General features: G+C 37.5%; 1 long non-coding RNA gene across 1 annotated transcript; it reads right to left on the bottom strand.

The window, feature by feature from the left end:
- Positions 1-10,968: 10,968 nt before the first annotated feature.
- LOC124391413 lies at positions 10,969-37,259 on the bottom strand. Its single transcript, XR_006926970.1, has 3 exons — positions 37,176-37,259; positions 13,834-14,411; positions 10,969-13,753 (listed from the first exon to the last, which is right to left on the bottom strand). It is a non-coding gene; the product is annotated as an uncharacterized LOC124391413 (long non-coding RNA).
- Positions 37,260-71,504: the final 34,245 nt, after the last annotated feature.

Here is a 71,504-nt window from a genome sequence, read left to right as displayed (position 1 = left end):
AACGTGGAAATATTTTGCAGAGGTCAATGTGCAGCTTGTACAGCAGTATAGATTTACTGCACTCTGAAAATAACTCAACATACAGCCATTATTAACAAAATAGTTGCTAACAAAAATGAGTACACCGTAAGTGAACATGTCAAAACTGTGTTTAAAGTGTCAGTATATTGTGTGAGCATCATTGTTATCTTGCACTGCCTTAATCCTCCTGGCCATGGAATTCACCAGAGCTGCACAGGTTGTTGCTGGGATCCTCATTCACTCCTCCATAATGACATCATGGAGCTGCTGGATGTTAGACACATGGCGATTCTCCACCTTTAGCTTAAGGATTCCACACAGGTGCTCAATAGGGTTCTGGAGAAATACTTGGCCAATTCATCACCTTCACTATTAGCAAGGCATTTTGGCGGTGTGTTTGAGTCGTTATTATGTTGGAAAATTGCTATTCAGCCCAGTTTCTGAAGGGAGGGCATCATGTTCTGCTTCAGAATGTCACAGTACATGTTGAAATACATGTTTCCCTCAATAAACCACTCAATAAACCCAGTACCAGCAGCACTGGTGCAGCCCTAGAACATGATGCTACCGCCACCATGCTTGACTGTAGGCAAGACACAATTTTCTTATTTTCCTCAGCAGGGCGTCGCCACACATGCTGGACACCATTTGTGCCAAACAAGTTTATCTTAGTCTCATCAGACCACAGGACATGGTTCCAGTAATTCATGCTCTTGGACAAGTTATCTTCAGCAAACTGTTATCTGGCTTTTTGTGAGCCAGCTTCAGAAGAGGCTTCATTCTGGGACAACGTTAATGCAAACCGACTTGTTGCAGTGTGTGGCGTATGTTCTGAGCACTAACAAGTGAACCTTCCACTTCTGCAACCTCTAAAGCAAAGCTGGCAGCACTCGTGTGTCTGTTTTGAAGCAGCTTCCGCACTTGTCGCACAGCAAAAGGACTCAACTTCTTTGATTGATGCTTGTGAGGCCTGTTCTGGTTCGAACCCATCTTGGAAAACCTCTAGCTACTGTACTGTAACTCAGTTTCAGGGTTTTACTGATCTTCTTTTAGACTAGGCCATCTTTGTGGAGAGAACAATTCTAATACTCAAATGCTCAGAGGGTCTTTGCATGAGGTGTCATGTTGTACATCCAGTGGTCATTATGAGAGAATTGTATTTAAAGTAACAAAGTAAAAAAAAAAACTGCTCTAATACAAGATACAAAAATTTGTATGGTTCTGTCAAGTGGACAAAAACATGAACATGAATAGGACATGTGGCTTTAAATTTTAAAACAACATGCAGCTGCTCTCACTTTTGTTGCCAGTTAAGTTTTTTTTGAAGGACAGTAAATCTAAACTGCTATACAAGCTCCACACTGACTACTCTGAAATTATCAAGTTCCAGTTTAATTTCTATAGTATTATCTATTGAGAAGATATACTTAAATGGTTGCTGAAATGTGAAGGTGTGCTTACTTTTGTGAGATATTGTAGGTTGAAGTCATTAACTAAAAAAGAAACAGCTGTGTAGGAGCTTAAGTCTGGGTAAAGAACAGCCAAACTCTTTTACGTACTAAGGTGAAATTGTGGAAGACAGTATTATGTCAAAGGTCATACAACATGGTAAGAATAGCACAGCAACAAGATATAAGAAAGTTATACTACATAAGCAAGGTCCCCCAGGTAAAGAATCCAAAACAGACTGGGGTTTCAGATGTGCTCTTCAAGCTATTTTGAAGAAGCACAAATAAATGGGCAATGTTGACACATAATGACACATAATGCTTACCTCCCTACAGTATTGGAAGATGTCCAGGAGTGATATCAGCAGAGACCCAGGTACATCCATTTACTATACGGAGAAGTCTGGCTAGAAGTGGTCTTCATGGAAGAATTGCGACCAAAAAGCCACAACTTTGATGTGACAAGGCTAAGCGACTAAACTATGCATGAAAATAGGATCTAGGGTGCACAACAATGGCAGCCGGTGCTCTAATTCTAAAATATTTGGCTGTGGCAAAAAAATAAAAATAAATAAAAGATATTTACTGAAGGATTGGAAAGAGATACAACAATGAGTTTCTGTAGGCAACAGTGAAGCATGGTGGAGGTTTCCTGCAAGTATGAGGCTGCATTTCTGCAAATAAAGTAGGAAATTTGGTCAGGATTCATGATGTTTTCAATGCTCGGAACTACAGGCAGATTCTTGTCCACCATGCAGTACCATTAGGGAGCATCTGATTGGCCCCAAATTTATTCTGCACAAGGACAACAACCCCAAACGTACAGCCAATGTCACTAAGAACTATTTACAGCATAGAGAAGAACAAAGATTTCTGGAAGTAATAGTTTTGGCCCCACACAGACCTGATCTCAACATCGCTGAGTCTGTCTGGGATTACTTGAAGAGACAGAAGGATTTGATGCAGCCTACATCCACAGAAGATCTGTGGTTAGTTCTCCAAGATGGTTTGAACAACCTGCCTGCTGAGTTCCTTTAAAAACTGTGTGTACCTAGAATACTGATGCTGTTTTGTAGGTAAAGGATGGTCACACCAAATATTAATTTCATTTGAATTTCTCTTCTGTTCATTTACTTTCTATTTTGTTGATAGAAATAAATTATTATGCTTCTATTTTTGAAAGCATTCTTACTTTGGAGCATTTATTCTACCCTAAGAATTTTGCATGGTACTGTAGTTCAACAGAATTTAAAGTAACATAGCCAACTTTACACTCTATGGCTTATGATTGAAGAGATAAACTACATTACCCGTCAGCCTCTGCATTTCACATTATTTTGTTATGTCATTAAAAACTCCTGATCCTTTTTGCCTTTTATTAGTACATGCATTTAAGTCTCACTTTTGCACCATACAGTTTGCTCATGAAAGAAAGAAAAAGACATGCAAAAGCTGAAAAAAGAAAGACATGTAAACACTGAAAATGAAAGAAAGAAAAAGAACTGTTAAAAATTACTGTTTAAAGAAAAGAAAGAAAGAAAGAAAGAAAGAAAGAAAGAAAGAAAGAAAGAAAGAAAGAAAGAAAGGTTAATGGTTAAAAAAAGAAAAACATGTAAACATTGAAAATGAAAGAAAGAAACAAAAAAAAACAGAACTGTTAAAAATTACTTGTTAAAGATAAAGAAAAAGAAAGAAAGAAAAAGAAAGAAAGAAAGAAAGAAAGAAAGAAAGAAAGAAAGAAAGAAAGAAAGAAAGAAAGAAAGTGCAAATATGTCAAGTGACTCATTTTGCTCGACTTTTCACCAGTGCAGTTTGTTTTGATAACAGCACTGACTCTAGTTAACAGCAGTAAATAAACACAAGTTCAAATTTTGTTTTTTTTCCAGCACATTTTTCCTACTCACCAGTTTGTAAAATCATTTTACACAAACATAAAAAGTGCATTAATCTGCATTTTTTTTGTATTTTTGCACACTGAAGTGTTTTTTTTTTTATATACCTGGTAAATGAACATGTTCTGTGTGTCAGGCTGCACCAACATCAACCTTCAAATGGTCCTGAATGTGGAACTGCACAGGCTCCAGGTGTCTCATCCTAAATCGTGTGCTCTTGTACACTTTCTCAGAGACCTTTTTCTTGATAAAACCGTAACCGTATCCGAACATCTCCATGGAAGTGTAACGTTTGGGATGCAGCTTGTGATTTGTAGCTTTTGTGCCATTTCTTGAGCTCACTAACGAGTCATAAATTCTAGCGTTTGTTGTTTTTTTTTTTTGGCCTGAAGCTTCTATAAAAAAAATGTCCTGCGACAAAGGTAAACTCCAATTGGAGCTCAACTCATATAGCGTGAACTTGGCTTAACAATGGCGGAGTGTGAGTCCTAACCAGTCCCAGATGGAGTGAGCGAGGGAGGAGTAAGTGAGCCAGAGAAGGAAGGATGAGCTCATTTTTTATCCTCGGTGCTGATAAATAAGGAACACATGCTGAAAATCCTTTTGATTTTCCCCTCCCTTAAATCCGCGGGCCTCGTAAATCAGCAAAGGTCTCGATTCTGAATCTGGGATGAAGGAAGAGAGGGAGAGGAGGAGGGTAAGATGGATAGACAGATTACCTGATGGATGAGAAAACAGCATCATGTGTGCTGTACATGTTCACCAGGTTCCCTATAGAAAGCTTGTGCAATTGCTCTTGTTTGGCTCTGGGGAGAAACAAGGAGGTGGCCAAGTTTTCCTGATGAGAGGTGAGGAGGTATGGATATGGACACACACAAACACACACATACATACACACACACACACACACACACATCAGTCCTCTGCATTAGTGGAACAGATCCACGCAGTGAGTTTGATTTAGGATGTGGGCCATGAACTTTCCCAAGCTCTTTCTGAAAAAAGAAGAAAAAAAAAGGAAAGCGTGATTACATCCAGGAGAGAGTAAACGAGTGTAAGCTCCTCTTCCACTCAGATTAGTTTGGTTTTTCGGGTTCGGGATTAGCTGCAGGATTTGTCTAAACCTCGGAAAACTTTCACCTGCTGCTGCACACATCCTGCCTCCCTTCCTGCCTCCATTCCTCCAACAGCAGCTCATTTGTTTGTTGTTGTTTCATTTGTTTTTCCACAGCGTCGATATGAAACTCAATCTGCCGCTCCTGATCTTTCCAGCAGCTCCCTGAACTTTACCGAGCATCATCCTCAGATCTTATCAAGGAACAATCTGTTATTATGTAGTGACACCGATCCAGTGTTAAGATATGTAAGAAATCCATATAGCTGAGAGAAAAATCCATCTGTGTCTGTTGCGATGTTTATCAGGAATAAGGACTGAATTGCAAAAACACATGGTAGTCGAGATGAAAGATGTTTCGTCAGTGACGAACGAATGCAAAAGCATGAATACAAACTCATTGCATTTTGTCCTTACAAATCTGAGAATAACATGCAGGAGAAGAACTGAAAGCAGACTGAATTACACAATGTGGGCAAAATGTATTTGGGTACCTGCAGTCATATGTGGTTTACAATTGTATAGGACGTCTTTGTCACCTGCTGTAGAGCTCTGCCCTCAACCCTATTGAACACCTTTGGGATGTTATGGGATGCTGACTGCACCCCAGGGATCCTCACATTTACGTTTACATTTGTCATTGATACAACTCAAATTCCAAAATAGTTGGGACACTGTGAAGAAAGTAAACAAAAGCAGCCATTTTAAGGAACAAATACAGTAATTTTGAATTTGATGGCTGCAACATCTCAAAATAGGGAGGGGGCAACAAAAGTCTGGAACAAATAAATCTTATTCAAATTAAACAGTTGAAGAAAATAGTATAATATTATATAAATAAAGTATCTCAGAAAGGCAGTGTAAAATAATATTAATAATATGTAATATAATATAAATAGTATACATTAGAGAGGCAGAGTCTATCAGAATTAAGGATGGACAGAAGTTCACCAATCTGTGAAGCACTCTGTCTACAAATTGTGAACAACTTTAGATTACCTTTCCTCAACATATAATTGCAAAACAGCTGAAAATCTTATCATGTACAGTACATAATATCATCAAAAGTCTCAAAGAATCTGGAGAAATCTCTGTGTCCAAGGGACAAGAGCGAAAATCGATATTGGATGCCTGTGATCTTCGGGCCCTCAGATGGCAATGCATTTAAAACAGTCATGATTCTGCAATGGACATCACTGCATGGGCTTATTAACACCTCCAGAAATCATTGTCTGTGAATACAGTTTGAAATGTCATCCACAAATTAAAGTTAAAACTCTATCATGCAAAGAAGAAGGCATGCGTGAACATGATCCAATACCACCATCCACTTTTTCATTTTGCCTCAGTACATTTTAAATGAGTTTTGACCCAAATAGAATAGCAGCGTTTCTTTCCCATGCTCAAGGGCCCAGCAGTGGCAGGTTGATGGTGCTGGGATTCACAACCTTCTGATTAGAGGTCCACAACACTTTGCGTACTGAGCTTCTACTACCCTCCATCATCCACTTCACCATAAATCACTACCTGACTAACGGCCTTGTGGCACACTAAAAGATTTTAGTGGAACATCTTTCCAGATGAGTGGAGGTCATTCTAACCACAAATGGGGTCTAAATGTGGAATGGTCTTCTAGTCTTCATATGGTGTATAAAAAAGACATAGATAAAGTTCCCATTGATCGGTACTTTCACTGCTGATACACAAGTCAGTTCAAAGGCTAACATTTCTATACTGTTACTAAAGAAGAAATGTTAGGGATTTGAACACACAGCGTTCCAATCCAAAGCCCAACATCTTAGCCACTCATGTATGCAGCTCAGTGTGCCATTCTCTTGCACATCATATCAAAGAAAGAGTTTATTTTATAGACACACAGTGAAAGAACTCTTTTTTCCACACACACTCTCACCAAAACTGTAGGGTTACACTTTCGGGCTCTCCACAGCTTCTCATTTCACACAATTCACATCTTCACCTCGAAGAAGGTAGGATGTTTTTTTTATTTTTTATTCTAGTGCAAAAGAAACAATGTACAATGTATTAGAGTAAAAGTTTCCCTGAAATAATAATCTAAGAAAGTACACATGCTTAAAAAGAAATGCCCTTTAAATTCAGTAATGAAGCAAAAGTACTTTGTTACTGTCCACCACCGGCTCTCTGATGTTCCCCAGATTTTGGAAGTGTATTTCACAAACATCACTTTCACATATGTGCTGTTGATACATGATGCGAATAATCTGTTTGGCCTAAATCAGGACAACAGGAAGACTGTTAAAGGATATAAAAGCCAGGAAGATATCTTCTTCCAAACTTCTTTGTATCTTTGGCAGTTTCCTGAGTCAATGCTCAGAAGAAGAGAAGTTAGGAATGTAACTGGAACCAAAATATATATTTTACGTAAAAATCAGCCAAATAAGTAACGTGTAAAGTAGCAGTAAAATAGCAGTGGTTGCTCAGCAGAGCGTGTGTAAGCGAGCAGGTGAGCTAAATACTGCCACTCAAACCCATTCTCTTTGTGTGTGTGTGTGTGTGTGTGTGTGTGTGTGTGTGTGTGTGTGTGTGTGTGAGTGATGTATTGTTGCTCTGCATGTTTCAGAGATTAAACCTCAGATGTGTATCACTCCTCTGTCTCCAAAGGACTGGACAAGTTGTTACAGGTCCAGCCGAGAATCTCAACTCGCTCCACTCAAAACACTTCACACAGGATTTCCCCAAAAATGTGCTGAAAATAAAAAAAAATAACGAACACTTGTGGATTGTTTGAGCTCTCTTTCTTTTTTTTTTTTTATGTTGACTAGAGTCAGTGATGTCACCACAATAACAAACACTTACGTCGAAATCATTCACTGTCACATTAAACATGTGAGACTTATCAACACACATTTTCAACACACTCTCAAGGAAACACTCTTTCCTTTCTGCTTTTATCTATTCCTTTTTTATAGCTTTGGCATTGTATTTCTTATTTTCAACTTTCTAATTTCTGCTAATTTATTTCTTAAACATTTCTTTTTAATTGATTTATTAGTCAGTTAGTTTGTTGTGCTCCAGTGAAGGAGTAAAGAAATACACCTCACACACTGCAAACATCTTAGCTCACTCACACTTCAACTAGATTTAACAAACAGACCAAACAAATCTCACCTTTTTCTTTTTGTTCTTTGCCGTCGCTTTCATTTATTTTCTTCTTCCTCGTCCCATCTCCTTTATATTTCCATATGTTTTTATTTAACTGTGCTCAACATCTCCCATTGTGAGGACTTCTGTTTCCCCAGCCTGTCTTTACTGTGCACCCAGTCATCAGTCATATAGTGTGTGTGTGTGTGTGTGTGTGTGTGTGTGTGTTTGAGCCAAACCAGTTCCGTGGCATTAAAAAGTGAGTCACAACTAAGAAATAAAATAATCAAAACACACACACACATATATACACACACATATACACACACACACACTGGTTATGGGGGGGACATATGAGAGAACGCTTAATATTAATTAATTAATATTCTCTTTTTCCAAATTTCAGAAAAGTTAAAAAAAAAAAAAAAAAAGAAATTTAGTAGTAATACACTATCGCCATCTAGTGGTTGTATTTCTTTATTTGACCAATCAGGACACATCATTTAATCATGTGACTATTTTTATGCAAAAATGTTTAAAAAACCCATCTTTATAAAGTTAAGAAAAAAATGTCTAAAAAGATTTTTTACCACTGAAACAAAAACTAAAATGAATAAATACTACTAATACTACTATTACTACTACTAATAATAATAATAGATGTTCCCCATCTTACGAATGAGTTACGTTCCGAATGACCGTTCATACCATGAATTTGTTCGTAAGTTGTTACTGTGTTCATTATTGACTACGCATATCTCCTAATGATGTAAGAGCTATAAACACAGTCAAATAAACAATAAAATATACTAAAACAAATCGAAATAACTGAAATTCTGTATAGAATATTTAGTATTAAGTAATAAAAAAATTAATAAAAATAACAAAAAAAATTTAAATCACTTAAAAAAATAAATTCCAGTGTGCATTTTGTAGACCGACCGGATATGGTCGATGACTAGCTAGCGGCGGCTCTCATTCCTCAACCTTTGAGGACAGGTTTGTTCGTATCCACGAAAGTTCGTAAAAAGTGAATGTTCGTGCATGGCGAGCGTCTGTACTACTACTAATAAGAAATATACCTGCAAGCAGTGATTAGCGGCATTCAAGCAAATGAGGTAGTGAAGGTGACATTTTGGTGACCTTTTGAACACTAAGAAGGATTTTTTTAATAATTATTGATATCATTTATCATCATAATCATTACATGATCACAATAATCATTGATTAAGCAAACATTTCTGCACTGTTTTGGTTCCAATCGGATGAAAAACCTAGGACTAGTTTGCAAAAGTAGGTTTTTATTACAATTAAGATTAATTAATGAAGAATTTGATTAACAGCAGTGGTCCTTGAGGAAAAGTTACGTATCCTAAGGAGATCTATTGAACCATCAAAAAATTTAAGATAAGATAAACAGATAAGATAAACCTTTATTCATCCCACAGTTGGGAAATTTCTTTAGACATTTCTTAGTGTATGTTTGAAAAATTGTGCAATGTACAACCATTTATATGTTGACAAACATGATATCTTTCCCTAGTGGCCGATTTTGCTCAAAATTTTTTCAGACTTGTAGGGGCATGATTTGAACATGTCCGAGTTACATTTTGATCGGCCTCCGATAACCTTGTCTAACAGTTGCGATAACGTCATTGTCGATAATTTCATTGGCGGATAACCGCCATGTTTTTTGAGATACGCAAATGTCCCTTCTGGGACATTGGGCAGAGACATGAAATTCCAAGTTTCAGGTCAATCGGACAAAGTTTGCAAAGTTATAGCACTTTTAAATTTTTTTGTTTAGTGCCACCAAGTGGCAAAGTTATACATTTTTTTTTTCTCTTCTGAACAAAGATCGAGCACTTAGACACATATACCAAGATTTTTGAAGATATCATTTCATTTATGAGTTATTGCTATTTTGCCAGTCACGCCTACTTTGAACATTTTGGTGACCCTTTGAATACTGAAGAAATTGCAAAAATTTTGATAATTATTGATAGGCACTGTCCAGGTTTCAGCGTTTCAGGTCATAATTACACAGTAATGTTGCTAGTGATGTATCTGGTAATTAAGGGAATAAAGTTGCTAGTACTTAATTACTAATTTATCTAAAATCTTTGCCGATATTACAAGGTAAATATGGTATTAGCTAGTAATTTACTAGAAAATAAGCTAATTATAAGGTAAAACTTTACCGTTTTTGAATAAACAAGCAAATAAGCTAATAGTGTGGATAGAAATATGGTACTAATTCTGTTAGTAATTATAGCAATATACTGTAATATTATTGTTTTTAGTTATTTAGTTTGTCATTTTCATAATAATTAGAACAGTAATGCTGCCACTAATTTAGTTAGCAGTTAGGTAGTTTCCGTGCTAGTAATAAAGGTAGGAATGCTGCTAGCGTTCCGGGTCGAAATTAGGCAGCATTGTTGTTAGTAATGTGTTCAGCAATTACAGTAATTAGGTTTCTAGTCATTAACTATTAATTTGGCTAGTGTCTTAGCTAGTAATGTGAGGTAAATATGGTATTGGCTAGTAACTAATCTTGTTATAAACTTTAATTTCTTTTAAATAATCTAGTAAATTATAATATAGTGTAGCTAATAAGTAAGGCAGTAATGCTGTTAGTAATTTTATGTAGAATTATAGTAGTAAAGTTCCTAGTAATTTAATCAATTTGTTAATAATATCACAGTAATGCTGTGACTAATTGAGCTATCAATTAGATAGTTATGGTGCTAGTAATTTATCTAGTAATGTAGCTAGTAATTACAGTAGGAATGCTGCTGGAATCTAGGTCATATTTAGGCAGTAATGTTGCTAGTAACATATCTAGTATTTAGGGTAATAAGGTTTCTTAGTCTTTTAGTTTCTAGTCTTTTAGCTAGTTATCAAGCTAGTAAACTGTTATACTACATTTAACTATGTATAAAGTAGCAGGTTAGTTTTTAGTAAACTAGTATGTAATACATTTTTAATATAGTATGAATATAAAGTAGGGTAGAAATACTGTTCATACATAGTAATTTAGCATGATATTTAGCTTGAAATCAACATAACTAAATCACTGGCAGCATTACTATCAATTAGATAGTTATTCCAGTAGTAATTGATCTAGTAGTTTAGACAGTAATAAAATGTAGGAATGCTGCAAGTAAGTTGGTTAATAATAAGCTAGTCATTTAGGGCTAAGGATTTAGCTAGATTAAATTTTTAGAGAGCAGGAATTAGCATTGCAGATAGTGTTAGCCATTTAGTTAACTTGCATTTTAATAATATATTTGGTCAAAGTTTGTAAGTTAATGATGTTTATAAGGAAGGTTTGTGAATCCATGCAGATAATGTAGAGTATAAATATGTTTATTAAGAATTTAATCATACAGCATATTAGCCAGATTCCCCCTTCAGCTCTGTAGCTACTCTCATGCCATTTTGAAGTTATTTTTTTAAATTAGTGTTCCTATAGTCACGCCAATGCTTACATAAAAATACATAAAATAAATATACATCAAAGCAAAAAAAATCTGCACAAATGTTTAGTCCACAGTTCATCCTTCATCTTCTGCCAGATTCTCTTCCAGTTCATCATTTTCCTCCTTCGCTTTTTCTCCTCTCTGTTCACCTTCTGCTTTATTTCAAACATCACGCTGTTTAATTCCAATCCATCAGCAGCCTTACGAAGAAATGCACACACCAACACACACACACACACACTTTTCATCCGTCGCTTGGTTAATCCCAGTGCGCCGCTTAGACTGAACACCGATGCTGTACACTCTACGCCATTCCTCCTGCAAGCTCTGAGCCAACCATCCGTTTGGGCTGGAGGAATGGAAATGTTTCTTACACACACTCAGACACACACACACACACACACACACACACACACACACACACACACACACAGTGGTAAAAATATGGAAAATAACTCCAACATGATGGAACCCTTTACACACTGATGTTACTACAATGTACAGTGTGGGGTGTAATTCCCTATGCACATTCAATATTAATGCAGAAACACACTCACACTCACACACATACACCAGCAGTAACTGATTATTGATAATCTATTAAGAGGCTTAAATGATAATTGATTTGCCATAAAAGGGACAAATTAGTTTCGATCTTTTGACCTAGTCCAGTTTTTCTTTTTTTCTTTTTTTTTTTGCAGTGTGATGACAATTTTGTTTTTTATGCTTGCTTAGTACTAATTACCAAAAACAATTAACGTTTCTAATGACCAGAAACACCATTATGTGTAACTTGTTAGGAAGTTAGGTAGCAAGCTAACATTTATTTGAATGGTTTATTAAGTAATTATAAGGTTTTTCTTTTTTGTATTTTGCAATACAATGACCCCATTTTCTGTTGTTTTTTTGTTTTTAGTCCAAATTCAAACCAAGATATATTAGCTAAAAAAGCGCTGGTTTCTACTTGCTATGGTCGTAGGCACAAATCTTCCTCCCAAATTCTGCTAGTTGCCAATAGATCTGCATTTTCTACTTGTTAAATCAGCTTTGCTTTGCTGAGTTATGTGCTTTCTTTAGAGGTATCAAGATAAAATTATTAAATGACTCATTTTGACGTTACCATGACAATAGGCCTCTAGTTGTCACGAACATTAGGTAATTAGCTAGTTAGCCTGTTTTCCAGGTGATTTGTCTGCACATAAAAATAAAGCATAACGCAGTAAGACAGTGGATCTGCTGCATTTTTCCTCCACACTGTGACTCCGAGTTGTAATTTATTTATAGAAAGATGAGAGAAAAAGCTGATCAAAGATCGTCACTCGTCCTTTGATGCCTCACATCTCATTTCTTCAGAGGCAATCCTGCATACTCGGTTCCGCTCAGTTCCGGATCATGTGAAGGTCAGCAGCGTTAGTGTGAGAGGAAGGAAAGAAAAAAAAAATCATAAATCAGCGTATTGATTTTAGAGCAAAGTGAATTTAACGTCCAGTCAGAGAGCAGCAGTGATGAGCTTCACGGCACTAATGAGGAATTATGGGGAGGTCCGTTAATTAAAGATGACTTAATGACATACAATGAAATACGCTGTCATAGTGCATTATGGGTAACTATATCCCACACCCACTCAACCTATATACCAGCACACTCCTGCACAAACATTTAGAAAATAGAACAATAGAAAGAACTAGACAGCAGTTAAAAAAACATATAAAGTGAGCGAGGGTGAAATCAAGAGCGAAGGATAGAGAGAGAGAGAGAGAGAGAGAGAGAGAGAGATGGAGGAATTTTTATATAGAGAGATGTAGTGAAGGAGGAGAGAACCCATAGCTTTATTAGGAACTCTTGCAGATTGATTTCATGTCGTGGTACTGACCAGATCGATGGTGGTTGGTGTGTGTGTGTGTGTGTGTGTGTGTGTGTGTAATGAACATTTTGCTCCTCAGCTCTATCCATATTTGATGAAGATCCCAGAGACAATTACGCCGTCCCTCGATTCATTAGAGCTACACACAGACACACACACACACATACACACATACACACACACACCTTTATCCAGGCTTCTAAATCTCTAAAGGCTTTGAAGTATAAAGTATTAGAGACTAATTTATGTGCGTTCGGCCCCACGTTGTATTGATCGGCTGTGTAATTCCCCACACTGACCCTGAGATAAAGAACTTCTGTCATCATGTACGTCCCATTAAACTTTACACAACGTGTTTCAGAGGTATATAGTTCCAGAAGTTTAGACACACCCTTTATGAATTTCCATTCAGTGTGTATAATATGTACACTATACAGTGTGATGTGTAATATAGGCTTGTAGAGTGTAGTGTGTGGTATACATTGTGTAAAGTGCAGTATATGATGTGTTGTACAGTGTGGTGTGTTTTAAGGTGTAATGTGTATAGAGTGTAATGTAAATTGTATTGTATGCTGTGTGTGATATATAGTGTGTGGTGAATAGTGTATAAAGTATGTTGTGTATAGTGTTGTGTGTCGAGTGTAGTGTGTGATGTACGACGTGGTTTCAAAAGGTTTTAAATCCAGCTCTTTTTGCAATCATCTACATTTATCACCTTCAAAATAGTCCTCTTGTACAGCAATACAGCTCCTCCAGCGTACAGTAAGAGGTAAGTCTTCACCGGTCGCTTGAAGACTTCGCTGTCCGGACATCTAGGGGAAGTGAATTCCACACAAGTTCATTTCTCCAACATTGAAGCAGAGAAGAGCATTGAAGCATACTTATCTCTTACCCTGACAGAAGGTGGGACCAGTCAAGCAGTGCTAGAGGATCTCAGCGTGGTGCAGTGCAAGGAGTGATAAAGTTTCTGAGGTGCTGGTCCATTTTTGGCTTTGTAAGCAAGCATCAGTGTTCTGAATCTGATGTGTTCAACTACCAGAAGCTAGTGGAGCACAGCTGTAAGGTGGGGCTGGTTAAACACACAGCTGCATTGTGGATCATTTGCAGTGGACAAATAGAGTTCAGGAGTAGACCTGCCAGCAGAGAATTGCAGTAGTCCAGTCTCAAAATGACAACAGACTGAAATGAGCAACTAAACTGCGTGGATAGAAATGGTCAAATCCTTTTGATGTCGTAGGGAAGAAATGACAAAAGTGTCACATTAGCAACATGTAAGAAAAAGGACAGTTGATTGTCCATGGTTATCCAGAGGTTGTGAGAATTGGGTGAAAGGGAGATCAGAGAGTTGTGAAAAGTTATTCTGAGTTCGTGACCTGGAGATAAATCCCCTGGGATGACCAACAGTTCAGTTTAGCTGGGGTTGAGTTTCAGTTGATGAGCAGACATGCTGAGGAGCAGAAGCTCTGGTATCTGAGGGAGGGAAGGAGAAGATGAGTTGAGTGTCATCAGCATAGCAGTGATAAGAAAACCCATGTGAGAATATTTACTTAGACTTCAGAGTTTTATGAACATAACTAAATGAAAAGGTAACAGAAATTTCAGCAATAATGTTTTAGCTTGACTTGGTCATAGTATGGTTACATGGTTTGGTTCTGGTATGATCCATATAAAACTAATTTTCCATCAGTCACATTGAATTAATCAGGGTTTCTGCCAAAGACCTTTAGGAATAAAAAAAAGACCTATATCATGACATCAAAAACACACAAATACATTGTTAGCATTGTTAACTGGCCTTAACCAAGACTTAAATTTGTTTTTTTTCCAAGCCAAGTATCACTAAACTTGCATTTCCCTGTAGCTGAGAAATAAAATCCATCTAACGTCTATGGTACAATCCAAGAGAGATTCACGCAGATAACATAAAGCTGATTGGTTATTTACATGTTGGTCTCATTTGTAGTCATAATACAGCAAATTATATTTGGACTAGTGAAAGAAAGAACTACACCAAGAAAACAAACAAACAGAAATGAATTGTCAATTGCTGTAAGAGCATTTCAATTAGCATTAGAGGTCACATTACTGTACATTGACCTTTTTACAATTATTTCAGACATAGAACAAAGAATTTGAGAGGTTTTAAGGCATAAAATGTTTTCTAAAATTGTTTAAATCCAGAATTTTTTAGACTTTTAAAGACTCAGTGAAAACTCTGTTAATTACTCTCACGTGTTTTGTGTTTCACCTGTAATGAGTACCCCTAATTAAGACTTTTCTGCATTTAGTTGCTAAGATTCTGTTATCCATATCATGTTGTGTATGTTATGGCTCGTACCTATCTCTGTTTTGATTTCTTAATTTTTTCTTTATCTAAAAAACACTGCAAATGTGCCCCTCTGCATTAGCTGACAAAATAATAAATAAAGCCTATTAACACTAATAATACTAATAATAGTATGTGGTTCCTCTGTGGGGAGTGGTAGCTTAGTGGTTAAATTGCTGGATTATTGATTGGAAGGATGGCCTTGGCCATGCTGCCACTCCTGGGCCCTGTGCAAGGCCTTTAACCCTCTGTGCTCGAGGGGTGTTGTATCATGGCCAACTCTGCCCTCTGACTCCAGCCTACAAACAAGCTGGGATATGCAAAGAAAAGATTTTTACTGTGCTAGCAATTGGGTAGCAAGAACCATATAAATGATTTATGCATTTTCTTACCTAAAAAATTATTTCAATGTATAACTTCTTTATCATCATGACAGTAAAAAGTACAGCACTTGCAGTGCATCAGGAATTAAAAACAAAAACCTGTTATGTGCAAAACTCTTAACATTCATCTAACAATCTAGACTGCATAATGGTATAGTAATGGCATGATAATGGAACATCTTGGAAAGAGAAACCAATCAGAGTGAGAGTAGGAAGTGTTATTGGAATGCAGCTATTTTCTTTCTTTGAGTGGCTTTTTGCAGTCACTGTAGAATTCATTTCAGCCAAACGAAAACAGACATGGCTGTTTTCCCTCATCTGTTGAATGTTCTTCGGGGAATAACGTGATGACATAATCAAAAGAGCCCCAGCCAATCACATGCAGCCATGGAGAGACCGAAACACACACATCGTTTATCTAAAATAGGTGAAGTGTCCAGGCTAATATTGTTTTTTTTGCGACATTAAACACTAGATAGCACTCCAGCAAGTAGTGAGGATTCAAAGATCAATGAATATTCCATATTTAATATATCAACTATAACAATCCCATATTTGTTTCTCACTAATACATGTTTAAAAATGGTTACAAAGGAGGTGACCGAAAACTCCAGTTGAGCTCCAGAGATCATGTCATTTATCACTACAACACTCCACTGACCTGGGCTTCATGGCAGAGTGGCCAGACAGAAGCCTCTCCACTGTGCAAGACACATGAAAGCCTGCTTGGAATTTGTGGGAAAAAAAACACTTAAAGGACTTTCAGACTCTTATAAAAACAAGATTCTCTGCTCTGATAAAACAAATTCCAAGCACCATGTCTCGAGGAAACCAGGCACCACTCACCACCTGTGTAAAACCATCCCAACAATGATGCAGGGTGGTGGTAGCGTTGATGCTCTGGGGGAGTTTTTCAGCAGCAGGGACTGCGGTAGTGGCAGGGTAAAAGTAAAGCTGAATGTGAAAAAATACAGGGATATAATTAATGAAAACCTGTTCCAGAGCACCCATGACACTGGCCTGATCAGACCGTTCAGCTTCCAACAGGATAATGACCTCAAGTGCACAGCCAAGACAATGGCATCGGGACAACATTGTGAATGTCCTTGAGTGGCCCAGCCACAGCCCAGATTTAAATCCAACCATACATCTCCGAAGAGACCTGAAAATAGCAATCCACCGATGATCCATCTCGACAGAGCTTGACAGGATTTGCAGAGAAGAATGTCAGAAAATCTACAAATCCAGGATTGCAATGCTTGTCACATCATACCCAAAAAGACTTGAGGCCAAAGATGCTTTGCTTAAATACTGAGGAGGATCTGATTCTGAAAAAAAAAGTTATTTCCAAATGCACTCTACACACTTTTTATTGAAATGCTAAAAGCTGTATAAGCTCTAAGATTCACAAGACTAGAACTTGTTCAGTAAGAACTTATTAGGAATTATTTATATTTCCAAGTCTAGCCCCGCCCCCTGCATCTATCAATCAGCTTTCAGCTGTTTTAAAATTGGAAAAATATTTCACCATAATGCTTATTTATAAAATGAGATTTTATCCAATTCTACAGGAATGGATGTTTTAAACATCACATTTCTGAGTGGTTTCGACTTCGGGGACGTTTAAAATGAGTTACAGTGTGTCAGGAGGTGTTCTATTCCCCTGTTTATACGTGTTTCAGCTCCCAGACCTGGCAGGCATTTGAGTAAAAATGAAATAATAGCTAGCGGATGGTGTGTGCTTGCGTATGACTGTGTGTGTGTGTGTGTGTGTGTGTGTGTGTGTGTGTGTGTGTGTGTGTGTTCTCTCTCAGACACTGATAATAAAATCTCGTGATGCAGAAAAGGTGTGTTGTAGAGATTATTCCTTCACTCTGGCCTTTTTCTTTTCTTTTCTTTTTTTATAAGCAGGTCTGGATGTTTAACCCTGCTGTAGTGCAAGCTACTTAACAATATTTCATTCCCATCATTCTCATCCTCATCTGGTATAAAATATGACTTGAAAATACCCAATATCTGATTTACATCTCAGTTATTAGAAATAAATGCAAATTTGTTCAAACAAACTTCACTTTCACTCTGTCTAAAATGCTGATCTTAAATGTGTAGCATTTTTCTGTTTTTGGAAAGAAATTACGAATAGGACTTTTATTAGTTTCTATTTCAAACAAACTAACAAACAAATAAATGCATTATCCTTGTTAAAACAATACTCCCAGCGCATTGAGACTTGGAAAAATCATTTATACCATCAACACACTTTTCAGTAAAGATGTAAAACGGCTCATTTCAAGCCGAACCGGTTCAACTAACGTTAAAGTGAATTATGGGATGTAAGTAGACATTATATGGCCCCATTCAAACATGTTACACTAAATCCTTCTGAACCGAGTGGGTTAAAGCATGTGTGTGTGTGTGTTTGTGTGTGTGTGTGTGTATATGTTCTCCCTCAAGCAGTGTTAATAAAAGTCGGTGATGGAGAAAGGCCGTGTGTTCGAGCTCATTCCTCCGCTTCTCGGGTTTTATGAGAAGGTCTGGAAGTTTAAGAAGCACTGGTTAAGTAGGAAAAAGGCAAAAGGAGTGATGGTCAGGAAACATGTCTGTTTTTCGTCCTTTGGATAAAATATCGTCAGAGTAAAAAATTCATAGTGCAGAAGCAGATGAACTGAGTAAATCTAGCTAGGAAAAAGAATGGGGATGAGGACAATGTTTGTCTAAAAGGATTTGGGTAGCATTGATAAAGATACAGGTAACAGGGATCGGTCTGATTTGAAGTTATAAACCTAAAGTTATAAAACTAAAATAGTAGCAGGTAGATAGATAGATAGATAGATAGATAGATAGATAGATAGATAGATAGATAGATAGATAGATAGATAGATAGATAGATAGATAGATAGATAGATAGATAGATAGATAGATAGAACTTTATTGTCATTGCATTGTACAGGTACACAGCAACGAAAAGCGGTTTGGCATCTACCAGAAGTGCAAAATGTAGCAAACATGCAAATAGTGTAGCATAGAGACATGATGCCAATGACAGTATGAAGATTTTTAAAGACTAATGTTCAGAAAATGTCAGGGGGGGGCTACAGCTTTTTCTTCCTTAAAAGCCATTAAAATGAAATAAGTGAGAAATGAAGTAAACTTTCAGGGAAAATGTTTAGTGTTGTAGCAATCATTAGAATAGCAATCATTAGAACAGCATTTAATTGATAAGACTCTCCAGGGTATCTTTGAACACTGTATACATACATCAAAGTATAAAAGAGCACAATAAATACAGTTGTATCCTGAAATAGGTCCTAGAATGGACTGGATTTTCCAACAGCCACTGCACCTAAGCGATTCTTGTCATTTGACTATTTGCACATGCGTCTCTTTTTCTGTTAATGAGCACACCTTTAACTATTTTTAACTAGTTAAAGCGTGCAGCTCGTTCATTGTGTAGTGTTTTGTCTTTCTTAGTCATCGTAGTCCATCTCTGTTTGAGACTACGGATATTTTGTCTCCTTTTCTTCATTATGTTGTGGTTATATTATTTGTCTTTGTGTTTCCACGTTCGCAATGTAAATAAAGAAGGTCTGCAAGTGCATCTGCCTTTTGCCTCCATTACATATTACATGGCAGAAGCATATTATATAAATAAGCTCTAACAGCTAGCAAGCTAAACTGTAGTGCATGCATTTTGCATGCCATCGGATTGGCGTAAAAGCAATATGGAAAAGGTAGTCTTTTTAAATTAGGGATAGGCTGTTCAGGCATGGAGCAAGAGAGAGAGTGTTTCACAGCTCTGAGACAGTGACACTAAAAGCCTTAGCTCCAATTGTTCGGAGTCAAGAGGGTGGGATGGTGAGCAAGTGAGCATCTCAAGAGCCGAAGGTATATGTGCTGGAAAACAATAACAATGAGCCGACAGATCATATGATGGTATTGGGAAGGGGAGAATGTACAAAATAAAAAGCAGCAGGCCAAGAATTGAGGCTTGGGGAATGCAATGAGAGAAGAGTAATAGATCATACTTAAATTCATCAATGAAATTGCTGTCAATCAGGGATATGAGGTATGATAACCAGGAAAGTGCAGCAGCAATAAGGTCGTGTTTTTATAATCACTGACACACACTTCTATTTTTCTAGCTCTTCATTCCATTTGCACATGGTTGCTCAGCTGTTTCCAACTCAAAGACTGGGAAAAAGAGGAAACATCTGCATTTTCCGCTGCCAAAATGTTGCCACTAGTTTCAGGTATGCCTATTTTGTGTGTCTTTTGAAGTAGCTGGGCTGGAAATTTTGCTGAAACCTGTCAACCCTGGTTAAAGATATTACCTTGAACACAGTTGCTTGAAATCTAAAACCACAAAAATGAGCTGAAACTCTCAATACCCTTCTCAGTGCCAATGTTCTCTGATACTTCTCTGCATGTCTGCGCTATTAAGCGCACTATTTAAACACCATAACATTTTAAATACCAACATAAAGCACAAGGAGTCCATTGCTAGCAGCATGCGACAGCAGCCAACATATACTGTACAGAGCTAGCTACAATGTTTTGTGACCTTTCACTCAATGAAATATTTTATTTGCAACATAAAGCAAAAAAATACAACAAAGGACACCCAGAACTGTTGAGCAAATAGAATCCTGTATCAAACACATAAGGGACATCATTCAGCAATTGGTCTCCTCAGTTCTAAGATGTCTTAGGACAGAAGACGTGAAGCTATATAGTGGTAAATATGGTCTTTGTTTTTCAATGTTCTATTGTGAATTAAATTTGGGTTGATGAGGTTTGCAAATCATTGCATTCTGTTTTTATTTACATTTTGCATTTGCATTGCATACATTTGTCCCAACTTTTTTTTTAAATAAAGGTCAAGTCAAGTCAAGTTTATTTATATAGCGCTTTTCACAACAGACATTGTCTCAAAGCAGCTTTACAGAAATCAACAGTGGTGTAAAGGTTGTATATAACAGGGCAGTTTTAACACAAACCCAGAGTGAAAAAAGATCCTCAGTCCAACGCAGATGTTCAGGTGACGGACATGACAGATGTCTGTGCTAATCGTTGTTACTTGATGATTGTCATTTGGGAAAAAGAGGTCTAAATCCTTAAGAATCTCATCTGAAATGTGTTCAAAAACACTCTTTTGTTCTCATTACATTTGATGGGCCATGTGGTTAATTATTGTTTTTATGTCCTGTTTGGTTTGAAAGTCTTTAAATTACATGTCAGCAGTGACACTCATTACAAGGGTCTTCTTGTGCTTGGTCAGGAGAGGGCTAACATCGGCTGAAGTCTCGGTAACAGTGGGGTTTGTGAAAAGTGATTGCTGGGCTTTTAAACCAACTCTTCCATTTTTGGCGCTGGTTGCTGATCAGAAGGTCGGGGTTTAAGCCCTGGTATCGGCAAATTGCCACTATTGGGGATGCTGAGAAAGGCCCTCAACCCTCTGTGCTCCAGGGGTGCTGTGTCATGGCTGACCCTGCACTCTGACCACAGCTTTCTACATCGCTGGGATATGCAAATAAAGAATTTCACTGCCCTGTTTTCACTGTTCACATGTAGCAAGCATAAATGGAAAATGAAAATAACTTTTTTTCCACTATGATAAAAGCAAAGTCATTTTCACCACTGGCCATGAATATATATATATATATATATATATATATATATATATATATATATATATATATATATATATATATATATATATATATATATATATATATTTTTTTTTTTTTTCTATTTTCTATTTTCTTGAGTTGATCTGGTTACCTAAACAGAGTAGATTCATTGATATACAGTATGATGGTATTGTAAATTCAGTTCAGTTCAGTTTAATTGTATTTGTATATGGTTTTTAACAATGAACACAAAACGGGCTGCACGGATGCCCTGCTAACACACAGACAAGGCATGCTGGGAAATGGCCTTTCACTGATGCTTATTAATATTAATACCAAGCAAAGACACAGAGAAGATTACATTTTATTTAAAGAGGCACATCGCTGTCAAAAGGACCACATGAAGGACGTAGGGTTCACTCGAACATAATGAACATGTGCACGCACATGCACTTACAAACACACACACATAATCACACTAATCACATGGTTCCCATTAAAGCTCTTAAAAGCAATGATAAAGCATGTGCTATAAGCAGTACTCCATTCATTGACATATGGTGTTAATGTTAATTCAATTCAGTTTTCCTTGGCACTGTTGCCACTGGCTTGCTCATAATGGACAATCTGGATATGGATAGAGCTACTTTGAAACAATGTCTGTTGTTAAATGTAGCATACAAATAACATTAAATACACAACCCTAATTTTTTTTTTTTGTGTATTTTTGTAAAATTTGTAGAGGTTTTTTTCACAGATTGGTGAACTTCTGCCCATCTTTACTTTTGAAAAATTATAAATCCTTAATTTATAGCTAATCATGTTACTAATGAACCTAATAAGTTAAATTTTTTCCCTTAAAATTGAACATTTCTTCAGTTTAAACATTAGATCTTTTTTTTCTATGTCCTATCAGGAATAAAATATAGGTTTATAAGATTTGCAGACTATTGCAATCTGTTTTTATTTACATTTTTAAACAGTGTTTAAACATTTTGGAATTGGGGCTGTAATACATTTACGAACCACCAGGATTTGCATTTCGGAACTTACAGCTCGAAAATTTGCGGGTTTAGCAAGTATCAGATTATCTTAAAATCTGCAGGAAGATTTTATAAACACTTTTAAAAAACATTTTTGTATTAAAGTGACTTAATGTCTAGATGAATTTAATAAGGTACCAGGGGGTGCGTAGACATTTTTTGGAACTCGCCTTCAGGAACTCGCCTCGTCTTAGAACGTAAACCCCGCGAGTTCCGGTGGACCACTGTACAAAAATCAATCAAACCAACAAAAATTTTACCATATTTTGTAATGATTTTAAAAAAGCTACTACAAATGGCTTGGTGATTGACTTCCATATCACCCTACTTGTGACCACCCTACTTTGTTTAGATTTTAGAGCAAGCAACTGTTTTTCTAATAATTATCTTGCAAATGTTTTGCATTAATAGATTCCCTTTACACATATAACAGATAACAGATTCACATAAAGACATTTTTTTTTATATAATAGTTGAACTCTGCCTCTCTCTCTCACATCCCTCATCCCCCCATCCACCCCACGCCTTTATTTCTGTTGATGAGGTGTAGCGGAACTCAATCATACACAGATTAACTTTAAAGAAACGATCCAGCCGCACTGTTTTAGCCCGAGAGTTTCAAATAACGCCTCAGCCACTTGTGAATTCATCTTTAATGGAAATGAAAATAAAAAAGCTGTGAAGCGGATAATTGGCTGGAATTTTTTTTTAAGGGCTCTTCACGATAATGATAATAGAAAGACGAGAAAAGTGGGTCTTTAACACCTCGGCTGCATGGATGCACTACTAACATGCAGGCAAGGCATGCTGGGATTTGGCCTTTAAGTGATGCCTATTAATATTAATAACAAGCAAAGACACAGAGAGGCGTACATTTTAATTTTATTCATTATTATTTTATATTTTATTTTTATTTTGACATCGCAGTCAAAAGGCCCAGTTGAAGGACACTGGGTTCACGTGAATAAAACGAACATGTGGACACACATGCACTCACACGCACACATAGACACACTCTAATCACATGGTTCCCATTAAAACGCTTAAAAGCACTGATAAAACATGCACTATAAGCAGCTATATATGCACACGCCATCAGTACATAAAACATGAAAGAGTGAATGTGAAGTCTGGTCTGAGTCTCAAGAAGCCACTCAACATGAAATGCAGAAAAAAAAACTTTATTTCACTTTAAACACTTCTCTTTTCTTCAAACAGAGTTGTTTTATTTGTACAGTTTTACAATGGAGGTCAGTTTCCCCACATTTCAGTTTCGATTCCATAATTTATTTTAGTTCTTCTTCCTTTATTATTTAAGTTTATGTATGTTCCACATTCTTTCCTATTTCTATGCATGCTCTATATTCTTTTCTATTACTATTTTTATGTATACTCCACATTCTATTATATTTCTAAATATGCTTTATATATATATATATATATATATATATATATATATATATATATATATATATATATATATATAATTTTTTTTTTTAATGTAAAATCCATATACCATTATAGAAGTCCAACACCTTAATTACTGACCTACTTAGTTTATATATTCCATTTCTATTTTATGTATACTATACTTTTTATTCTATTTTATGTACACACCATATTCTATTTTCATGTATATTCTATGTTCAGTTCTATTTTATTTCTGTTATGTTTAATCCAAATTCTCTCTGATTTCTATTTTATATATACAGTATGTACACACCATATTCTATTCTATTTTATATGTATAATTAACATTCAGTTCTGTTGTTATGTACAGTACATATATCCCACATGCTATTTTATTTCTACAGTATGTATATGCTGTATTCTATTTGTATGTAAACTCCATAACTCTGTACCATGCCTATTTGATGTATACCTCACATTCTATTCTATTTCAATGCACAGTCCTTATTCTTTTTTTTCTATTTTTATCATTTTATTTCTGATTTAATTGTAAATGTCAATTTATTTAACTAAAATTATATTTTATTATATTGTTAATTTTATTTTTTATGCCTTTTTTATTAACATATTTGTTGACTTGAACTATTATTATGTTTTTTGTTTTTGTTTCCTCTTCTCACCTCATTAGGCAATCTGATGCACTTGAACATAAAATCAATACTTACAGTTCTTTATAAAAATCCATGCAAGTAAGTAATAAACTATTGTGTGTGCTGAGGTTATAGTAGCATAATGACATGGAGTTACTTTTTCCACCCCAAAGATGACGATTGCATATATATATATATATATATATATATATATATATATATATATATATATATATATATATATATATATAATATGCAGACAATTACAATTTAATTTAAAGGAAATATTTAAAGAATGAAATATCAAATTGGCTTTAATGTCAGATACAGATGATACTGTACCAGTTCTTTGTATTTGTTTTTTTGTAGTACCAGGATCATTATACTACAAAGAACACCACAAAACAAAAAAGCTGTACACACTACATACGGGACTACATAAAGTGTGCAAAGCGCACAGACAAAACAATTATTACAGATTAACAGGCATATTAAAAGAAGAGTGCAGTGCTAACCAGTACACCAGTGTAAAGGAGAACAGTTGCATGAACATTTATTTGTTCTCCAGCTGTGAATCATCTTGTCATGTTACCAAGTTAAAAAATTAGTAAAAATGGTAATTGATGATTGTGCTAATAATGACATGCCTTTACACAGAGGGCATTTAAATAAAATTGAGGACTTACATCATACTTTTATGCTGCAGAAAATGACAAGGAAATGAAACAATTTTTAATATTGTATTTCTTTTTATAACATTACAATTAACCAACTATAAGATTATTAAACTAATTTTATAATATTCTCATATTTCAATAGTATTGCTTAATTGGCAAATCATTTTTTCTCATTTTTGATGAGTCAGGTGGTTCGCCAAACTGCCACTGTTGGGCTCTCAAGAAAGGTCCTTAGCCTGCTTTGCTAAAATATATATATATATATATATATATATATATATATATATATATATATATATATATATATATATATATATTATTATTATTATTATTATTTTTTTTTAAATAGATAGCTGCAGTATAAATGATGATTTTGTTGTCGTTATCTGTTTTGTAGCTGTCACATTGTTTGCACTTTTCACTGGACTGAAAAACATGCTCGACTTCCGGAAAGTTCCCTGTCATGCATCGTGTTCTGATCCACATAAACCTGCTGCTCTGCTTCTCATGTGAAAACAGAAATCGTTCTCTGTTTATTTATTGCTAAAAAATATCTGAGCTGGACACAGACAGACAGACAGACAGACACACACACATACTTGAAAGTGAGGACTAAAGGAGGACTGACTTATCTCCAGCTCTGCTTCAATTCCCAGAAGCTACAACATTCACAGAGCTCTTGATTTAAAACCTGACACACCCCCCACACTTTTACGCACACTTTAACACATACTTCAGTGTGCATATTCGCAATTATTGCTACTTACACTGTCATGAAATCGTGCTGAGTGTGTGTAAAAGTCATCATTGTACCTAATGATGAAAGATGCTTTATGATGATCAGTAAAACACATTATGATACGATAAGTTCCTTCTGCTGTGAATACACACACACACACAGACACAGACACACACACACACACACACACTACTGCCTAGCTTGGGTTCTACTGAGCAAGGCATATTTAGTCTAACATTAACAAACTTTTGTGCTAGTATGTTGCTTGTAACTTTAATGCTAGTTATAGCTAATAGCCTGGCAAGTCATTATTATTATTATTATTATTATTATTATTATTATTATTATTATTATTATTATTATTATTGTTGTTGTTGTTGTTGTTATTATTATTGAATTAAGGATGTTTTCCCTCAAATGGTCATTCAGTGATGTAACACAGAATTGTTAGCAGGGGATAGGAAAGAAATGATTATCCCCTAACTCCCTTTTCCTCTATCTCTTTCTCTGTTTTACTTACACACACACACACACACACACACACACACACACACACACACACACACACACACACACTTTGCTAACAAGCCGCACAGCCTGAAGCTTTTCAGTTCATGACGGCTGTTATTTATTTTATTTTTTTATTTTTTCCACACAAAAGAGAAATGGAAGTCCGTCTATCAACTCCAGACAAGCCGAGGCGACTGTTAGAAGATGGAGCTGACCTTTTATCCAATCGTGGGTGACTCATCTATCTTACGGCTCTGTGTGTGTGTGTGTGTGTGTGTGTGTGTGTGTGTGTGTGCGAGGGTGAGAAAGAAAGAAAGAAAGAAAGAAAGAAAGAAAGAAAGAAAGAAAGAAAGAAAGAAAGAAAGAAAGAAAGAAAGAAAGAGACAGAGGGGAAAATAATTATTCAGAGTGGCACATTACTCAATCCCTTCCCTCACTGTTACATATGTAACCCTAGTTCCCTAGAGGAAACGCCTCACGTTGTCCACGCTCTGACGTGTGACGTGCAATGTTACGCATACCAGGAAGCTACAAAATGGCTGAGTGATAGTTCTGACATTAGCTTTTGAAAAAGAGAAGGTAACGCAGCAGGGATGCAGGGAGTATAGCCTGTTGACACAGCGTCTACATACGTAACCTAGGAACTCCCTTTTAGGAACTCAAGCTGCGTTGAAACGCGTTGAAACGCTTCGGGAACAAGTGTCCAATCACGCCATACTGACTAGTCCCTGCCAAATGTTTCTGAGCACCACCAGCGTGCAGGACAGAGAAGCCAGGAGTGGCTCTGATGTCGAGGTCGTAAAACCTGTCAAAGGTCAAAGGGGTGGACCAGCCTGCAGCATTGCATATGTCCTGCAGGGAAACCCCCGTGGACCAGGCTGTAGAGGCTGCCATACTCTGGGTTGAATGGGCCTTGACTCTGAAAGGAGTGGGAAGACCAGAGGACTCATAACATGTGGTAATGACATCAACTATCCATCTGCTGAGAGTCTGATTATTGGCAGGAAAACCTTTCCTATTTGGCCATAGCAGACAAACAACTGCTCTGACTTTCTCCACAGACTCGTCCTGTGAAGATAGGTATCCAGTGCTTGCACTGGACACAGTTGATTTAGCTTTTTCTTGTCTGGGGCTAGCAAAGGAGAAGGGCAGAATGCCTGCAAACGACAGGCCGTGAGGAAGCCCTAGGCACCTTAGGCACATACCCTAAACCTAGTGCCATGCCAGAAGTAAACTCTAGGAGAGACGGGGCCACAGACATAGCCTGTAGGTCCCTGACCCTCTTAAGGGAGGATATTGCCAAAAGAAAGGCGGTCTTTATTGACAGGTACCTAAGGGCCACTTGGGCTAAAGGCTCGAAGGGGGGCTCAGATAGAGCCGCCAACACAACGGCCAAATCCCACACAGGCACTCTGGGTCGTATCCCGGGCCGGGTAGAAAATGTGTCATGAGAGCGTTATTCCCCAGTGACGAATAAGCCGCAATAGCGGACACGTAAACCTTCAGGGTGGACAGGGCCAACCCTGTGGCAAACTGTTCCTGCAAAAACTCCAGAACTAAACCAACTGGGCAGTTGACTGGGTCTAACTGGTGGTGCTCACACCACGTGGTAAACAGCTGCCATCTAGCGGCATACAACCTCCTCATGGCGGGAGCTCTGGAATGGAGGATAGGCTCAACTAACTCAGTAGAGAGACCAGCAGCTGGAAACTGTGCCTCCTCTGGGGCCACAGCCAGAGCTTCCATAACTCTGGGCGGGGGTGAACTAGGGTTCCCCCTGCCTGCAAGAGGAGATCCCTCCTGGGGGAATTTTCCAAAGAGGTCTATCAAGGAGGGACAGCAGGTCCGTAAAACCACTAGGTGCCACCAGGTGGATACGTACTCCTTTTTGGCGGATTCTCTCCAGAACTACGGGGAGCAGCATGACAGAAGGGCAGGCGTACAGACATAGCCTCAACCACGTCTGCTCCATGGCGTCCAGAGAGTGAGAGAACCAGAGGGGACAGTGCAAAGTCTCCCGAGTTGCAAACAGATCCACCTGGGCTCTGTAATATCTCTGCCATATCTGCTTCACCACCTCAGCCCTTGCATCATAAAGGCGTCTGCTCTCCAATTCAATTGGTTAGGGATGTAAACTGTTCTTAATTAGAGGAGTTTTCCCTGGGACCACAGGAGGATCTGCTGTGCCAGCCTGTACAAGGGGTGAGATCGGAGACCTTCCTAGCGGTTGATGTATGAGACCACCGACATGTTGTCCGTATGGACCAGCACGTGGTAATCTCTCAGGTCTCAGTGAAAGTGTTTTAGTGCTACAAGCACAGCCATCATCTCCAGGCAGTTTGTGTGCCATGAACAATGTAGCTCTTCCACTGACCTTTCACTCTTGACTGCTTCCCACTCCATGAAGGATGCGTCCGTTGTTAGTGTTATGCGATGACAAGGAACTCCCAAGACAGTGCCCTGAGACAGGAACGCATGTTCTCTTTATATATCTAAGTTTCGAAGAGCTCGCCTCGAGACTTTGATAGTACGGAGTTGGATGCCCCCTCGGGAGAACCCTTTGTCTCTGAGCCACCACTGGAGGGGTCTCATATGAAGGAGACCAAGTGGGATCACGTTGGTCGCTGCTGCCATAAGACCCAGCAGCCTCTGGGACTGCTTCGCAGTGAGTGGTTGGCCTTCTCTTACTCCCCCGACTGCTGTGAGGATAGCTGCGATCCGGGCGGGACACAATTGTGCCTGCAATACTACGCCCAAGAAGGTGGTTCTCTGCAATGGAGAAAGCACACTCTTCCCTGCATGTAGTCTTAACCCCAGCTCCTTCATGCAGGCGAGAACGTCATCTCGATTCTGGACCACCTTAAGCTCTGATCGAGCTAATATCAACCAGTCGTTGAATCAAAAGCAGATGCCCTGAAGTCATGGTGGGGCTAAAGCCGCATTTATGCACTTTGTGAAGGTACAGGGTTAGAGTGCTAGGCCAAAGGGGAGGACCCGATATTGGTAGGCTTTGCCCCCGAAAGCAAACATCAGGAACCTTCTGTGAGCAGGAGGAGGGCTATGTGGAAATCTGTCTATCTCTCACAGAACAACCTCCATGACTCGAACCAGTCTGGGTTCAAAGCGGCACATTCCACAGAGACGGTCCTTTGCTGCTCGGTTAGCCAAACTGTCATCTGTACTTATCTTTCTCTACCTTTCAGCAGCATTTGACACAGTCAACCACAAGACACTTTTGTCAAGAGCTTCAATATTCGCAGAACAGTATGGGAATGGTTTGCTTCCTACCTGGAAGGTCGTTTATACCAGGTTACATGGAGGGATCCACATCTGCCCAATGCAGACTCACCACTGGTGTCCCACAAGGCTCGGTACATGGTCCCCTCCTTTTCTCCCTTTATACCCACTCCATTGGTGAAGTCATATCCTCACATGGGTTTTCTTATCACTGCTATGCAGATGACACTCAACTAATCTTTTCTTTTCCTCCATCAGATACCACAGCTTCCGTTAGGATCTCGGCATGCTTGACAGACATATCTTCATGGATGAGTGCTCACCAACTAAAACTCAATTCAAGATCTCCAAATAACACTTCATGACTCTCTGCTCTCCCCTTCAGCCACTGCTCATAACCTCGGGGTAACTATTCGACCATTTCTGTCCACACAGGCTGCCCAGGTGCTTGTTCAGTCTTTTGTGATTTTAAGACTCGACTACTGCAACTCTCTGCTGGCAGGTCTTCCCCTGAACGCTATCTGTCCACTGCAAATGATCCAAAACGAAGCTGCACAGCTTGTGTTTAATCAGCCCAAGTTCTCCCACACCACCCCACTGCTGCTCTCCCTTCACTTGCTTCCAGTAGCTGCACGTATCAGATTCAAAACACTGATGCTTGCCTACAAGGCCAAAAATGGACCAGCACCATCTTACCTCAGTGACCTCATCACATCTCGCACTGCACCATGCTGTCTGAGATCCTCCAGCACTGCTCGACTGGTACCGCCTTCTCTCAGAATGAGAGGTAAGTACACTTCAAGGCTCTTCTCTGTTCTGGCGCCAAGGTGGTGGAATGAACTTCCCCTAGATGTCCATACAGCGGAGTCCCTAACTATCTTCAAGCGACGACTGAAGACCTACCTCTTCCTGAAACCCTTAAATCAGCACTTTCCAAGTTTGTAGCATTCTAGGGTTATATTTATATTAAGTTTGTAATTTGGTGTACCAGTGTAGATTTATAAATGACTAGAGACTCAAAGCACTTTTGTACGTCGCTCTGGATAAGGGCGTTTGCTAAATGCCACAAATGTAAATGTAAATGTAAATGAAATAGGCATCCCTTAGATCTATCATGACAAACCAGTCCTTGGACTTGATCTGAGACACAACCTCTTTAAGGGTAAGCATCCTGAACCTAAGCCTCATGAGGTGGCGGTTCAAGGAGCAGAGACCTAGGATCAGCCTTAATCCACTGTCCTTCTTTGGAACAACAAAGTACTGACTGTAGTAGCCTGACTCTTTGACTAAGGGAGGATTCACCTCGATGGCCCCTTTCCTTAATGCCCTGCAGCTGTTGAGGCCTCCTGAGAGGCGGTGGGTCTCCTCCATCCGCAGCGATCTATCGGGCAGAGATGGAGGGAGACACCCGCTGGAGGGAGGTTGTGCCCCAAAGCATGTCCTGTGGCTGGGCTAACAACCTGGCCTGCCAAGACACCAGATCGGGGAACCAGCCTCTTGAGACTGGTTTCTGACCCTCTCAGTACGGCCGGGGCAGTGCCTTGCGGCTGTTGGAGCCTCCGGAGAGGCGGCGGGTTCCCGCCATCCACAGCAATTTATCGGGCGGAGATGAGGGGAAACATCTGCTGGAGGGAGGCTGCACTCCAATGCACATCCTGTGGCAGAGCTACAAGCCTGGCCTCCTGGTGGTGATGAGGAAGTACGGGCACTGCGCAAGGTGTACACTCCTCTGGATGTAGAGCGCTCTGATTAGCAGGGCCGCTTACCACTGCCTATTGAGGTAACCAGTAGTCAAGGTCAGTAGAAACTAGCCAAAAAAAAAATCTATCTATCATGATAGCCATAGTCTATTGTGTATTATCCAAAGGAACATTAAGATCAGCTGTAGCTAACAACAGACTAACTGTGTATTGTGCATTTAAAACCAAGATAACATTTCAGCTTCACTAAGCCTAGCTGTTACATTTGAAAGTTATTCAATTGCTTTTTAAAGTTTCCATGTTTTACATTTTTGCAGTGTAAAAAGTGTCAGCAGCAAGGAAAAGAAAATAAATATTTCTGAATCAATACAATACTGATTCGTTCACATTAGTGACTCAGGAAAAAAAAAATTCACAAAAGTACAACAATAGTGATATTCTGTGGATAGTAAAGCAAACTTTGTGGTGAAGTAATCTAATCAAGATTGCAATTGGCTGATTACAAATGTAACTCCGCACACAGGTTAACCCTAAAATGCAGATCGAGCCTTTATTAGTTTCTGTTTTCAGTGCTGAAATATAGGCTCAGCACAAAAGACAAGAAGTGGTGCTGATATTGACGAAGCTTTGTGGAGATCTGAAATAATCGTCGCCCTTTTATTCCAAACATCTGACAAACACAAAGCTGAAAAACTGAAGCAATCATCCTGCCTGCTGTCCTCTGGCACGTTAGCAAAGAAGATATCGATTAGCTGGAAGGACAGAAACAGCTGCTCGACATCAATGACCAAAGAATCTTTATGAGCAGCTCTGTGATAAAGATTTTTTTTTTTTAAAGAAAAGATCTTACAGCATTAGACATGCTTAACTTCTCATCCTGCTGTTCCTGGCTTTCTGAAGTCACAAGCCATTATGATTACAAAGTTTATCGGGTCTATATTGTTGAATTGTCCCACTGCGCACAGCAGATGTCTTCACTGCTAATGTCCAACACACAAATATGTAGAAAATCTTTTAAAAAATCTCTCAAAAAAACACAACAAAGAAAAACATTTTCTTATAAACTTTTTCTCCTTACACCTTTAAATCACTGGCTTCACCGTAATCTGCTGCTGGTCATCTTTGTTAATAGTGGTAGTTTAGTGATCAAAGTGTTGGAGTTTACATTACATTTGGCATCTGGTAAATCCTTATCCAGGGTGACTTACATTCATATCATTTATACAACTAAGCAGCTATAGGGTTAATGGCCTTGCTCAGGGGCCCAGCTTGGTGTGGTTTAGATTTTTAATTAACAGTTCCTGACAAAAGTGGACTAGATTAACAATTTAGATATCTTTGGAAAAGAAGACACTTTGGGCTTTAGTGTCCATCTTTCAAAATTGATAATGCTCAAAAAGATATTAAGTTATAGACAATGAAATGCCTATATAAATACATGAAATCAGTCCAGGAGAAATCCAAAAATTATTGGGTTGAAAGCCACTTGTCTCATGAGCTTATATTTAACATTTTATGAAGCTATCATGAAAAATTCCATGCCTACAAACATTTATCTGAGCCTATGTCTGGTCCTTTTCTCCATCTCCCTGTGTGAGAGCCACCTGCAAGACTCAGGTGACCATTCAGAATCAGAATCAGAAAGAGCTTTATTGCCAAATATGTTTGCACTTACAAGGAGTTTGTTTTGGTGACAGAACTTCCAGTTGCACATTCATATAGTCTGCATTCAAATTAATCCCTGGCCATTCAGGCTATTGTTATACATGTTTGGCTACTGATTTGGCATTCGTATTGATGGCCAGGTTGCCATTGATGACCTGTCTGACTTTTTTTTTTAATAAATGGTCTTATTTGTTTAGTAACACTATATTCTACCAGCCATATTTGCTTTTTTTACTCCGTAGAAGTCGGGTTTTTTTATGCGAAAGTATTCCAAAACATATACAAACTATACACCCCCCAAAGTACTTCGAATTAAACAAAAAAATAATCTAAATTACAGGGCCCGTTTTGTTGGACCAAAAATGCTTTACAGCATGTTGTTCAGTGGACCCTTATCTTTCAAAATAAACTAGGATTTGGAGCAGTGGATGCGTTTGACACGTTATTACAATCATAGTGTAAGTAATGCTTTTTTTAATGCATGTTGTTGGTGTGCACTGTTTACACAAATCCAGCAAATACATTTGTTATATGTTTTCCATTAAAAACTGTGATGTAATTTCTTGATCTTGATGCTTGAGGCTTAGACCTTTTAAATGATATATAGTTTGTCATGGTTACTCTTGTCTTTTTTCATTTAATCTTTTGTTAAAGATTAACACCTGTGAGCAATGGGCTATTGTACGTGCAGGAGTGACCCTGAAGGCCCCTTAACTGCTCAGGTGTATCAAAAAGATCATTTTGTAAATTAAATTAAATAAAATTATTTGATAATAAAGTTGCTCCGGGTAAAGGGTGTCTGCCAAATGCCATAAACGTAAATATAATATAAATTATCACTTTATTGTCAAGGGTTAATTTTATATTCAAATAAAAAATAAACTGAAACTATAAATAAAGAAAAAAAAATATTTTTTTAAAATATGCTTTCAATTACTATATGAAAAAGTGTAAGAGCTTGCCAATTGTACAGTATTAATGTCCTCATTGCACACAAGTTTTGGTTCACTATTATGTATTTATTTAGATATTTTTTTCTCAAATTCTCCATTTGTTCCTGCTCTTTTTTGTAAATATTGTATATTGGATATGTTTGCGTGCGTTATTTATCATTGTGTTTTCGCCCTCTGTCTGTTTTTCAGATTTGTTACTGGCACTGTTGCTCTGTTTAATAAACTTCCTCTCTACACTTCCACGCTTCAAGTCCCAGTGTTACCGTAGAAACAAATAAACTTTAATTAGAGCTGACGTTGTGCGTTTTAAACTCATTGTTCCAGCTTTGTTTTATTTCAAGTATAACGTGCTGGAGCCAGAAACGGCGTCTTCGCTCCAGCTCCTGTTTACATCATTTTCATAGGGAAATTATGACCACAGCTGTATTTACAAGGCAAATAGATTTATACTTAATGAGCACATTAGACATGACAGGATTATTCACATAATCTGCTGGAGAATGGCCATTCACATGAGGAAAAGTAAAAGGAGTTCACTGTAAAGACCCTACAAGAGTTTTATTACTTCAGTGAAAATGACACAGAGAAAAGATTACAAAATCCATGTAAACCAAACAGGTATTTTTTTGTTTGTTTTTTTTTGGCAAGTTCTTAATAAGTTTAAATTGTATACACACTGACACTGATATCACTGATATTCTTGACCGGTTTAAGAATAATAACAGTCCAGCATCGAGATGTGGTTCTTCCACTCATTAGGGAGCAGGGGTTAAGGCCATCTCAGGCCCCGTGCTGGGACAGATGCGGTCTCTGGGGAAGGCATATCAATGCAGTTTCCTTCCAGACATCAAGGGCTACCATGTGTTGGTAAATACAGACAACAAGTCGTTGCTTCCTACACCACCGGGGGGTCTGCGATCTTGCCTTCTATACAAGCTTACACATCAGATCCTTCTATGGGCCCAGGGGAAGCTGCTCTTCTTGATGGCAGCATATATCCCAGGCCACTTGAACGAAGGAGCAGATGCCCTCTTGAGACAAGGGCCGTGGTGGTGGAGCAAATTTGTGGGAGATTTACCAGAGCTCAGATGGACCTACTTGCGATTCAAGAGACATCACATCTCATTACAGATGTCCCCTCTATTTCTAAATGACACATCCAGCCTCTCTAGGGCTGGACGCCTGTACGCCTTTTCCCCTGTCATGCTGCTCCCGAGTGTTTGCCGGGACATAGTCCGTCTCCTTCCAGTGGCCCCACGGTGGCCAGGCAGGCCATGGTTTGCGGACCTGGTAGCTCTCCTTAATCAACCTCGCTAAAAGTTTCCTCTCAGGAGGGATCTGAGGGTTCACAGCTCCTAGCCTCTGGTCTCTTTACCGACAAGGTAGAGACCATTCTCAAATCCAGAGCTCCCTCCACGAGGAGGTTGTACACCGCGAGATGGCGCCTGTTCACAGTTCCAGTGGATCCAGTTAACTGCCTGGTTGGTTCATTGTTGAAATTCTTTCAGGGACAGTTCGCCAAAGTGTTTGCTCCTTACACCATAAATGTCTATGTGTCTGCCATTGCAGCACACCATGCCCCCCTTATGGGGCAGTTGCTGGGTAGAGCCCGTTGGTGACACGTTTTCTCTGTGGTGGATCTCTGGAGGATGATGCCTCTGGCATGACCTAGAGTGCCTGCGTGGGTCCGTTGTCTTGGAGGTATCCTTTGGAGCCGTTGGCTAATGTTCCTTCAAGGTTCCTTACAGTTAAGACTGTGTTCCTTCTGGCAATTTCCTCTCTCAAGAGAGTGGGAGAACTTTTTCCTAGAGTTTACTCCAGGCATGGCCAGTGCCTTTGTTTACAGGATATGTTCCCAAGGTGCCATCGGTCGACCCACAATCTGTTATGCTCCAGAAATTTTTCCTTCTACTTACTGGGCCCTAGACCAGGAAAATCTGAACCGACTGTGTCCGGTTCATTTTCACTGTGAACTGTATCATTTGTATGGCTGCAAGGCTTAAATGCCAATATGGCCATGTGATTTGACTTGACTTGACTTTTACATCAATGTGCTGTGAAAGTAGAAGTGGAAGTTCAGTGGTTAAGATTTAGTTAATTGGTTGAAGTAGATGTTGTAGTTTAGTGGTTTGGTTTACCTTAGTGGTTACCTAAGTGGAATTGATAGTTTGGTGGATAAAGTAGAAGTGGTAGTTCAGTAGTTCAGATTTGTTCATTGGTTTTACTAGAAGTAGAAGTTCAGTGGTTTGGATTTAGTTTAGTGGTTGAAGTAAAAGTGGTATTTCAGTGGTTTGGATTTAAATCAGTGTTTGTAAGTAGAAGTGGAAGTTTTGCATAGAAAACATCTTCCAACTCATGTTGGAAGATGTTTTCTATGCAATACAATAATTTTCTATAACATCTGAAAATCACTCCGAGGTTTATGGCACTGGACTACAATTCCCATCAGCCAGTACAACATTGTGTAACTGTCAAACGTCACTAATCAGTCACACCTGTTCCTTGTCACCCTTGATTAGCACATGTATAAAGGTCACATCTATCACAGCGCTCTGTCTTACATTTGTCTTTTGTGGTTGTTACACCTGTTTTTCAGTCTTAGGGTTCTTTGTAATGTTTTTTTATGTTCCTATTTTTAATTACTTATTGTTTGGCATTTTTGAGTTAGTTTAAACTTTAATTTTAAAGGAAAATCTGCACCTTTATTCAACTTGAAATGCTTGACAAATTTTAGGGTAGTATTAGTAATGTAGTTTTACCATAACACCCATTCAAAGATTTTTTTCTGTATTAGTAATTAATATTCATGCTAATTACTATTATTTCTTATTGTCCCTCATCTATTCATCATCTAACAAATAACTAATATACTTAAATATTATATATACAGTGCATGCTATACATTTGGAAACCTAATCAAACCTAACACTCACAACGTAATCACACCTAATCTTTATCGTTTTTTAAAGATGTACATTTTTCCATTTGTCTATATGAAACAAACTAGGTAATCAGCAGTATTCCAAAGGTGAAGAACACCTTTGGCAAGTTTTAAAAGAGGCATGGCAAAGTATTTCACCTGAAAGTCTGGAGAATCTAACTGTCTGAATTGCAAGAGATAATAAACCTAGGAGAAGATTTTTCAATAAAAATAAAGAGGTGTAACATCTGTACTTTAATATATTTGCTTAGTCAAAGTAAATATTATATACACTTAACTGTTAATATCTAAATTTTGCAAGTAATAAAATGGTTGAGAATAAATATAAAAATATATATTTTTTTAATTATACCTAGATTAATAGTCATACCTTAAATGGAAAACTAGGGTCCATAGCTTAGTTAGTGAAGCAGATGCACACAAGGAGGAAGCATTGAGAAATCTGAGAAAGCTCTTTATCCCTGACAGTTCATGTTAAATCTCAACAGATTGCTGATAATCCACTTACAGGTCTGGGCAAGACACACACACACACACACACACACACACACACACACACACACACACACACAGACACATGCACACACCTGTCCTCATACAGTAACCTTTACCAATTAACCTCAGTTAGTGTGTTGAGTTTCATGGGTAAAAGCACATCTGACATTTTTCACAGTAATCTGAAATCGGAGAGTAGCTTTAATCCACACATGCAGAAACACACACACACACACATACACACACAGTACACACAGGATGCTAAAGTTTAAGTGCGATAAAGTGTTTTTCAGCTCATTTTTTAGCTCATTATGTATTAAACACCAACGCAAACTGCCTGCAAATGAACTGCAAAATGAAAAAAATGGGTGTGATTTTTTTTTCCCCCATTTAATTCTCATCATGCCAATATGTGAAGTTATTTAAATAAATAAATAAATAATTTCATGAGTTATAAATAAATTGATAAATGAGTTAGTTGTATTAGTTTGATATACAAATGTTTAGTGTTACAATTTCAAGTCGTCAAGTATCTTATATTCTCATTTCAAGTATATATATAACACACATAGTGAAATGAGACCAAGTATCTCCAGAACCCTGGTGCTACATAAAACAGCATAGAGCAACATCACACAACATAGAGCTACATAACAGAACACAGAGCTGAGGACTCAAGTAAGTGTCCTCGCCACATAAAGTGTGCATCCGAGTGCAAACAGTGGAGACAGACAACACAAGACCGTGCGGGACAGATACACAAAACACAAATTAGCGCTTACCAGTAAATCTACTGTATAATATGTTATACAGGACAATGTGCAAAAGAGAACTGAATACAAAAGTGTATTTGTAAACATAAACAAAATGTTGTGCAAAAACAGCAAGAGCAGCAGTTGAGATGTAAACAGTATAAAATGATTAAATATAATATGGTGGTGGAATGGATTAAGAGGAGTAATGATTGTGTGTTGAGTTCAGTTTGTGCAGTTCAGTAACACACAGTTAAGTGTGTGTGTGTGTGTGTGTGTGTGTGTGTGTGTGTGTGTGTGTATACACAGTTCAGTTCTGTGTGTTGAGGAGCCTAATGGCTCGAGGGTAAAAACTGTTGCACAGTCTGTTGCACAGTGATGGCCCGAAACCTTAGAACCCGCTTTCCTAATGGCAGGAGGGTGAAGAGTGTGTGTGAGGGATGTGTGCGGTTGCCCACAATGCTGTTGGCTTTGCGGATGCAGCGTCTTCTCGGCCATCCTCAATATCTTCTGTAGGGTTTTGCGATCCGAGACGGTGCAATTCCCAAACCAGGCAGTGATGCAGCTGCTCAGGATGCTCTCGATGGTCCATCTGTAGAACATAATTAGGGGGAGGGAGGTGGGCTTTCCTCATCTATTGATCATTGTTTAAAAATGATAAAGAATAATATTTAAAATAATGATATAATTTTGAAACAAGAAAAAAATATTGAACTTATAACTTACACAATAAAATGTAGCTTCCTCCTCCACCTCACCAGAGGGAACTTTCACGCAAATATTAGCAAATCCGGATCAAGGAACACTTCCTGTTGTAGCTTTTTTAAGGCATGCTCATGCTAACACTGGTGCAATGTAATGTAATTCCTCCATTGCATACCAATCCATTGTTTTTTTTCTGCTGTGATTTACTGTGTACCTGTATCTGTTTTTCTTGACCTTTCTACCTGCCTCCTTTGTTTGGTTGTGATTGCGTCACAGACTGACCATTCGTGTACCGACTGTTACCAGACTGTCTCCTCACTCTGTTTTTGGTTTGTGATTTTGATTTGCTGGATATACAGACTCCACAAATGGATTCTACACATTCTGCCTCTGTGTCTCGTGTCTCCGTCACAGTTTTGCTGCAAATCCTTTCAAGACTTCTTTCTGGATGAAAAGTATCCATGAACTTTAGCCTCAACTCAACTACTTGATGGCAATGCATTCAAAGACAAACAAAACAAACGTAATAGTGATAATGATTAATAAAATAATAATAATTTGACCATTACTTAGACTACCTCTTTAGCAAGGTCAATTTATAGCACCAAGCCAGAATTAATTTTGCTTTATTGTCTTGCTTTTTTCTTTTCTTTTTTTCTTTTGCTTTAAAAGAAATGAAAGGATCATGAAATAAAAATATAAGGAAAAAAATATTGCATTTGCACTTCTCAGGACAGTGAGCACTTAATAATGCATCTATAGTCCTTCAGCGCTTTAACTTCTGAAAAAAGAAAACATTGCATGTGTAAAACAAAATTTATAGGCGTGTAGCGACGTCTCTAAAACCAATTTAAGTGCACTTCAGCCTTCGACTTATCAGTGCAGATTGATGTGTTTGTGCATTCGGAGAGCGTTCTACAGGAAACACTATACTATAAAAGATACGTGAGCGTTTGTAAAGGTTATCCACTCTTTATTATTTTCAGGAATAAAAGTGGTAAATAAAGGCGCTGATTGAAGAGATAATCCTACACGAAGGACATGGAGACCTTCAAACTAAGAAAACTGCCCTCTGTTAAAATTCTGTAAATGCTGATAAAAGCTCATTGTACACACAAAAAAATCGTATGAGTTTCTGTGACTCAGGACAAGGAGATTTAGGACAAAAAGTTAATTGAATCAGGAGGCTTTAACATTGATGCATACATCCAGGCACAAAAAGAATTGCACTGGGATGACAAAACACAAGTATAAGTATTGAAAACAATTAACTACAAACAAAAAATATATGCTTGCATACTTCTCAACACTGGAACTCAAAGTTATGACTATAAATGTACTTTTAGATTGGGGCTAAGCTTGACTCAATGGTAGATGTAGATTATTGTCACACTAGTGACCCAAATTTGGTCAAAATCTTCCTTATTGTGCATGAATTGTTACTAGACAGTTCTATGGGCTGCTAAGAAGCAGAAAAATGGGAAAGGGTAGAAAAACAGCAGTGTCTATACATCTTCAGTGCTTGGCCCCCTAAAAGTAATAATAATAATAATAATAATAATAATAATAATAATAATAATAATAATAATACAATATGTAATAAAAAGAAAAAGATTAAAATTATAATAAAACGATAAATACAAATATATAATAAAAAACAAATAATGAATCAATAACAACTACCACAATAATATTAATAATAATAATAATAATAATAATAATAACAGTAAGAGGAAGAAGAAACATGTATTTTATAGTTCTTGCACAAATGCTAAAGCTTTATTTTGTTAAAGGAGCAGATTTTCAGAGTTTCCTTCAGAAAAACATAAACCATATCTTTTATGAAAACATTTGAAGGCAACAATGTTACTTGTCCTTGTCGGTGTCCGAGAATTTTTTAAATAACCAAAAATTTGATGTCAGAAACTCAGAAATGGTGATGAAATATTATGCAGCATTATATTATATTTTGCACTGCACTTCACAGTGGCACCAAACAGTAACAGACTTAAACATGAAAACTGCAGAATATAATGCTGTGTAGACTTTTATATCCATAAAGACTGATGTGTTGCTGTCTCGTACAATGTTTTCATATTCCTGAGTGTATGGTAATGTTCCTGTATACATCATTGTAATGTTACCCATAATGCACTGCTGTAATGCACTTCACCGCAGTGAATGTGAATAAAAGATTTTGGAGAATGATTTTTTTAAAAAAGCCATAATATCAAGCAAAGCCTCAAAAATTAAACAAAATGAGTTTTTCATTAGTCATTTTCATTAGTCATGGATGAAGCAGTGAAACAGAAAAAACATCTATCAGCACACAGTCTGAGAACTCAGATCACTCATATCGCATGTCCTTCTAAAGAACCTGTGATCTGCAAGGTAAAAGTAGACCTTCGAGGTCAGAAGTCTAAGGGTGAAATATTTTCAATTTAATTGAAATTAATTGAAAAATTCTTCAGTTTGAATTATAGAAAAGTCATTCATGCAGCTGTATAACTTGAAGATATTGTTTATGGTGTACATGTGCTTGAGAGAAGGCTCTTGAGTGACCTGCTTTTGAACTTAGTCCTGAACTTCTTTTGAACACCTTTGTGAGGTATCGGAATCTTGACTACACCCCAGGCTTCATTACCCAACATCAGTACCTGACTTTTACACCCTTGTGGCTGAATGCGTACAAATCTCCCATAGCACACTCCAAGATCTAGTAGAACATCTTCCCAGAAGAGTGAAGGTTAATATAAATAAGAGCAAATAAGAGACTAAATGTTGAATGAAATGTTTAGATGATAGATAGATAGATAGATAGATAGATAGATAGATAGATAGATAGATAGATAGATAGATAGATAGATAGATAGATAGATAGATAGATAGATAGATGAACAAAAGTTTGTGGACACTTGACCTTTGTATGTGCTTTTTAAAGATCCCATTTACTGTTATATAATAAACTCCGCTCTTCTGTAAAGACGCTTGCTGTTGTGTGACATAAAATCTCGAGTTTAAAAAAAAGTTCTGTAAAGTAAAAGTTGAAAAAATTCACGCTTCATTCAGGGCGTAAAATTCGTTATTTGAAAAGTGGTCGATGAAAAGTTGCACCCTTAAAGACTGCAATTACAAAATCCATTTCCATTTAGAGCAGTGTCTCGCTGCGATTTTCAACACAGAAATATCACCGCAGGAGCAAAAGACACACACACACTCAGCCCAGGAGATATTAACTCGCCTGGAGTGTGCACTACGTAGTGACTTATCGACCCAAAGTATCAATTTTCATTTATAACACACAGGTTTTTATCACTAAAATACATATGTAAAACAATTATTTTTATTTTTTTGTTGCAGAAAACACATTGTTAACATTTTTTTATAATAATATATATTTTTTGAGTCATTTCCTACTAAGTAGTGCACACTACAGGAAGGGAAAGGGCAAGCACAAATAAGGAAAAAAGGAGAGACTTAATAGTGATTCAGGATGAAAGTCAGAGTATGTTAGTCATGGACAAAAGACAAGTGTCCCATTGTGTTAAAGAAGAGACAACAAGCCTGCTCGTGAGAATAGAAAGAAAGCAGAGGAGGAAGGAGGGATGAGAATAGAGAAAGAATTGATATAGGACAGAACCTCAATGTGTGTTAGTCAGAAACATCAGCTGAATGTCAATGAGTGTAATGTTACTCTTTCTTTCTTTCCTATTTTTAACACTCAATATTTTGAAGGGAAAAACACATGGTTTAAATATTATACGCACAAACACACGTGCACACAGGTTCATTTCGCAGAATAATATGTAAATACAATGTGTGTTGCGTGTCAGTGTGTGTTTGATTGTGTGTTCGTGCAGAGTAGACCTTACTGATTCACAAACAACAGAACACACACACACACACACACACACACACAGTAATAATCATATAATCAGCTGCCATTTGACTGCACTGATGTTACAAATCAAAGACACGTGCACACACATGTGCGCACACACACACACAAACAAGGATCAATGTAGCGTTATGCAGTTAATCTGTTTATTGCTGCTGCACAACCTCAGCATTTCAGCCACGTAGCAGTGTGTGTTAATGTGTTCAAGGTTAAATTCACGTGTTAGAGAGTGTGTTAATGTCTAATATGACCTAACACACATTTTTTCCTTCAGTAGATGCATTCATGTGCAACCACATACATACACACATATTCTTATGTATACATTACATACACACATGCGCACAAACAGACACACACTCGCATACAAATACATGCTGTATATATAATGCATAAACACACACTTGTACACAAACACATAATAATTTATACCAACACACACAAACACAAATACATACTGTATATATTAAAGCATACATACACACTTGCACACACATGTACTAATGCATACACGCACACAAATACATACGTTGTGTATATATTCGTGCCTACACACACTTTTACACACACATATAAACATACTGAATATATTAATACATAAATACACACTTGCACACACATGCACCCATATACTAATGCATACAAGCACACACAAACACAAACACATACTGTACATATTAATGCATACATACACATTTGTCAACACATGCACACACATGTACCACATACTAATTCATACAAGCACACAAAAACACATACACACATACTGTATATATTAAGGCACGCATGCACACACACACACACACACACACACACACACACACACACACACACATGTACACACATACAAATGTATACAAGCACACACAAACACATGCACATATACTGTATATATTAATGCATACATTCACACATGCACACACATGTTCACACACATACGAATGTATACAACAAGCACACACAAACACATGCACACCTACTGCATATATTAATGCATACAGTACATTTACACTTGTATGAACACATATACTAATGCATACAAGCACACACGAATGCACACACATGCACAAATATACTGATGCATGGCAGGACACACAAATACTTACACACAATGTATATATTGATGCATACACATGCACTTGCACACACATTTCCACACACACTTGTACACATATATACTAATGCATACAAGCACACACAAACACTCATAAACCCAAATACTGTACACTAATGCATACGTGCAATCACACACACTCACAAACACACACTCACAAATATTCATAAATACATACACACATGCACGCACAGGGCACATTGTTGGTATGTTGCTGACTTGTTTGTTTCTGTTTTCTTCTTTTCATTTGTAAACTTTATAACAAATTCAGTTATTAATAGTTTTGTAGATGAATAATGCTGCAGCACCCCCTTGAGGACTGGAGTTTGTTACTTCCATGCTAAATGATTTCTTCTTCCCAGGAGAACTTGATATTGGAGTGTGGAGATTTGTGCTCATTTAGACACCAGGGCATTAGTAAAGTTAGATACTGATGTGTGTGTGTGTCTGTGTGAAGTTCTATAGCAGACCATTCAAGATCTTCCACTCATGTACTCTATATCTTCTTGGCGCTCATTTCGTGAAACACTTTTGGGATTTATTTACTAGATGTAGATTGGGTTACCTTTTTAATTCTAGTTCTTCTGAATCTTTCTTCACTATTGCCTTTGACTTGCACATTAGTAATACATTTGTAAAAGGTAAAATGTATATTCTTTAAAAGTATATGTTCCTGCAGATTTGCTTTGTGACATCATTTATTGTAAAAATCACTATACAAATAATATCTGGATTTGATTTGACTCGAATTCGTGGGTGTTCAAGGTATTAACCGGGTGTCTATCTGCTTAATCCCTCTAAACCTTCCCAGCACCCACAGCGAGGTCATTTTTATCCACTTCACCTTTTTTTCCCACATTTTCATGAAAATCTTTAATCTCTGAAGTGACACAGAACTGGGTGACGCCTTTGGTTTCTTTTGTATTCTCACTTGATTACGGTGATTTTCCACATTCCAGTAGCGATTTTCACTATTCACAGTATGTTTACACACAATCAGGCACCTGTTAGAACAAGGTGTCTCGTCTGGAAGGAGGAAAAATAATCATCACTTGCAATGTTTTGTGTGCTGTCGAGAGAAAGAGGAGAGATCGAGTTTCGTCAAAGCGAGACGTCCGGAGATTATGGGGAATGGGTGTTTAGATTTAACCCCTTACGACTTGCTTTATATTTGGACTAAACATGCTGAACATGATCCTATAGATGATTTAAGGTTCTTAAATTGTCCATATTTAAACACTGTGTGTAAGAGATCATGTGACTCCGAGACAGACATAACACTGGGACTGGGAAAGTGAAAGGGTGGGAAAGTGCATGCTTCCTTTTCATTCTTTCTTTATTACAGTCTGAGTAATTTTCCCATTTGTTTGCTTGTATTTCTACTTTCCTTCTTTCCTTTTTTTTCTTGTTTTTGTTTTTGTTTTGGTTTTGTTTTGGTTTTTGGGGGGTTTTTTGCTTGGTTTTTCCTTCCCTTCTTCAAGTCATTCAGGTTCATTCACTGAGAAATAATTTCTCCCTCATTTAGAGAACGTATTAACAAAGTATTTTCTTCCTTAATTTTTTTTATTTTTATTTAAATTAAAGGTTTTATAGATGAATAGTTTTATAGATGTTTTATAGATGAATAATTCTGAAGAGCATTCCCAAGGATTGGAGTTTATTATCCCTTCGCTGGACGCTTCCCCTTAGCATTTCTCACAGCTAGTCACTTGGGTTGCCTTCCCTTTTATACACAAGTGTGTGCAATTCACCTGGGAAATTAAATGCTGCAAACTTCATTACTTACATTAATGGACCATTAGGAGAAATTCCACACATTTAGGGGTGTAGTTGGATCTTTTGTACCTTTTACTGTAGTACAGAATTCATAATTTTTTTTCATTGACTTTCTTTTGATTGTCAGTCTTTACTTTTTGATATGTACTATATATTAGCTTATATTTACTATAACACACACAAACACATTTGTAGTTGTGTATGTAGCTATTCTCCTTTGTCTGTGAACATCTCTAAATTAAGCACAGTGTCACATTCCTATTTACCCCAACAATCTCCCTGTTTTGTTCTCCACCATAAACAAGCGTGAGAAGCGCTCAGCTCCGACTCGTTAAGTAAACGAGGGTTCTGCTCTCCTCTTAACGGGCTGGAACAGAAGGATAATTACCGAACAGCATCAAAGTGACAGTGTAGGACGGAGGCGGTCTGTGCTCTTAATGGCCGTTTAAAACACTGTTTATCAAAAACGGCACACACTCTGCATGCTTGTTTCTTCTCATTTAACACCCGGTAGTTTCTGGCGCCCATTTAGTACTCTGACTTCTGCAGAACAAAAGCTCAGAGGCAGTAAAGCTGTTGTATTTATCCATCTGGATTCGTCCACAGAAACGACTGGCCTCAAAACGTTTAAGCCGCATTTATTTAACATAACGTTTCTCCATATACGATTCTCCGGCTCAGTCATGACTTGTTCAACTCTGTTCCGATTTCTTTGGCACCCCGAGCCACTGACCTGTAAACTGACCTCGGATTGTGGATCTGTTTTATTTATATTGTCGCTCCTAACACTATTCGCTGTGACAGTTTTGAACAGACAGATTTGAAAACATTTGTTCAGCTTTGGATTTTATTTGACAGAACATCACAGGGATGTTTGTACTAACAAAAATTCTTCATAATCTGAAAAGGTACGATAAGGTGTCCCACAGGTTTCTGGGTAAGGTCCACTGTTGTTTTGACTTGAACTCTACTTCTTGGACTCTATTTCACAAACATAATGTTGGATTTCACTTCTAAGCCAGTTGTACATTATTATTGTACATCTACAGCATACTTTGAATTAGGGGTGACTCAGAATAGTCAGAGATTCGATGCCTCAATAAAAGGAGTCTGATTTGACTAGCATTCTTAGTCGAATTTTCACTGAGATGTTATAAAAAAGGATTGTGCCATTATGGTTATTTGGGGTATTCAATGTCTGATTTACTACCAGTTTTCTTTAAAAAAAAAAAAAAAGTTAACATACAGCCTATTGTGATAATTCTGGAAATTAAAATGTCAAAAAAAAAAGCTTTAATAATTTTTTAACATGCGTGAATAAATTCAAACCCCGTGCTAGATTTGAGATTTACTTTCCATGTTCAGTGACCAGCACAGGAGCAAAATGGTGGCAGAGATTTATTTAACAATGTCTGGGAGATTCTGTTCATGTGTATTCTCTTTAAATTTAATAAAAAAATAAATTAGAAGAGAAAAAAAAAAAAATCGGTTCCACTGATGTTTGATATTTGTTCTGTACATCATGTGTTTAAAATGTTATGCAAAATGCATTGTCAATTTTGTCACTTGACAGGCAGTTTTGTTCTTTTGTAAAAAAGTAGTTTCTCTGTGCTGTAGGAGAAAAAAAAGTGGTCTTATCCATCTGTTGTCCCCCCCAACAACACACAACGATTCAACTATGTATAAGCGAGACTTGAAAATTCTGATTCGACTATGTAAATCCTGAGTCAGGGACATGTATAGTAAGTTCATGTATGCTCATGCTTAGGGTACAATTTATTGTCTAACTTTTCCTTGCAGGAAAATGATAAAACTGGCAATCTAAGCCAAAGTAATGAATAGAACCTTGTTTAATTTTTACAGTTTTGTTGTAAATATCTCCATTTACCAATCTAGCCTATATTTCCATTTGAACTTCTAAAATGTCTAAAATTTCTAAAATGTATACCCTCAGTCAACATCAAATGTGACTTGTTAACATGTTTCAAGACAAAGCAGTTTTTTTTTTATGTTGATGTTTTATACGGTCAACCAGGACTTCATTTCCCATCCACCTTACAGACTACAGCCCGATCACATGACCCTGTCACATTATCGCACCCACCTGTTCTGTGTTAAGCCTTGATTAGTGTTTCTATTTAAGTCCAGATGTTGCTTTGTTTGTTTGTTAAGTCTCAGCTGTATGCATCATGCTGTGCTCTCCACTGTTATCTTGCTTAGTTATTATTTTTTGTATTTTTTTTTAATAATTTTGTTGATAACTTGAATCTCTGCATCTTAACTGTTGTTTTTTAGTCAGGTGTTTTTGTCAGGTGTAAACACACTGTCACATTGGGTTTTAAGGTTTCAAATGGTTGAACAGATGAACAAATAAAGAAAATAAATGCCAGATGTAATACTTAGAACATACATTTGTCAAGTTTTAATCAGAGTGAAATTGATTTAATTTATTTTATGATTAGGTTAGGTTTGTGCATAATAGAAAATGCCTACTGAATAAAACTTTTGTCCAAATATTTATAGTAAAAAATATTTATAGTAAGAAAAGAGTTTTGGATGACAATTTGTCCAAATTGGAATTGTCGTCCAAAACTCTTTTCTTTAGAGCTAAGAAATACGAAGGTGAAAAAGAACCTAGATAAAGCTTTCAATAGAGATCATAATCAACAAATCACTTACTATAAAAATTTGGACAAAAGTTTGTGGACACCTGATGATAAGATTTGACAGTGAGTCCCAATTTGTTGTTATAATAAGCTCCACTCTCCTGGGAAGATGTTCCACTACATTTTGGATTGTGCTTTGGAGATTTGTGCTCATTTAGCCACAAGTGTGTTAGTAAAGTCTGATGTAAGATCTGAGGTGAGGTAAGGAGGCCTGGGGTGCAGTCAGAACTCAGAAATCATCTCAAAGATGTTCAGTAGGTTTGCGGTCATATTGCTATAGTATCTGTAGAGCTCTGTGGTGGTGATAGCTCAGTGGTTAAGGCATTGGACTACAGCTTGAAAGGTTAGAAGTTCAAATCACAGCACCACCAAGCTGCCACTACTGGGCCCTAAAGCAAGGCCCTTAAGCCTCAATTGTCATTTATAAGAGTTTTTGCCAAATTCCATGAATGTAAATGTATATCAGGCCACTCATGATATTTTACTTGAAACCATATCAACCATATCTTCTTGGAGCTGGCTTTGTGCACAGGGACATTTTCAGGCTGGAACAGGTTTTGGTCTCCTAGTTCAAGTGAAGGGAAATTTAAATTTAAAGACATTTTATACAATTGTGTGCATCTAATTTTGTGGTAACAGTTTGGGAAAAAAACACATATGGCAGGCACAGACAGATGTCCCAATACTTTTTTTTATATAGTGTATAACTATAAAATCAAAATGGTGTCAAAATGCAAGCTAAGCCAAAGCACAGTTTTTCAGCTGCAGAAATCTACAAAAGTTTATGCAACGCTTAATGCATGGACTTAGTGTGACCTCTGTGCTCTCACCTGATCAAAGAACTCACTGAGGAGAAGAACACCCCATGGTTTTGTTTGAACAGACTAAACACGGAACGTATAAAGATTTAATTAATGTTTGTAACAAATGGTATTTGTTTGAAAAAAACGTATCCAACATTAGCACTCAGGACACTGCCATACTCTCTCTTTAGGGATTTTACAGCACGCTGCAGGAATGTAAGCTCTTGTTCCTGATGTTGTTCGATAGGTAGATAAATAATATCGATCTCAACAGAAGGCTGTATTGTGTTGCGCCACAGGATGCACAGTTCAGCACATTCACAATCGTTCGAGTTCCTTTAGGCCAACAAATCTCAACCACAGACAACAGGTTTATGATTGATTTTAGATATGTGCTATGGAGGATAAAAAACATTTTTTGGCGGAGTTTTTTGCACATCTTGGAGAAGTTGAGGCTGAGCGATGGCCTGTACCTGAAAACGTATCGATTCTGGAATTTAAAATTTAATTCGAGTTGAACGGATGCATTTCATGAATATTTATTTCCATATTTTCCACACAATGAGAAAGTAAATGGTTATTGTGAGATCTTTGGAGTTGTATTTACAGGTTCTACTTCGGTGTTGTAAGGTTTTCTACAGCAAAAAAAAAAAATGGAGACTTTGGAAACTCTTGTTTTAACTTAATTTCCTGAAAAATGTTTGAGTGTGACTGAGAAGTGATTTAATTCCATAATTTGAATACTGACCATTTTTCTAGCATTTAATAATACAAAAATGAAATTTTCTTTTTACTTTTAAAATGTGCAAATCATTCACCTATAGTTTGCCCATAGGAAAAGACACCAGATATATGAAATACCACAAGGGATGTTCTGTCGAATAAATCAAATAAATCATCTGTTGCTGATTCACAGGTTCATAGTGGTCCATTGAGTATTTTAGTTAAGAAATCAATCAAATTCAGTTGAATTTAGAATAATACCTTTGTTAATCATTAGAATTAAATTAATTTCAAACTTAAATTCTGTTCATCAAATGTTTAGTCTTGTCATGGTTTTATATCTTTTTCCTGTCTTTTCTCTTTTTTTTTGTGAAATTAAACCAAAGTGTTGGTGAAGTCTAAACTGTGATTGATCCCAAGGTCTTGATATCACAGGCTTATATAAATGCACTCATTCTTATAAAGTACTAATAATGAATGCACTCCTTCTTCCTGTTCTTCTTTCGCCTGCTCCCATTAGGGGTTGCCACAGCGGATTATTTGTCTCCATACCATTCTGTCCTCTACATCTGTCTCTTTCACACCAACTACCTGCATGTCTTCCCTCACCACATCCATAAACCTCCTCCTTGTTCTTCCTCTATTCCTCCTTCCTTGTGGCTCCATCCTCAGCATTCTCCTATCAATATACCCCATGTCCCTCCTCTGCACATGACCAAACCATCTCAATCAGGCCTCTCTCACTTTGTCTCCAAAACGTCCTACATGCACTGTCCCTCTAATAAACTCATTTCTAATCATGTCCATCCTCATCACTCAAAACAAAAACATCACTTTAAAACATCTTCAGCTCTGATACCTCCAGCTCCTGTCTCTTACTCAATGCCACTGTCTCTAATCCAATACAACATCACAGGTCTCACCACAGTCCTATAAACTTTCCCTTTCACTCTTGCAGATACTCTTCTATCACAAATCACTCCTGTCACTCTTCTCCACCCACTCCACCCTGCCTGCACTCTTTTCTTCACTTTTCTAACACACTCTCCATTACTTTGCACTGTTGATCCCAGGTACTTAAACTCCTCCACCTTCTCCACCTCTTCTCCCTGCAACTGCACCACTCCACTGCCCTCCCTCTCATTCACACACATGTACTCTGTCTTACTCCTACTGACTTTCATTCTCCTTCTCTCCAGCACGTACCTCCAGCTCTCCAGGCTCTTCTCTACCTTCATCCTACTCTCACTACAAATCACAATATCATCTGCAAACATCATAGTCTATAGCGACTCCTGTCTGACCTCGTCCGTCAACCTGTCCACCACCACTCAAACAGGAAAGGGTTTAGAGACGATTCTTGATGCAGTCCAACTTCCACCTTGATCACTGCTGTCACACTGTCCTCATACATGTCCTGCACCACCCTCACATACTTCTCTGACACACCTGACTTCCTCATACAATAATGCACTCTTTCTAAAAACCATTAATAATAAGCCATATAATATTAATAAGTAACAAATCATGAGGTTTATGTAACATATATAGGAGAAGTCTCCAGTGCTCATGCTTTGTAACAGTCAGCTGTAAAATCTAAGCTTCCTAACCTCTGTCCTGAAGATTTTACGGCTTTCTCTAACTATTTTATTTGACTTTTTTATAATTATTGAAAACAAAAGACAAAAAAATAGCAATATAAATAATAAATAGTAATAACCTTATTATTGGAGACAGAAAAAAATGGCTGATGAGGGAATGACAAATTGCAATGTGGACATTACAGTCAGCAAACTCAGAATACAACACAGCCTACATACTTTGCCATAAGAATGACACACCACAAAACATGCTCACAGTCACATGACTTCCAAACATTAACAGCACCATATTTTGGATTTTCACACATACAGCAGCACCTGTCTCACGCTCCTATTTTCTGATATATAGCTGCTGTAACATAAGTAAGAACAGGAACACACCTGTTTCATTTGCGTTCCACACCATCAAATGCACGGTGATTAGAATAAAAAAAATAAGAAAATAAAATAAAGTAAATCTTTAATAAATAAGATTAGATTGCTGTGGTAGAAGAGGAATAATACACATGGAGTCATGGTGTTATAGGAAAATAATCAACTTAAGGGTATAAGAACTCTGTTTTATTACACCACCCTGTTAAACAGTGTGTGTAATTAATAGTGTCTGACTGTGTTAACATTTTATTTTCAGTTTTATTAAAATAACTGAACATCATCTGTGTGACAGAAATTAAAAATTATGTAAAACCTGGACTTTCATGAATTTATTTTTTATGATGTTCATTACCCGTGTCTGTGTGTGTGGGTGTGTGGGGGGCAAAATTAAGCAAACGGCTGCAGGATTTGTGATCGGCTGCTGCACTAAAGATAAATTGGCGCTCGGTTAGGAGAAGTGCACCCTAGGCACCTTTTCCTGCACTCGTTCTTCAGGCTCGGATTGAATCGATACACACCGTAATTCACTCGCTCCGTTTGGGTTAATGGAGTCGCTCTGATGTCAAATGGAAAGGATGTGAAGACAGTGAGGCAGATAAACGAGGAAAAAAATGAAATCCTGCCGAAATAGAGCCGCGCGTAGACTCATCCCGAGTTAATGCCGTATATGAGCGTGCAGCTGCCTTAAAAACTCATTTTCATTTTCTCAGTATGAACTGAAGCCGATTCACAAACGCTCTGCTGTTCAGCGATAACAAAATAGAAGAAGAAACAAAACATTCAGAGCGGATTCTCCATTGTTTCAGCATTATTCCCATTTCATCAGTTCTGTTTTATCTGTACAGAAAATGCTGCAAATAACTTTGCCCAAGTTTTTGGTTATTGTTATTAGCAGTAGTTGTAGTCATAAAATACATAGAAAAAACAGTAGTAGAAGTAGGGGTAGTTGTAGAAGTAGTAGTAGTAGTAGTCATTGTAATAGTCATAGTCAGTCATAGTAGATATATTAGTAGTCATAGAAATAGTAGTAAAAGTTGTAAAAGTTGTAGTAGTCATAGAGGTGGTAATAGAAGTAGTAGTGGAAGTAATTGTAAAAGTAGTCATAGAAGTAGAAATAGTCTTAGAAGTAGTAGTTGTACTAGTAGTAGTTGTACTAGTGCTAGTAGTCATAGAAATAGTAGTATAGTCATAGAAGTAGTAGCAGTCATAGTAGTAGCGGTAGTACTAGTACTAGTACTAGTAGTTGAAATAGTAGTTGTAGTAGTTATAATAATAGAAGTACTAGTTGTACTAGTGGTAGTAGTCATAGAAATAGTAGTAATACAAGTAGTAGTAGCATGCATAGATGTAACCCAGCCATTAGGATTGCACAAGCCAGTGCACTCTCAGTGCCAGTCCCAAGCCCGGATAAATGGGGAGGGTTGCGTTAGGAAGGGCATCTGTGCCAAATCAAATATGAGGATCACAAATCAGAAATTCATACCAGATCGGTCGAGGTCCGGGTTACCAACGACTGCCGAAGGTATGTGTAGCCAACAGGGTACCGGTGGAAATTGGGCTACTGTTGAAAATGGAGATGAGGAAGACGTCTACAGAGACAGCATTAAAAGGAGAAGTGTAGGAGAGTGGAGGTTCGGGTTGGTACATTAAATGTTGGTACTATGACTGGTAAAGGAAGAGAGGTAGCTGATATGATGGAGAGGAAAAAGGTAGATATGTTGTGTGTTCAGGAGACCAAGTGGAAAGGGAGTAAGACCAGGAACATTGGAGGTGGGATTAAACTGTTCTATCATAGTGTGGATGGAAAAAGAAATGGTGTAGGGGTGATTCTGAAGGAAGAGTACAGTAAAAGTGTAGTGGGGGTGAAGAGAGTTTCTGGTAATGAACGTGAAGCTGGAAGGGGTGATGATAAATGTCATCAGTGCTTACGCTCCACAAGTGGGTTGTGAGATGGAGGAGAAGTAAAAATTCTGGATTTAGTTAGATGTAGGGGTAGAAGGTGTACCTAGGAATGAACGATTGGTGATTGGGGCAGACTTTAATGGGCATGTAGGTGATGGGAACAGGGGTGATGAGAAGGGGATGGGTAGGTATGGCCTTAAGGAGAGGAATGTGGAAGGGTAGATGGTGGTAGATTTTGCTAAAAGGATGGAAATGGCAGTGGTGAACACATATTTTGAGGCATATGAGGAGCTGTATGAGAAGTTGGACACAGGAAGGAGAAAAAGATTTGTGCCTTTTAGCCAGACAGAGGGACCGAGCTGGGAAGTTGAGAAGATGGAGAGAGAATTTTGAGCAGCTGATGAACGAGGAAAATGAGAGAGAGAGAGAGAAGGTTGGATGGTGTGGAGATGGTGAAGCAGGAAGTGGATAGGATTAGTAAGGAAGAAATGAAAGCAGCGATTAAGAGGATGAAGAGTGGAAAGTCGGTAGGCCCCGATGACATACCTGTAGAAGCATGGAGATGTTAAGTAGAGATGGCAGTGAATTTTTAACAAGATTGTTTAACATGATTCTGGAAGGTGAGAGGATGCCTGAGGAATGGAGAAGGAGTGTGCTGGTACCGATCTTTAAGAATAAAGATGTGCAGACCTGCAGTAACTACAGGGGACTTTAGTTGATCAGTCACACCATGAAGTTATGGGAAAGAGTAGTAGAAGCCAGGCTGAGAGAAGAGGTGACCATCTGTGAGCAGCAGTATGGTTTCATGCTGAGGAAGATCACCACAGACACATTATTTGCTTTGAGAATGTTGATGGAGAAGTATACAAAAGGTCAGAAGGAGTTGCATTGTGAATTTAGAGAAAGCATACGACAGGGTGCCGAAAGCATCCTGCTGGCAATTTTTTTTACTGGCAATTTTTTTTACTGACTTCTTGAGGTTTTTAATATTTCTAGACAATTTTCATTCTTCATTTATTTATTTTTTCAAGGTAAGCAGCTACTTTTACTTTTACTTTTCCTGCAATATACCCCACTACATGCAACCACCATGCTACACAATTGTAATGATGCTCTACGTATTAAAACCTCACTCTTTTCCCTCTATCACATAGCAGTGTACACCGTGGATGAACAGTTCTCTTGACCAGAGGATGATGATTAAAAAAAATGGTGATCTGTGTTCTCCCAAGATTTTAAATACATGCAAATGGTAATTCGTACAGGTGCTTGTTGTACCTTCAGTTGTTTGGAAAATTCTCATGAGGAACCGAACTTGTGGAGGTTGACAGTTTTCTTGAGGTCTTAGCCAAATCATGTTGTAATATTATTTCTGATGTGAACAAAGAAGACGGCCAGAAAATGTACAACATTTATATAAGTGCATTACATAGGAAATGATAAGCTGTATTTTAACCACTATGCAGTGTGTTATTTGGGAATGAGTTTGGTAGGGCTTATGTCTGTTTGAATGTCTGTCTGTCTGCCTGTCTGTCTGTCTTTGTCTCTGACAGTGTTTGTGTGTCTAACTGCCTTTTTCTCTGTCAGTGTCTGTCTGTCTTTTCTTTCTGAATGTGTGTATCTGACTGTTGTTCACTCTGACACTTTCTGTCTGTCTGTCTGACTTTGTCTCAGACAGTGTGTGGGTGTGTGTCTTACTGTCTCTCTCGATGGCAGTGTGTGTCTGTCTGTCTATCTTTTCTCTCCGACAGTGTCTGTCTGTCCTTCTGTTTTTCTCTTTAACAGTGACTTGTGGTCCTTCTGACTTTCTCTCTGACAGTGTGCGTCTGTCTTTTCTCTCTGACATTGTGGGTGTGTCTGAATTTCTTTCAGACAGCTTGTCTCGCTGTCCTTCTCTTTGACATTATTTGTGTCTGTCTGTCTGTTTTTCTGTGTTAGTGTGTATTTCTCTCTGACTGTGTGTATGTCATTCTTTTTTTTCTGTATGACTGTGTGTCCATTTGTCTGTCTAAATATGTGTGTGCATGCGTGCGTGTGTCATTTTTTCGGACAGTGTGTCTGCATGTGTGTGTTGTTCACTATTTGGAATTGAGCCTGTGACTAATTATTAGGCTAATAAATATATAATTATAACATGCCCATTGGAGGATATAACCAATTTTATGATGTTTGTATGATGTGTGTCCATACGGAACGATGTGTGTGACCTTGTGTATGGCTTAAATGCTGCAAGTACAGTTTATTAATAAAGGCAGTAAAACCGCTTAAAAGTGCTTGCAGGTTTGAGGGTTAAAGCATTAAAGTGAGGGAAAGCACGAGAGTAACAGCCTCCATCCATCACTCTGAGCTCGGCTATAATCGGCCTTTCTGAAGAAACACACGCTCAATTGAAAACATGAGCAGCATCTCAAATCACCCTGCCCCTACATTGTGTGCCCTACAGTGTCCACTTCCTTACCTACAATCTCATACACAAAGCACAGACACACACTGTCTCACCCTCATAGCCAAGTCCATCACAGAGTGTATCACATAAAAAAGAATTGTGTCTGTAAGCCTGTCTATCCTATCGTATATCTGTCTGTCCACTTGTCTGTGTGTCTCACTGTGTATTTGCATGTATTTGTAAGTATGTGTGTGTGTGTGTGTTTCTGTCTGATTGTGTAAACCAATCAATTTACTTTCTGTCTAAATGTCTGTCTAAATGTCTGACTTACTGTCTGTCTACAAATCTGTCTGCTTTTTGTTTGTCTCTGTCTGGGTGTATATGTCTGTCTATATGTATGCCCATTCACTAGCTGTCTGTCTGTCTGCCTGCCTGGAAAGTGATATATCAATCAGAACACTTTTTATCCAATTCTTGCACAGTTTGGTGCATAGGTGCATGATCCAAACAAATGTGTAAGCCATGGTCTCCTTCCGGTTGTTGCTATTGTGTGTGTGTGTGTGTGTGTGTGTGTGTGTGTGTGTGTGTGTGTGTGTGTGTGTGTGTGTGTGTGTGTGTGTGTGTGTGTGTGTGTGATGGGACAGCTCTGCCTTCCCTTCAGCTGAATGCGTGGTTTTATTTAACAGTGCCTTTACCCATATGGTAATAGATGGAGATTAGATTGAAAGTGAATTCCCCATTTAATAGCGTGCAGTGGAGAGCTGTAAACAAGGCAGAAGCAATCTCTTTTTTTTTTTCCGTTCCCCTACTCTCACTCTGTCCTTCTTTTTATGGCCGAGTCCAGAAAAAGAGAGAGAGAGAGGAGGAGGAGAAGGAGGAAGAGGAGGAGGTTTCGAAGGAGGAGTGAGAGAAAGAGAGGAAGCGAGAGGAATACTGATTGTCCTGTGACACGCAGGTGAGAGAACAGAGGAAAAGAGCTGAATTCCTAATGTTGCTTTGGGCTGGTCAGGTTAACAAAGGCTTTTCGGGGATTAATAATTACACCACACACACTGACAGGTGTGTGTGCGTGTGTGCGTGTGTGCGTGTGTGTGTGTGCGTGTGTGTGTTTGTGTGTTTTTATTTACCTAAAACACAGATCAGGCAGTTACATATGTAATCTGCATCTCAAATAAAACTCTCTAAAAGGAAATGAAGCTGTTGATTTGATTTATAGCAGTCAAGCTTTAACATCAGTTATAAAATATTCTGTCTGTCTGGTCTGATGGAAAAGGAAAGGGTTTCTCCATAAATTCGGCATTCGTCCAAGAGAGCGGAATTGACAAATGGACCAGCAGCACCCTTCCATTTCAATCTTTTTTTTTTTTTTTCGTTTTGTAAATGGGCCGTCAGTTATGAGATGATTTTACATTTTTGTTTACATTTCATTTGCTCCGAAAATGATATTTAACATTTATTCGTTTAACGAATACACCTAGTTTGAGAGAGATTTCCACACAGAAGACCACGGTCTCTTTTAGCCACAGCCCTTTTTCTGATCCTAATGATTTCCAGCACCAATATGATGATTTAGCACCGATAGACCAGAAAGTTATGCTCAATTGCCCTAGGTTTGCAGAAAATCTCAGGTCACACTACCCCTAGTGGTGTGGAAGTCAAGAATAAAAAAATTAACACTTATTATTCAGTATTTTTTTTTTTTAAATTCCTGATATTTAAATTAATAGGTGTTAAAACATTTTATTCAGAGTGAATATATTGGACAACATATTACTCAGGGTGATGACTGGACTTTGACTGGGCCATTGCAGCACCATGATTCTGTTCTTTTTCAGCCACTCTGTGTTAGGTTTGCTGGTGTGCCTGGGATCATTGTCCTATTGCATGTCCTAGTTTCAGTCAAGCTTTAGCTGTTGGAAAAATTGCCTTATATTTGCCTCTAGAATACTTTGGTATACAGTGGCATTCATGGTTGACTCGATGACTGGCCAGGGCCTGGGGCTGCAAAACAAGCGTAAATCATCACATCTCCTCCACTGTTTTAAGTATAAGGTGTTAATGCACAGCGCCACATTTGGCAAAAACAAAACAGCATACCAGCATTAAAATCTCCACTTTGGTCTTGCTTATCCAAAAGACATTGATTGTGGTTTGTTCTTTGTAGAGAGGAGAGCCTTCCTCCTGACAACCCTTCCAAACAAACCTTTCTTATTTATGCTTTTTCTAATTGCATTTTCATGAAGTTTTAACATGCTAACTGAGGCCTGTAGTCTGGGATTTTTTTTTTTTTTTTTATATTGCATGGTCTGACTTTGAATTTGCTGGGACGTCTACTTTTTGGGAAGATTGGCAACTGTCTTGAATGTTTTCCACTTGTCAATAATGTTTGTCACTGTAGAATGACAGATCTTAAAATGGCCTCCAAAAAATAATGGGATGCAGCAATTGATTCTTTAAGATCACTGCTGATGTATTTCATTTTTGGCATTGTGTTCACACACACCAAAACGCTCCAACGCACCAAACTTTGAAAAATTCAATTTTTTGGATGTAGTCGCACTTGATGATGATTAATTAATTAAGGGCATTTGATAGGCAACACCTCGCTGCTACTTAGCTTCTTAAGTCCTATGGAAGCAGTAAGATTGTAATTAGATTTTAATACAGTACGAAGCTTCTCGATTTTAGCTTGATGTTTTTAAAATATAAATAATGACAGTGTAATATGTCATGTGTTGTTCATCTAAGGTTGTATTTACCTACTTTTAAGACCTAATAAGGACCAGCAGGATTTTATTATTTGCTGATACCTACAATCTTGTAAGTCAAAGAGGGTGTAATCTTTTTTCTGCATGACTGTATACACACATACTGTATGTACATACACACACACACACACACACACACACACACACACACACCAGTACACACTATTGTATCTATGAGAGCTTGTAAAATGTGTTTTATGAGCTTAAATTTTTTAATAGAAGATGATGGTATGGAAGGTAAGTCAGGCTTTGCTGCTTACCCTTTCTAAAACACACACACACACACACACACACACACACACACACACACACACACACACACATTTCCCACATAGCTGCCAGTGCACACGACATCTCTTTGATCTTTTATAACGTTCAAACTGTCCAGCCAATCAGGAGCCACATGTAGAAATCCAGCAGCCACACTGCCTCCTCACAGACAATGGATGACACCAAAAAATATTTAAAATGTTCAGTTTGGACTTTCGCTGCTCTCTGCTGTTGCCGTTTCTCCCTGTTGTGACTTTCCGCATGAGGCCTGGCCTTCAATGTCCATCTGTCTCTTCACTAAATCTAACTTTAGACATCATTGTGCATGATTAGAATTCACATCAGGCTTCATTATGGCATCTAAAGGTCAGGGTTTTCTTAACAAAGCAACCCTAATGAGCCTGTAGGTCACTTACACACGTCTACACACTCTTGTACACACACACACACTTCTACATACTTCTCAACACACACTACTACACACATACAGTTTCAAATGTGGCTCATGCCCTGAAGGAGTGTTTGTGTGTGTGATTGAGACCAATATGCTCGGGTCCAAAGGACTAAGTGTACATGGTCTAATACTTTATGGATTCTATAGTAACAGCTCAGTCACAGGGTGTAGCATAATAAATACTCCAAATAAACATATAAAACTTATTAGATTTATTGTAGTTTAAGTTTGCTGTGAGGAGATGATCGAGTTCACATTTTTAGAAGTAGTCTCCAGTGTCAGTGTGAACATGCAGGACATGCTCTTTCTATGATGTTCTTACTGAGTCCATGAAGCTATGACCTAAAACTCTGCAGGACATAAAGGGAGAGGGAGAGAGAGAGAGAGAGAGAGAGAGAGAGAGAGAGAGAGAGAGAGAGAGACAGAGAGAGAGAGAGAGAGAGAGAGAGTCCTTGAACACTTAAATTCTCTAAAAGATAGACAGAGATTCAGACAGTCATAAACAAAGAGAAAGACAGTGCGAGACCAAGAACAAAGTAGAAAAAAAGAGAAGAAAGTCTAAGACAAATAAAGTAAAAGAGAGGGGGAGAGGAAAAAGAGAGAGATAGAGAGAGAAAGAGAGCGATAGAGAATGTTCTTCCTCATTCTTCTCGTATAGCTCTAAATCACTGTTTGCAGTTTTTCAGCTGAGATAGAACAGAATCCATCAGTTCACACTTCTGTACCTGCTGCACATATAAATACCTCTCTGTCTCCGTTCTTTATCTCTTGCCCTCCCTTTCTCTCTCTCTCTCTCTCTCTCTCTCTCTCTCTCTCTCTCTCCTTCACTCTTTCCCTCCCTCTACTTTTATCTCCTGCAGAGTATTAGGTCATGGCTTCACGGCCTCAGCAAGAACATCGCAGCGTCCCCTTTCAGATATTCACTCACTTGTAAAAAAACCCACTCTCTGTTTCAGGATCTTTCTCTTTTACTCTTCCTCTTCCCACTCTTTTTTTTTCACATTCCTTTCATGAAAAATCTTGTTTTCTAAAAATCTATTCCTCTCATCAGTTTTATGCAATTCAGTTTAATTGGCTCAAATGTTACACATATTATTATTATTATTATTATTATTATTATTATTATTATTATTATTATAAATACTTGATTTATATAATATTTTGGTTGATATGTGTATTTTAATTTGCATATAGAAAAAAGGGTGTCTTCCATTTACTTTGGGTATATAAACATTACATCTTAAGGTCTTTTAAGATCACATAAAAATAACTAATATAGAAAAAAGGATTTAAGACTGTTTTATGTAGAAACATGCTTTCAAAAAAACATTTTGAACACAAAATGTAAAAAAATTCAAAAGATCCTGCAGCGACAAGGCTAATGGTACAAATAATTGAAACATGAATAACCTTGACTGTAGCATGTTGCCGCTATAACACAGAGCTTTCTAAAACCATAACAAATGTCACAGAAATACTCCTAGCAAAAATCATGAGTGAAGCAGACTGAGGTAAAAAGGACTAACGTCTGAAAATGGAGCTTGATCATGTACGTGATTTGCACGATGCAACAGTTGATGTATGATTTGTACATCATTATAAACAGATTAATTTGCTCTGTATGGTTTTACTGAAACCAAAGACTCAAGGTGTGATGATTTATGATGCTAAATTGGCAGCTATTCACTTCTATTAACTGTTGGCTACATTTGTCTGGAAATGTACTGTGCAACATCATGTTTTGTCAGTTAAACATTTTGATATAAATGAAATGTGTCTAAAGAAGAACCTTGAGGGATGCTGTAGGAATTCCACAATGCTGAACTGGTAGCAATAACTTCCTTTACATGTTAGTTACATTGGCTTGGAAATGTGCTCTGCAAATGAAAGCCAGCATCATGTTTTGTGAGTTACACATCCAAGCAGCTAGCTATACAAGTGGGCCTAAAGGAGAACCCTGTGGGATGCCATTTGAGTTTTACAGTGCTTAAGTAGTGGCTATGACCCTCATTTACATGTTAGCTACATTAGCTTAGAAATAGCCAACATCATGTTTTCTGATTTACTACGACTGCGTTTTAATGCCATTAAGATTACGAGAGTAGGTCATAGCAATATGAGAGATAAAGTCAAAATTACAATAATAAAGTCGTAGCACTAAGAAGAATAAAGTAACAATTATGAGAATAAACTTGTAGCAGCACCAGCTGAAGTTGTGGTGTGCCAGTGTATCTTCCTCTCAAGAAAAAACTCTTCCTTTCGAAAGGCATGCAAATGTAACCATTGATATCCTTGGAGTTATACACTGGTCACTATTTCAGAATGTACAAAAGAGTCAGTTTCTGTCTGTTATCGATGGTTACATCGGCGGGCTGTTCAAAGAGCATATGTTATTTCCCAAGCGGATGATATACCAATGTTACACCAGATTCTGTGACCATAATATTTGTGACCTTAGAGTGTGCTATTGCTCAAATATGTAAATAGGTCTTTTTGTACAGTTCAATGTACAAAGTGTCTGCTTTTCCGCAGCATGACAACAAACTGTTCTCCAAGTGTGTTCAAGGTAACGTGCCTAACGCCAGGCATGTTCTCGCACGGACATTTAATGAATAGTGGCCGCTGTTGTTTAAATTTATGTTTTTTGCGTACCGGATTTTTCTGGGTCATTAGTGTTTACCTGCATTTAAGCAATAGAGGCCCTTAAGGTTACAAAATACATTGGTAACAGATAAGTGGTGTTATGAGCCTCCTGTACATGTTAGTTACATTTGCTTGGAAATGTACTGAACAAATGAAAGCTAACATCATATTTTGTGATTTACACCTACAAAGATCTAGCTATACAAGAAGTGTTAAAGTGGGCTTGAGGTAGAACCTTGTAGGATGCCATTTAGTTTTACAGTGCTCAACTGGTACCTATGAGCTGGTGGCTATGAGCTTCCTTAACATGTTAGCTACATTAGCCTTGTCTCAGCTGATCATTCCCCTGTGGGTGTTGGATTTCTGGCTGAACATTTTTATTAGAAGATGAAAATAGAATATGTGTGCATGTGAACACATTATCAGAAAATTAAAGTGGGTTAACAGATTTGTGATGTCAGATTGCAACACTTGTGATATTACAGAATGTAAAGATTAGCGATGGGCACATCTAAAGGTGATAAACCTTTATTCCTTGGCCTCGAGTGGATAAAGCTTTATGACTGCATTTTTCCTCTATCTGTCTGTTTCCTAACAGTCTGTGTAGGTAATGAACCTTCTGCCAGAATAACTGTGATAAATGTATGTGTAATCGGACAGGAGAGGATGAAGGTGTGTGTGTGTGTGTGTGTGTGTGTGTGTGTGTGTGTGTGTTTGTGTGTGAGAGTGAGAGAGAGAGAGAGAGAGACAGAGCAAGAAATAGGGCCAGAGACACGGCTCTCTGAGGGGACAGACAGAGTGAAAAAGGACAGAGATTATGATTGTGACACGCCATCATAAATCAAAGAACCATGGCCAAGTCAGAAAGAGTGGTCAGTGTGATAGTACAAGGAGAGGCTGTGTCTCAAATCACAAGGAGATATTCAGTAATCTATAAAGAATGAATCAGTGGCGGAATCAGTGGCTTCTCTGCTGGCCTAAACACTATCAGAAGCACTGACCTACATTTACAACCTAAATTCTAATATTTGTTCCATAAAATTGTATTAATTTATTCCCAACAGTTTATTCTCTTCATTTCGTAGCGTTTCTCTTGGCTGCATTGCTTCCAGTATGTGTATGTGGATGTTAGATTTTTTGTTCAATCAGATTTCAGCCTCTATGTGCTGCCATGTAAATCTAATCCGACCAGGGCCTGCAAAGTCTGTACTGCTGCCGTTTTTACCACTGTCTCCTCAAGAAATAGCTCTGTTTCTTTAACCAATCAGAGTTCATATTCTCCCCACAGGAACAGCTAGCTGGCCCAGAATAGCGTCAGCATTTTTCTGCCCTCTGATCAGAGGGAAACTGTTACAGCCAAGTTAAACTGGCAAAACACGTGTGTAGCACTGGACACATTAATACATCTGAGTTAGACTTTTTTTATGCCTATGGAGAAAGATAAATTGATTTGGTCTTGGACGTACTTAAAATTAATTTTCAAGAAAAGCTAGACATCGTGAGGAGAGGTCGGCCAACCCCGAAGCTGGCTAGCTTGTCTCAGCCCGGGAAAGGGTTTGTTCGCCACTTTTAGACCAGTGAATACGAGCGATGCCACTGGCTTACAGCCTCTTGCTTTAGTAAAATGGTATTCACCCTTCATATGTGAAATGCCTCTCTCTCTGTAATGCCACGTGTTGTTATATTGCGTTTTGTATTCTATTGATGGGTTCTATAATCGCGACGTGATAGTGGTGGTATTAGAAGGTAAATTAAGTCACTAAATGCCCAGGTACCAAATGCACGGCCCGCCACTGGAATGAATTAATGAATTGTGGAATGCTCTTGAGCTAGCATTGGTGCACGGGTATATGAATTAGAGCTATGCCATTTGAAAGAATGCAAATTGTTTCTTAAATAATTATTTGTAAAATTGTACTTGTTTGATGAGAAGAATTGGCCAGCAGACAACTACAGACAGCATGCTTTGCTAACACACAGACATGCTAGGCTAACACCATGACATGCTCCTTTTTGTTTTCTCCAGTTCTTATTTTTCACTTTTCTGCTTTCTGTAATAAACCCCAGTGTGTATTAGAGAAAAGCACAAAGTGACATGGTGGAGTGATAAAGCTACTGTTACTGTTAACATCCTAAAGAGGATTATTTTCCCATAAGGACATGGCTTTATGCATTTTATACTTCTGGCTATTTTAAATTGGCAAAAAAGAGAACATTATAAACTTTTTTTCATCTATTTTTAGTTACATACTGTATAAGGTTTACGGATGTGGTGAGGGAAGACCTGCAGGTGGTTGGTTTGAAAGAGGCAGATGTAGAGGACAGGGGGCTATGGAGACGGATGATCCGCTGTGGCGACCCATAATGGGAGAAGCCGAAAGAATAGGAAGAGTTACATACTGTATATGTATAAAATTTATGATGGTGGTTCTGTCATAAAGATATTGGAAAACTTAAAGTTACAGCTTTACAAAAGGTGCCAACACTGGAGACTCCTTCCAGGAACGATAAAAATAAATGTAACCCTATTTCCCCAAATTATTTATAAATTTTTATTTTTGTGCACCCACCATGAACCAGCTGTTACCAAAGAAACAATTACATTAGATCCAGTGCATTAATATAAACCCCTTTTCAGCTGCATTACTATCAAAGCTGCTGAAAATTCATGAACACCTTCTAACCAATCACAACCCAGACTTCAACAATGCTGTGTGTATGAATGATACATTTCCATTTACTTTTAAGGCATTTGGCAGAAGCCCTTATCCAAAGTGACTAACAATTTTCAAATTCATACAACTAAACAGCATTGGGGCTAAGGGTCTTGCTCAGGGGCTGAGGAGTGGCAGTTGGGTGTGGCTGAGATTTTAACTCACAGCCTTCAGATCCATAGTCTAGTGTTTTAACCAATAAGCTACCAAACACACACACACCCTGCTATTTTGCAAGTTCTCCCACTTAGAAATCATGGAGGGGTCTGAAATTGTCATCGTAGGTGCATGTCCACTGTGAGAGACATAATCTAAAAAAAAAAAATCCAGAAATCACAATATATGATTTTTAAACTATTTATTTGTATGATACAGCTGCAAATAAGTATTTGAACACCTGTCTATCAGCTAGAATTCTGACCCTCAAAGACCTGTTAGTCTGCCTTTAAAATGTCCACCTCCACTACATTTATTATCCTAAATTAGATGCACCTGTTTGAGGTCATTAGCTGCATAAAGACACCTGTCCACCCCATACAATCAGTAAGAATCCAACTACTAACATGGCCAAGACCAAAGAGCTGTCCAAAGACACTAGAGACAAAAGTGTACACCTCCACAAGGCTGGAAAGGGCTACGGGGAAATTGCCAAGCAGCTTGGTGAAAAAAGGTTCACTGTTGGAGCAATCATTAGAAAATGGAAGAAGCTAAACATGACTGTCAATCTCCCTCGGACTGGGGCTCCATGCACCTCGTGGGGTCTCAATGATCCTAAGGAAGGTGAGAAATCAGCCCAGAACTACATGGGAGGAGCTGGTCAATGACCTGAAAAAAGCTGGGACCACCGTTCCAAGGTTACTGTTGGTAATATACTTATTTTCCTCACTGTATATATATATATATATATATATATATATATATATATATATATATATATATATATATATATATATATATATATAAACAAATATTGCACAGTACAGAACCAAATGTAATAATTAAAAGTGTATTACATATAAATCTGATGCTTGTGGAATCACAGGGCATTTAAATATGTGACCCCCACACTAGCAAGGAAAAAGAAATGATTACTTCAGTGTAAAGATTGAATTGGAAGATGGAAATGAGTGCATTTTTGATGAAAGCAGACTTTCGATGGGTTGGTTCTGATCTATATCGAGTTTGGGAGCTGAAATAATGGTAAAAAAAAAAAATTGAAATCGACTTGAAAGCTCAATAAAACTGTACCTTTGAGAGGAGAAGGTTAATGTATGCATGCAGTGCTGAGTCCATCCACTCAATGAACCTCTGTCATTCCTTTTGTCTTGTGCTGGAATGATTGTTATAATAAAACTCAAGAAGAAGCCAAGAAGAAAATTTGATCCTTTAAAGTGCATACCAGAAGCAAAAACACTCCTCATTTGTACATATCATTCAGGTTTATTCAGATATTTATTACCTGAGGAAGTTTACTGTGTTCTATGGTGCATCCTGAATGTTCTATGTACAACTCAATAAGACATATACAATATTTTCTTTCAAAAGTGTACCAAGTGCCAAGAGTTTATATGTTAAACTTCTGAAAGGTTTTAGGTACTAAGAAGTATGTAATAAGCAATAAATTGAAATGTGTTGCAAACAATTATCAAGGAAATGCCCCCAGTCTTAGAACAAGTGGGTTATTCGAAGGTACTTTAATGGTTGCCTATTTTCTATCTTTTTTGGTTTCATTGCTTTTTTACTTCAAAAGGGAACGTTACACTCCTTTTTTATTATTTCAGAGTATTTGGTGTTTTTCAATTCTCTTTCCTTGAATCAAATCTTTCTTATTCTCTTTTCTCCTTGTTTCTTAAATTTCTTTGTTTCCCCATCTTTTTCCCATTATATTTGTGTCTTTATTTTCCTCTTCTCTTGTCCCCCTTTCTAATCTTTATATCTCCATGTACTATATTGCCCACTTTGGCCTCCATAGTCTCACTGTCTCATCGTTTTCTTGTCGTCTCTTCTCATCTTTTGGAGTCTTCTTTTTGTCTTTAAGTCTTTAGTGTCCAATTCCACCTGTATCAAGGGTTTTCTTTTTTTATAATGTCCTCTGTGTCATGTTGTTTTCTACTGTCCACGAATTGCTGTCTTTGGGTCTCTTGGTGTCTTTGGTGACCTAAAAATAAATAACCTGATAGAGAAAATATGGTAAAATCCCAATCCAGAGCAGCAGCAGAGAGGAGAACGAGCACCTGAAGGTTAAACTGGGACACACAATGGATTTTTATCTACCCTTTGTCTTTGAACATTTACAACACAGAGATTATCAGATACAGATCAGGCTGTTAGATAGCAATTATTTGCCTCAGGAAATGGACTGATTTTTATAGCTAATTAAAATGGGAGGAAAAAAGTCTGATTCACATCAGCAAAATGATTTATTTCAGCATATTGTATTTGGCTTTTGAAAAAAACAGCAGAAACCAAAGCTATTCATGAAAAGACAATGTACACTGTAAAAATGCCAAAAAGGAACCATGTAACAATGAAGTAATGTATCAAAGCAACACAGTAATGAAGAAACAATACAATAAACTAAAAATGTAACATCTAATCATTTTTACAGTAACAATGTAAAAAGCATTCAAATAACAGTGTGTACAAGTAAACTATATAAGTAATATTCCTATGTAACATTGTAACAGTGTGTAAAAGTAACAGTTTAGCAAAGATGTTAAATATCAAAGCAACACAATAATGCGTTAACAGAACAACAAAGTAAAAGGGTAACATTTAATCATTGCAACAGTGTAACAATGTAACAAAGCTTACAAATACAAGTGTAAAGATAAACTATTTAAGTAGCATTACGTAACATTCCAATGTAACACAGTAACAATGTAAAAAAATAAATAAAATCAGTGTGTGTTTAAATGTAACAATGTCTTCTTCTTCTTTCGGCTGCTCCCACAGCAGATCATCTGTCTCCATACTACTCTATACTCTACATCTGCCTCTCAAACCAACTACCTGCATGTCTTCCCTCACCACATCCATAAAACTTCTCCTTGGCCTTCCTCTTTTCCTCCTTCCTGGTGGCTCCATCCTCAGCATTCTTCTACTGATATACCACATGTCCCTACTCTGCACATGTCCAAACCATCTCAATCTCACCTCCCTCACTTTTTCTCCATAAAGTTCTACATGCGCGGTCCCACTAATAAAGTTGTTTCTAATCCTGTCCATCCTCGTCACTCCCAATGAAAATCTAAGCATCTTTAGCTCTGCTACCTCCAGCTCCACTAATCAATGCCAGTGTCTCTAATCCATACAACATCACAGTTCTCACCACAGTCCTATAAACTTTCCCTTTCACTCCTGCAGATACTCTTCTATCACAAATCACTCCTGCCACTCTTCTCCACCCACACCACCCTGCCTGCACTCTTTTCTTCACTTCTCTAACACTCTCCATTACTTTGCACTGTTGACTTTAGGTACCTGAACTACTCCACCTTCTCACCTTCTTCAGCACCACTCATATTACATAAACGCATTACTACGAACTGTTTACATGCTGTTTTTGCACATGTTTTTTTGGATTGCTGCTATTGCTCTTTAGCACAACATTTTGTTTACATTTTTGTAATTACAATGTTCACTTGAATCTTTTATACACCACAGTGTGCAATGTAAACATATGTAGAGTGAATAAATATAAAGGCTATGGCAAGGCAGATAAGTGTGGACATTGTTGAAAAGTACAAGTAAATGGTTGTAAGGCTATAGCATTGAAAAAAAAATGTGCAGAAACGGTTGTAAAGGAATGCAACATTCCATGGCAACACTGGAAGACGTAAAACAGGATAACACTGAAAAACTAATAATGTAACATTTCACTGACACTAGAAGACAAAACAGTGTAAAAAAATATATTGTCACATTGTAACAGTGTGAACAAATCAATGTAACAATTTTTTCAGTGTAACTGAAAAGAGTGTTAAAGTAATTGTGTAAAGATGTAAACAATTGAAAATGCAACACAATATAACACTGGAAGAGGTCAAATAAAATCAGTGTAACAAAATGTCAAGTAACTGATAAGAAAAACATATGTAACAAAATATCAAAGTAACAGATATGTTAGATATCAACATATCCAACTTAACGATCAGATGTTTAGCTAAAATTAAACGCTTGCTACATTTATATTGACTAATCTGTAAAAACTAGCACTTGAATAATAAATCACTAAGTAAATTACTACTACTATAATAAATAAAGGTACATTTGTGCATCAGTTTTTTTTTTAATAAAAGAGTCAGAAGGTCAGCATGTTTCCTGAATCATATACTCAGAACTAACCTGTTTCTTTAACATGTTAAATTTCTCAGCGATTTTTTTTTTATTGAATATAAGCAAATACAAGAGAACCAATAATGCCAAGGTCAGTCACACACATACATACATACACACATACACACACATACACACACAAAGAGGAGCAGTGGAAAAAGTCAGCCCTTTGGCTTTAGTCATGTACTGTGGTGCTTTGCTCTGACTCATGGCTTTATATTTCCACCTACACTGTACATTAGAGATCAATGCAGTGACAGTGAACGCTGCACACTCGCACAGTGTGGAGGCGTTAGTGCGGAAAATATTGAGTTTCAATATTTTTAATAAAACATTTGAACCATTATTAAAAAAAGACCTGCACTCATCTGGCATTCCACCAACTCTGCTGAACACTTTTCACCCTTCACATATGCGACTCAGAAGCAAAAAAATCAGTGTAAATGTAAATATTTGTGCAGAATAATAAAAACATTTTTTAACTGAATATGAGGGCTTTCAGTAGATTACGCATTTGGTTTTCGATTTACTAACTCAAAAACCCATCTTACTCCATATAAAAGCGAGGATTTAGTCATTCATCCAGAGAAACTGTTATTGTATTTAAGGTCATAATTGAATTTAATGTGATGTTTTCACAATAATAAAAAAATACATGCACCAATGCTGTTCAAAGCAGTGTTGCCATACAATGTTTTGAAGCTCTAAATGGTTTTTATACTCTACCTTTCAATATATAATACACTGTGGTACTGGTTCTATAATAATAATAATAATAATAATAATAATAATAATAATAATAATAATATTAATAATAATAATAATGATGATTAATTTTATTATCAAGTTTGGGTTCCAAAAAATATTACGTAAAAAATAGAAATAAATAGAAACAATGCACACACACACACACACACACACACACACACACACACACACACACACACACATATATATCCTGGAGAAACATTCTTTTGTTTCACTGTTTACTGCACTGTATATGTTTGGAATCACAATAAATCCTGCTTGGCTTGTAATAAAATGACATCCTGATATATATGTACATATGTGTGTGTGTGTGTGTGTGTGTGTGTGTGTGTGTGTGTGTGTGTGTGTGTGTGTGTGTATGTATGCACATGTCTTATACTGTATACACTATGACAAAAAGAAGGGGTAAAATCTCCTTGAGGCAAGAAATCAAGTCAAGAGTCAAGATCATCTGCTGAAACATTACTAATGTACTAATGCTTGGAAATTAGTACATTTGGAAATATTTAATATTTAATTGTTTTTTGGAGGCACAAGCATGTTGTATTTTGTTTCTTTGCAACAAACTAAGTAATTTAATAGTTAGAAGATTTACTTTGATCATACAAATATATAAATGTACAGATGATAAAATTTATTTTCATTAAAAAACAAATAATCCCTTAGTGTGAAAACAGTTTCACACACTCTTGGCAACCATACACTTTGTTTTGCCAAACACGCAGATAAAATACTTTGCCAAGTCTTTTGTAAAACTTGCCAAAGGTGTTCTTCACTAGTTGGAGATTTCTTTCTGATCTTTTGATGTAGTTCATCTCAGAGCAGTTGATAGGATTTAGGTGCAGTGACTGGCCAAGCCATTCCATGACCGAAAAAACACTCCAGTCAACTGTTTGCTTTTCAAATAATGCTTACAGAGCTTGGAAGTATATTTTAGGTCATTGTCATGTTGTATGGTGAAGTTGTTTCCTGTAGCCACAGTCCAAATAAAATTGCATGGTGCTGAAAATGGAATGGTAGCCATGTTGGTTCAGTATTCCTTTTACCCTGAATGAGTCTCCAACCTTCCCTGCTTCAAAACTGCACCAAACCATTAAGCTTCAACCTCCATCTTTGACTTCTTCATCTTACATAAGGTCTTCTCTTAGAGCCAAAAATGTCAAATTTAGACTACTCTGTCTGCAGAACTTCCTTCTACTCATTTGCTGTTCATTTCTTGTGTGTTTATGTCTTTTATTATGTTTGTTGCATAGAAACAATAAGGACATGCATGTGTCTTAAAAGATAGATGGTGTTTCTAAACTTTTGACAGGTACTCTAAGATTTGGAAAAGGGCTTAGTTTCCAAGAAGGCTATTAGTATCAGAACGTTTAAAACACCTGCACACATAACAAAAACAGGGGGAAAAAGACACTCTGGCAGTGGTGGAAGAAATACACAAAATTTCACTCCAGTAAAAGTAAAATTGCTCTCTTTAAACTTTCACTTAAATAAAAGTACAAAAGTATTTGCCTTCAAATGTACCTAAGTATCTAAAGTACTATGATT

Source organism: Silurus meridionalis, chromosome 9, assembly GCF_014805685.1.
Source record: "Silurus meridionalis isolate SWU-2019-XX chromosome 9, ASM1480568v1, whole genome shotgun sequence".
Classification (NCBI taxonomy): Eukaryota; Metazoa; Chordata; class Actinopteri; order Siluriformes; family Siluridae; genus Silurus; species Silurus meridionalis.
Note: the sequence above shows the minus strand (reverse complement) of the source record. Positions and strands in the feature narration are given on the sequence as shown.